The 71,335-nt window shown below is 41.8% G+C and overlaps 5 protein-coding genes and 1 pseudogene across 16 annotated transcripts in view; 1 reads left to right on the top strand and 5 right to left on the bottom strand.

The window, feature by feature from the left end:
* The window catches only part of LOC120103798 (uncharacterized), a 5,255-nt gene extending 3,492 nt beyond the window's left edge, over nt 1–1,763 (bottom strand). For 3 of the 4 annotated variants that reach the window (XM_088718791.2, XM_088718797.2, XM_088718798.2), the window contains exons 1-3: nt 568–1,031; nt 350–441; nt 1–69 (exon numbers count right to left, since the gene is read on the bottom strand). The exon at nt 1–69 is cut by the window's left edge and continues 111 nt beyond it. In XM_088718791.2, coding sequence (XP_088574917.2) covers nt 1–69; nt 350–441; nt 568–613 — 207 coding nt within the window. In that variant the 5' untranslated portion in view covers nt 614–1,031. Of the gene's footprint in view, nt 70–349; nt 442–567; nt 1,032–1,055 lie in introns of those variants that run through there. The other variant, XM_088718796.2, reaches the window with a different exon arrangement.
* Nucleotides 1,764–19,980: 18,217 nt separating this feature from the next.
* Nucleotides 19,981–22,576, top strand: LOC103703604 (uncharacterized). The gene has a single exon (XM_008786513.6). It carries the CDS (start codon nt 20,432–20,434, stop codon nt 21,278–21,280), a length of 849 nt encoding a protein of 282 aa, XP_008784735.4. The 5' UTR covers nt 19,981–20,431; the 3' UTR covers nt 21,281–22,576.
* A 3,486-nt stretch (nt 22,577–26,062) lies between these two features.
* Nucleotides 26,063–33,779, bottom strand: LOC149768129 (putative purine permease 11 pseudogene; annotated as a pseudogene). Its single transcript, XR_016399953.1, has one exon. The product of XR_016399953.1 is annotated as a putative purine permease 11 pseudogene (transcript).
* Nucleotides 33,780–33,992: 213 nt separating this feature from the next.
* On the bottom strand, nt 33,993–45,710 carry LOC103698769 (putative purine permease 11). Its single transcript, XM_008780813.6, has 2 exons — nt 43,792–45,710; nt 33,993–35,199 (listed from the first exon to the last, which is right to left on the bottom strand). The coding sequence occupies exons 1-2, from the start codon at nt 43,826–43,828 to the stop codon at nt 34,109–34,111; spliced, it is 1,128 nt and encodes a 375-aa protein (XP_008779035.4). The 5' UTR covers nt 43,829–45,710; the 3' UTR covers nt 33,993–34,108.
* Nucleotides 45,711–45,850: 140 nt separating this feature from the next.
* Nucleotides 45,851–57,441, bottom strand: LOC103703574 (ras-related protein RABH1b). Its single transcript, XM_039119389.3, has 7 exons — nt 57,182–57,441; nt 53,014–53,084; nt 49,949–50,037; nt 49,554–49,665; nt 47,557–47,647; nt 46,794–46,984; nt 45,851–46,195 (listed from the first exon to the last, which is right to left on the bottom strand). The coding sequence occupies exons 1-6, from the start codon at nt 57,296–57,298 to the stop codon at nt 46,838–46,840; spliced, it is 627 nt and encodes a 208-aa protein (XP_038975317.1). The 5' UTR covers nt 57,299–57,441; the 3' UTR covers nt 45,851–46,195; nt 46,794–46,837.
* Nucleotides 57,411–71,097, bottom strand: LOC103703575 (SH2 domain-containing protein A-like). 8 transcript variants are annotated; one of them, XR_005508536.3, is made up of 14 exons: nt 70,762–71,083; nt 67,655–67,846; nt 66,008–66,208; nt 65,820–65,912; nt 62,670–62,747; nt 62,405–62,572; nt 61,692–62,042; nt 61,253–61,536; nt 61,008–61,167; nt 60,561–60,904; nt 60,333–60,398; nt 60,052–60,224; nt 59,562–59,962; nt 57,411–57,696 (listed from the first exon to the last, which is right to left on the bottom strand). XR_005508536.3 is itself a non-coding variant. In XM_039119373.3 (12 exons), the coding sequence occupies exons 1-12, from the start codon at nt 70,948–70,950 to the stop codon at nt 60,188–60,190; spliced, it is 2,163 nt and encodes a 720-aa protein (XP_038975301.3). In that variant the 5' UTR covers nt 70,951–71,097; the 3' UTR covers nt 59,998–60,187. The 8 variants fall into 8 exon arrangements, 2 of the variants coding, with proteins under 2 accessions (XP_038975301.3, XP_088574913.2); XR_005508534.3 differs by lacking the exon at nt 57,411–57,696 and having other exon boundaries at nt 59,416–59,962; XR_016399950.1 differs by lacking the exon at nt 57,411–57,696 and having other exon boundaries at nt 59,416–59,707.
* Between the last annotated feature and the right edge of the window lie 238 nt (nt 71,098–71,335).

The following is a 71,335-nucleotide window of genomic DNA, read 5'->3' as shown; positions in this document are numbered from 1 at the left end:
CACCTGCTGCGATTTCTCTCTAGACAACCCCACAGCTTTGTGTTCACGTGTCTTCTCCATTCTCTCGTTCTACAGCACACCGAAAGCAGATTAAAGGCCAAAGAGCAAAGTAATTATTATTTTTCGTGGGATTTCCACACAACTGAAATGAAATCCTTCACCACTCAATAACTTAATATCCTTTTATGCCTTCAGTTATTCAAGATAAATTCTCTTTTAACTGCAAATAAACTCCTCGTCGAAAGAAATACACTGAATCGGGTCTTAGAAATTATATATATATACACTTAAGCAATTGAACTAGAGTAGTAATCGAGAGACGTTAAATAACTATTATTGACATCCTCACCATCGGAGAAGGCAATGAAGAATGTCTCGAGAAAGAGACCTTTCCAAATTTTATTCCTCTTCTGGGTTCCTCCATGTGCGAACCAGTTAGACCTGTGGGAGTGCAAAAACTATGGAGCTGGAAGCTTGAACAACAACTAGCACATAGCATCATAAATTTCTTGAAGAAATTGATTAATAAATAATATGAAGTTCAGAATATCAAATTGATGCCATTACCCAACCCAATGCCTACATAGAGAACGTATGTTCTGTCAATAACCATTTCTTCTCGTATGGGTGGCCCATCCGCATTATATCGAAGCCACAAACAATACGATGCCAACGCTCACCATTAAACATTTGCATGGGTAAAAGCAACAAGGAAAACGATTGGAGATCGAAAAAATATAGGGGGATGACATGTTGTTATGGGATTCTTTTCTCTGTTTGAAATAGCTTGTTGCATTAATCACGGCACAAGAAGTCAAGAACACAGGTAAAAAGAGGGACATGAAAGACTAAAGGGTTGGCGTCTGAAAATAACCATCCAGCAAATAAAAAACAGTGGCGGCAGCCCTCCACAAGCAAACCACCATGAAGACCAACACCACCACCCCATGGTTTCCTCAAAAGGAAGCTCATGAGCGTAAAAAACATGCTCCATAACGAGCTAATATTAAAGGAAGAAATCCATCATTCACAGTAGAAGAATAAAGAAAACTTACTCAAAATGGAAGTGTCTAAGCATGCCAATGGACGGAGTACCTTCTTGCCCGACGCGTGCTCCTTGAATGGTCCTTATATACATTCTAAAAGAAGAAGGCACAGGGAAAGCACGAGACATGCTTACGTGAACCTTAATCGTACTAAGGCGTTGTTTATTACATCATGTTATCCAGCTCCTCTAAACTAAGTGAAGTAAATAACATCCCGGGGAGGTCGCTTTTTTTTTTTTTTTTTTAAATTTCTTTATGACAATTTGGGTTGTGTTACTTGTGTATCCACCCCTAGGCCAAGAGTTCCACTCCCACTCCTACTTCGTCTCTCATGAGACGTGCAGCAAGTATGCTGAATACCGGCACTACATAAACATCGATGCAGTCACCAAACCTTGTCCGGCCGGCAAGGTTTTAGATGCGCATAATTAATTTAGCAAACTTTTATTCATAATTGTTCAGAATCCAAACAATAATATGATTGGTGCAGAAATGCCATCACAAAATTAATTTGCTGTGCTGAAGTAGAGTAATATTGGATCAAAGATGACGGTCCCTGTGTCCCTCACAATATATTAATTGTATATTACTTGAGAGGAAACCTAAAACAAAGTCATGGCTAGCTATGACTTGCATGCAAGTTAAATTTGTTTTTTGTTTTTTTTAAGCAAAACGGTGGGGAACGCACCACACGTCTCATCAGGAAAATGAAATGGGAAAGTTTAGCGATCTTCTTACGCTTTCGGTGCCGCTGATGAAGCACAACAGGATTGCAGAAAATAAGAAGCTTCAGTCAACTGCAACCCAGCTACAAGGATTCTTTAGTAGGCACGAGCTCGGTGGATGCACCTAACAAATACTGCTCGCCCAGCTTATTGGCATCATCCTCCAATCTGAAGTCGGCCACATGAACGACGAAAGCAACTAGGCAAGTGACGGGATGCGTGCGGAGTTAGTCTGGAACCAAATTTCCCAAATGAACTGTATTTAAATACGTAAATCATATGGATCGAGGCCTTCCCAGCTCAGTAATTGGAGCCAGACCACGTGCCCATGATCCCCAATGGACACCAGGCTCGACGCGCCATCAGGACTGGATCCTAGTTTCGCGTCGTCCGAGAGAGGGACCACTCCATTGTTTGATCGGCTGGCGAAGACCACTCTGCGGCCTACCACTGAAATTTTTTAATCACCAAGGAAGCACCTCATTTTTATCATTGGAAAGACGAATTATTGGGGGACATTAACGATTGCCGTCTCCTCATATGAGAGAGATCCCTGCTGCGGTCTTGCCTTCAAGCTGGTATCCCAATTGTTTTCGCATAGATGGAAGTGTCTTTTAATGCAAGCCCTTTGCACCCTGCGCTGTCTTTTAATACCCTGCTGAGGATGAGCGAATCCGCTATGAACCGTAGGATATGCACACCTCTCCAACTCAAGCTGCCGGTCCAGTTATAACTCACAGAAACTCCAATCTCCATAGGAAACAATAAGGTTTTTGTTCACGCAATGGCAATTTAAGGTGCTGGACCAGTTATAGCTTACTGAAATTGCTCACAGATATGAACACTTCGTTGGATTTCTACATGGTCGATCGGAGAAGATATACAGTACAGCCTTCATGAAGTAACTCGGTGCGCTCCCCTGGAAATTTTCTTGAAATAATTTCTGAAGAGGACTATCCTGTGGCTCTAATCGGAAACAAGAGGAATAAGTGGGTCTAGCATCTCGAGATGGGCACGTGGTTTACACAAATCAGACGACTAGCCAATTAGCTTGAGACAAGCTTGGCTGAATAAAAGAGTGGTAAAACTAACATAAATATCTCGCAGATTAGTACAGCACCTGAGCATACTTGATTTTAAAATGTTCCTCCTCTTATGAGCAGCCTGTCATATAAGCAAACTGGCGGCTAACGTGTAGTACAACCAGCATGTACCAGAAAAAAACAGAGTAGTACAACGAGTAATGCAAACAGAAGAGCTACAAATCATAATTATGCAACTTCTCCTTGCATATGATTTCTGTTTACACCTTTGTAGCTTTTAACATAAGCTTTCATAAATTTGGTTTTTGATAAAAATTATAAGTTACTTCCTCCCCATTTCGTATCTTCTTTCAGTTGTTCTCTCCTATAAAGAACAGATGCCAACCCTTAAACGCAGCAAGATTTTCATTGCAGTTTCATTATGCACAACTCTGACCTTCCAGAGAATCACAGCATTTTTCAACATTCTTTTAGTAAAGAGCATTTTTCGACACTAAATCACTTAAAGGACTGACATGTGTGACATCTTTAAATCAGGCATCACTTGCTAGGTCATGCCATTTCATCTGATGGAGACTCTTAAAAAAGTGAATATCTTTGGTCATGGCAGATGAGGCAAGCCCTGAGAGAATAATATTGCCTGTTTATCATAACCTATTGACAATCATTTTCTTGTTATTATAATTTGTTACACATCATGCTAATGGAGTGGGATGGGCGACACCCTGTGCAGAGCCTCACTAATTCGCTTGGAAGTTCGAGTTTTATAGCAGAACAGTTTACTGTTATGATAATCATCAAGGAATAGATATTACTTAGCTACATGTATGGCTGATCAATAATATAATTTCAGTTATCTACTAATGACTTTCTAATAAAAATAAATAGCAAAATCTCTTTTATAGGAGAATTGTTTTTATCATGGCAGCCTTCACTAATAATCAACAGAGAAGGTAATTTTATGCAAACTATTTTTATTGGTGACATGATTGAGCCCAGGATAGTATTAATCTTACTAGAGAACATCAAGCAAAAAAAGACAAAAGAATAATGACATCAAGAATATACAGAAATATTCTGGTTGTTGTTAAAAAAATTTACTCCAGAATAACGTTAATATGCTGGGGAAACGAGAGAGGTAACAAACAGCTGGATTCTCTGAAACTCATTTTTGAAATGAAAATACCAGTCGTATCCATCAGGGCATGGCCAGCAGCTTAAATTTTTGTACAAAGTGTCCTTTCAATCAAAATTAACTAAGAATCAAAGCTTGAGTGAGTAATACTGTAATACTGTTACGCCATCCATTTATGCATCCAACCCCTAAGATATGAGCTACAATAAAGTATAGAACAGAGTCCATTCTCATGGTACATTTCCTCGCGAACAAACATTCGATCAGTGCAGAGAAACAAAATGAAATAATGTCTCACATACAAATATCAGACTATAATAATTTTTTTGTCCACAAATCAAAGAAAAAAGTCCACAATCTATTTGGTCAGAATTAGAAAAATGATGGGTTTGTTCAATGTTTACGCAAGCCAATCAAAGCAAAATAGAATCAAAGTGGCAAAGATCTAAAATCAATGAGCTAACTCAATGAGTTTGCCTATTCAAATTCGGATGCTAGAGAATAAGTAATCCAGGCAAAAAAAAAAATCGGACTTCCAACTAAGTTTAGTATCACAACTCTCATGGCTGAAAAGAGAGGCTAAGGGCATAGAAATTACGTGAACATGACAGTACCTTCCTTCACTCACGCCTCTTGGCTCAAGCAACTGGTTTATGTTGGAAATATGAGATTAAAACAACAACCCTTTGGAAACCTTGCATCCTATCATATGCCAATAAGCAGGCATGCAAGCCCTCGACCTTGTATGCCCGATGAGCTCCATGACAAAGGATACTGCAACTGTGATAGACCTGACTAGAGAATAAAAGAAATCATGAATTAGTGGTTTCTCAGACTACGCCAATAAGGTATATAGATAAGGCTAACTATAAATGTGAGATTTCTTACCATAATGAGAAAAAAAATGCCTATTGAGAAGGCATGAAAATCATAATAGGTCTGCAATTTTTTTGATGATGCCTCATACTTGCCTGTTGACTCCAATTATAAAAAATAACTTAGGAAGAGAGATGGTGCTCAGTCCTTTCTGTAAACCAAGGTTGGATAGACTGGATTCCCCATGTTGTGTAACAACCCAGGACCTCACCCAAAATGGCTAGCCGAAAGGTATTATTTGGGTTCCTTGATCCTGTATAAGTACCCAATATCTACCCAGCAAATAACCGATGTGGGACTAAACACACGCCCACACGAGTCCTCACATACTCCACCCCTTCAAGCTCTGACGTCCTCGTCAGGCTAAGGGTTCAAATCCATTCAAATCTAATCACAAGCACTACGAACAGTCCGCGGTCAGCCCCAATAGATCTATGCTGCAGTGTCCCTTAATTCACATAGGTTATGGGCCGGGTCCGCTCTAATACCATTTGTAACAATCCAGGACGTCACCCAAAATGGCTAGCCGGAAGATATTATTTGCGTTCCTTGATCCTGTATAAGTACCCAAGATCTACCCAGCAAATAACCAATGTGGGACTAAACGCACGCCCGCACGGATTCTCACATGTTATTTGTTACATTATGTTACAGTTTCCTCCTCCACATTGGTATTGATGTTAGAAAGAAAGCAAAATAACTTGAACTTACTGACAGGATTACAAACATCCATCACCAGGCATGAGCAAACAAGCCTTTAAATTAATATTGTAAGATGTACAACAAACCTGGATATTGGAGGGTATATGATACCCTCAAGAACCTCCTCTTCTTTCATATATGAAGCCAAGCTGTGAAAGGTTTCATGATTGAAGTAACAAAACGACATTTATACAATGAATCTTTGCAAGCAAATGAATAAAATTTTACGAAGAAAGGTTACTGAGAGTCTAATTCTGGCATGCCATCAGAGATAACCTGTGCATCAGACAAAAGGTTACCAAGGCCTATGCTGCATGACCATGTACATGATCATTCAGAAGGAAAAGTAAGCAAACTGACATGGTCAAAGGAGAAGAGGGAATATACGTAACCCAGGAAACAGATACATGTTATTTCTCTGGTTGGAGCAGCCAATCTTACCATATCCTACAAAAGGAAACCAGTTTATAAGCTTAAGAATTTAGCTTCTTAAAAATAATGATCAACAAGTTTACAGTGATATTTACAGAACAAAAAATATCCATGTACTCTAGCTCTCACTTGCTGATCTTTAGTAGCTGCTAATGTGATAGAAGGCAAACCATTGCTTCTATTAGAGGGACACCTGCCTATGGCCAATAGTTATCCAAAAAAACTAATGAAGCAATATTTCTCTTCTGACATCTTATAGATGGTCAAAATCACAGAAATATAAGAATTAAAAGAAAGATATCCAGCCAAATGAATAAATTACAATCATTAAATCCATATAATGCTCAGGCGTAAGCCCATCCACTAGGTGCTCCCACAATTGGCTACATGGAATTGACTGGTTGATTACCGACGGCAACAGAAACTAGGCAGTTTGAGATAGCCCAAATGCCTGAGTACTGAGATAGAGGTACCATCATATCTTTAACTCACAAGCTATGCTAGTAAAACAGCCCAACTTTTCATCTTCTAATAGAAGGATTTAGTGGGCAAGTGAAAAATACTCCAAGCATCACGTAATAACATCCTTTCAAGTTTTTCATACAGACAATCTAACACATCAAATCATCAACTTTCATTAGGTTCTATCCAAAACTTGATTAATATAAGAATAAATTTTCAGCATGAACACTTCACTAGACATATTTGTTAAATGATTCATTGAAGGGTTAAAAAAAATGAAGGTGAAAGAAGACAACAAGAAATAAAAGGTGGGAAGAGGACAAAGAGATATTATTTACATCGAAGACAGGTTAACACACAATTATATTGATCCACTGATCTATCATTTAAATCCCCATGACAACTGAACTTAAAAAGACAATCATCAAATCTCATATCAAAATGACTACAGTATAAGATCAACTAATTTCAAGGGGCCCTGCTAACAAGTATAAATCTTGGGGAAGCAAACAACTTTGGCAAGTCATAATCCTTAAAAAATAATATTATCAACTTCCCTTCTGATTCTCTTTGAAACACTAAGATCTTTTTTTATCCATATTCCTACATCCCCTCCTAAAGTTGATTCTCATATTAATAATTTTTTCCCTTGCACATGTCTATATTCCACTTCGGCCTGTGTCTTGCATTTTTGCTTTCTACCAACTATTCTCTTTAGGCACAAGTTAACATATTTTTGGATGAGAAAATACAACCTAGAACTTATACTATTTTTTTAGGCTAACATTGACAGCAGGCTTATAAGGGTACAAGTTAGCATTGCAAACAGCAAAACCACATTTTTCAGAGTATAGAGTCAATCAAAAACAAACTGTATTAACTCCTACTCTGATACCTAGAACTCATTTATCCATTTGCAACTCTTTTATTCCAGTATCTAATTCAAAAATTAAAAGAAATATCACGATGTTGCAAATCCTTGGACTTCATTATAGAACATGGAGAGCAGTTGATTGAAACTGGTGCCTTGTATATCATCAAATGGAAAGCCTGTGAGTAGACATGATGCAGGCCAAATTTTGCTAGGATGGCCTTGGATTTTTGACAAGAGAGGAGTGCATTTAATAAGGGAAATACTTTCATCTTTCTACACCAAACATGTCAAACTACACTTACACCAAAGAGAAAGAAGAGCACCAAGGAAAGATGTTTTCTTGGATGGTTTGGGCTAATTATCAGAGCTGAATTTCTCTCAGCAAAGCGAATTGATATAGTTAAAGTTGAAGATTTCATAGTGAAACAAAGGTTATTTGGGCAAAAGAAAGTCTAAAATTAAATATTTGCATTTTTTGTTTTTAGTTAGTTAAAGTCACATGTTTAAGTCATTAGGAAATGTCTAGTTTGTCAATTTTCTAGGAGATTGTCAGGCCTAATTTTGGGCCTATTTTGTAATCTGTTTTTGAGTCCTAGTTTAAGTAGGAATGTCATCCTAGTTGCATTAGAAAAAATTTAGAATCATCAAGATTGTAATTTGAAAAGATTTTCATGATCTTTTATGAAGGGTCCTATAGTGCAACGAATTTTACCATTTTAGGAAAGTGTTTTGGCTTTTCATTTTTTTGCTAGGAAAGTGTAGAAAAGAATCCTTCTTCTACAAGCCCTATTTTAGGAGTATTAGTGCAGTCTAGAGTTATAAAAGGGGGGTAGCTTGCCTAGTTGAATTCATTCTTGCATAGATTCATAAAAAAATTCAGAATTTTCATTCTTCTTCCTCTTTCTTTCTTTTCTTTCGACTTTTGGCTGGTTTCCTTTAGCTTGCGGCTTGTTCTTTGCCTCTGGAATGTCATCACATCCCATTGTGCAGGTTTTCTGCACCTTGTCTTGATGTTCTCAGATCCCATCCGAGAATACAGGTCGTACAATTGTCATGGGTCAGTCTTGGAAGGACCGATCTGCATCACATGGCAGGCATAAAATGCCTATTTTGTGTCATTTTACATTTAAACAATCCACATAAAGAGACGAATTTTGTTCTTCAGTGGCTATCACATAGAAAATTCTATTAAAAAAAATGTAAATTTAGGGCCTTGGACCCTCGAGTGATAGCTTTAACAGGTCTACGTTGTAATTTGCCTTCCTTTTTCTATCTTCTAAATACAGCGTATTACATGTTCTTGCCTGTCCATTAAGCATTTTCTACCTCTATTAATTTCAACATATAAACAATGCTCTTCTGACATTTATCACAAACAAGTAAACTTCTGAGGTTTCTTATATTTCTTATATTACTTCCTCATCTCCTGTTATCCGCATAATGAGACGAAGAATGATCGGGCAAGAGATTTTACTCCATGTCTGCCATGGATAAGAAGCAAAGGTTGCCAAATTATAGTGTTGATTTATTCCCTAACCCCATGTTCTTTGCCATTTTGAATTTGAGCAAGCAAAATGTCATCATTCCCTTCACCAATTCTCATTTCAGCTCCTGATCTTAATATCTAAGTGTTAGACACTTAATTTGCATCCAAAGTTCTAGAATCTTGTCATGCAATAGTTTTTTCCCTCTCACACACCCATGAATTCACCAATGAGCTGTCATAAATCAAATCACTATAACACCGAATCAGTGAAAACGGAAAAAGATTATGCAAGCATTGTGATCTATGCCAGATGATCCGAACGAGGGAGATAGAATCACAAAGCCTTCGTTCTGATCGTTCAAATAGGAGAGAGAAATGTTTTTGGGACCAAGGGGTTATATTGGGAAGAGCTCCCATACACTTATGACTCTCTCTGTTACAGGTCTCCCCCCCTACTACAGAGGCTATCTCTTCCTTTTTTAACTCCCAAGCTTCTTCCCCTACTCTCTCTTTCTCTCCCATAATCCCACGAACCCGACGTGGACCACCTCCTCTGGAGTGAGCAAGATGTCGAGTGGTTATGTGGTGCAACTGCATGGAACAAAGAACTGGCTTCCCATGCTACTCCCCCACATCCCACGTTCTCCCCAATAACCATGCATGGCTCAGAGGTACCTCAAAGCCTCCCGGGTCCCACGTTGCATGAGATTATGCCATGCAACAAAACAAGCGCGTCACGCGGGTTAGTTCGGAAAACTTCCCCCATCCCTTGTGCATAGTTCTTGAGGTGGGACCCAGGCGCGGATGCATGATGGCTCGGGAGTAGGCTTGGAACACGCATCCCACGCTCCTCACTCCCACGTCCATGCAATGGTTACCGTGCATGATGCGGGATGGCTCGGCTCGAGCTTCCTCCTGCTTGGCGAATGTATGGGACTCACCATCATCTTCACGTTGGGATGCTTTCTCCTCCTCGCATGGAACTCGGAACACACGTCGGGTATGGTTCTCCTCGCATGGAACTCGGAACGCGCTTCCTCCCGCGCGTCGTGTGATTCCACTGGCGTGGGGCTGAGACAACCAAGACACTCATAAGTGCTAGAGATCGTCCCGGATCACGGCTCCCCTTCCTTAGGAGGAGCCAGCTCCTGCTGGTTCTAGAACCGAAGGTGGGGAAACTGGGATTGCCCAGTCTCCTTTGAGAACCATTTTGCCGCACTGGGTCGTTGGCCCTTTCGTCCAACTCGGAAGGACTCCCTAGTGCCGCGCCGGGTTGTGGTTGTCTTCCGTTCCAAGATAGCATCTTCTGCCAACACAGTTTCTTGTGCGGTAACCAAGTCCTCTACAGTCGGTAATGTCTCACCCGGCTCGTCGTCCAGCATTGACGGCTCAAAGGGCTTCAATTTTTCAATGTTAACAACCGAGTACATTTCCATATATACTGGCAGCTCTAGTTGGTAGGCATTGTCGCCGATCTTTCGAAGGATCTTAAAAGGTCCATAACGGATGGGTTTAAGCTTTTTCCCTTCACCTTTCAGTTGTTGCTTTCCCAGATGTAACCAAACAAGATCACCCACTTGGAAATTACCACTGACTCGGTGCCGATCATGACGTTCTTTGTATTTCCGCTGGGCCCTTTGTAACTGTTGTTCTACCTCTTGGTGAACCTTTCTGATGTTTTCCAAGAACTTTTGTGCCCTTGTCATATCACTTCCTTCTCTGGTTGTTCGTGGTGTAGGCCCGATCGTGAACTCCAAGTCAAAAGGGCTTTGTGGTAGAAAACCCAAGCAAACTTCGGCTGGAGCTTTGTTTGTCGAGCTGTGCACCGTGTGATTGACGGCAAATTGTAGGAAAGCAATGCTATCGTCCCAAGTTTTAGGATGCCGAGCATTGTAGCCCCGGAGAAGATGGACAATGGTCCGGTCGACAACCTCGGTCTGGCCATCCGTTTGTGGATGGAAGGCCGTGCTCCATTTAAGCTTTGTGTCCATCTTGGCCCACAGAGAACACCAGAATTTGCTTAGGAAACGACTGTCACGGTCGGAAACAATTGAGCTGGGAAGCCCGAAGATTTTCCACACATTCTCAAAAAAAAGCCGTGCCGCCTCTTCACCTGTGATACTCTTCTTGCAAGGCATGAGCACCACCATTTTTGAGAACCTATCGACCACAACAAATAGGTAGTCATGTCCCCGCCGTGTCTTTGGAAGGCCACCCAAGAAGTCCATTGAGACACTTTCCCATGGGCGTGTCGGAACAGGCAATGGAGTGTATAACCCGACTTTCCGATTGGCGGGTTTGGATGTGCTGCACAGCACGTAGCCCTTCACAAATCGGACCACGTCCTGCTGCATCCGCGGCCAGAAGACATATCGATGAAGATTCTGCAGAGTCTTGGTAACTCCAAAGTGACCTGCTACTTTTGAGGTGTGCGCCTCCCGTATCCAGCACACACGTTCGGCTGCTCGTGGTATGCATAGCAGCTCTCCTTTGTAGAGGAGTTTATCCCGTAGGACAAACTCGGTTGGCCTTCTTGCTTCAACATCTGCTAGTGCGCTTTGAAAATCAGGATCTTCTGAATACCAGCCGGCGTACTCCTCATGGGTGGTTGGCTGCACTTGCATAACCGCTGATAAGCACAGGGCTGCGGCTGGCGGTCTCGAGAGCATGTCAGCCATTTTGTTGTGTATGCCTTTCTTGTATTTGATCACCAGGTTGAACTGTTGGAGGTACGTCATCCATTTCATATGACGCGCCTGCTGCAACCTGGACTGAGTTTGCAGATATTGGAGCGGCCGGTGGTCGGTGTGCACCACTGTTTCCTTGCCCAAGAGATAGACTCGCCAGTGTTTTACCGCTTGATGTAGGGCAAGCAACTCCTTGTCGTACGTTGGGTAGTTTTTCTGAGCTCCTTGGAACATCTCAGAATGGTATGCCACGGGCCGCCCTTCTTGTAGTAGCACAGCTCCCATGGCGTACCCTGACGCATCTGCTTCAAGCTCGAATGGTCTCTGAAGATTGGGCAAAGCGAGAACAGGTGCTTCACTGATCTTCCTCTTTAATAGAAGGAAGGTATCCTCATGTCTCGAAGTCCATTCGAACTTTTGATTGGCTTTCGTTAACGCATGCAGCGAGGAGGCCAGAATAGAGAAGTTCCGGATGAATTTTCTTAGGTATTGACAAGCACCCATGAAGCTCCAGACCTCAGTTATAGACCGGGGCCTGGGCCAATCTCTGATTGCCTTCACTTTGTCCGGGTCGACTCGTAACTCCCCTTCGCCCACCACGAACCCAAGATACACCAAGGTTCGCTTCCCGAACTCGCATTTTTTTTGGTTCAGGCGCAGCTGATGTTTCTCCAGCAATTCGAACACCTTACGCACATGCGTCAAGTGCTCCTCCCATGTCCGGCTGTAGATCAGGATGTCGTCAAGGTATACAATGACGAAGTCGTCGATGTACGGCCGGAGAGCGTCGTTCATCAGCCGCATGAAGGTGGCGGGAGCATTACAGAGTCCGAATGGCATTACTAGCCATTCGAATAGCCCTTGCCGTGTTTTGAATGCGGTCTTCCAGGTATCGTCGTCGCGGATCCGGACTTGATAATATCCAGATTTCAGGTCCAGCTTGGTGAAGACAGTGGCGTGCTTCAACTGGTCCAGCAAGTCATCAATGCGTGGAAGAGGGTACCGATTCTTAATAGTAATCTTGTTGAGAGCGCGGTAGTCAATACACATTCTCCACCCTCCATCTTTCTTCGGCACAAGCACTACCGGCGAGCCGCAGGGGGAGCTGCTCGGTTTGATGACACCACCTTCGAGCAGTTCATTCACCTGCCGCTTGATCTCCTCATTTTCCAACACCGAGTTGCGGTATATGCCAAGGTTAGGAAGCGTTGAGTCAGAAATAAGCTGGATTTCATGTTCCACTGCTCTCTTTGGTGGTAATCCGCAAGCCTCTTTAAAAAGGCCCGCATGCTCGCCGAGTAGCTTCCCCATCTGGCTCTCCAATTCCCTGCAAGACATGGTTAGTGCTGATACCTTGTTTTCAAACTCTATCGGGCGGATCATTACTAGCACAAACTTTTGGCAAGCATTCACCATCCTTCTTGCCTGACAGGCAGACACCAGATCAATAGCATGGCTGGTATTATCCTTGTTAATGATGTACTTCTTCCCATCCTTTTCAAACTGGTATTTCTGTGCTCGTCGGAAGTAGATGGCATCACGCTCCCAAAGATATGGGCTACCAAAAATCACCTGGCATATGTCGAGAGGAACTACTTCACATGTTACCTCATCGATGTACTGGTTGGTAATGGCAAAACGGAACTTGCACTGGCGGTTGATCCGAAGTTCCACATCCTTTTGTATCCATCCAAGTGGATACGGTCGTGGGTGTGGTGTTGTTTCCAATCCCAGTTTTTGAACTAAGCTGGTCGAGATCAGGTTCTTCTGGCTGCCGGTGTCGACAATGGCTTCTATCACCTCTTGTTTCACTTGGATCCGTAGGGTGAACAGCTCTTCCTTCTCTTCGGGTACGGTCGGCGGATTCGAGACTGTCTCCTTCGGCCTGACCATCAGAGACAGACTCTTATCCACACCTTCGACCCGCCCGAGTTCGACAGCTTCGGTGAAAACCGTCGTTGCCGCTGCGCGTTTGCTCTTGTCATCCTTCTTCCACTTTTTTGGGAATAGTTCCGGATGGAGTTTCCAGCACTTCCCCTTCTCATGTCCTGAAATTTTGCAATGTTCACAGAACTTGTCAACATTCGACGAAGAGGAAGGTTTACCTTTCCGAGTGTGCTTCTTGTCACGGAAATGGTTAGAAGTTCCTTTCTGGACGCCTTCGGAGGCCTTCTGTCCGCCGGGTTTGTTTTTTAACTCGATAGCCATGGCAATACCACTAGCACTCGAGACGTCAGTCGCATTGTACAGTCGTATCTCGTTCTGAATTTGTCGATGCAGACCAGCCACATATTTGGTGAAGACATCTTCATTGTCGAGGGAGATGCCCAGCGTCACCGCTAGACGCCGGAACTCGGTGGTGTATTCTTGCACGGTCTGGTTGTGGCGTTGTTTAAGGTTGTGCCAGCGGAACCATCGATCTTGTGAGTATCCCATTGGGTAGAATTCCTGGCGAAGGAGACGAGAGAATTCTCCCCATGTCACCTCCTTGTCACTGTTGTCCTTCAGGTACGAGTTCCACCAAGCCAATGCATGGCTTGATAGTTTGAGTCGTGCAAATGCGACTTTCTCGTGGCTACTAAACCCGTAAAGGGTGAAGTAAGTCTCCAGTTGATCGATCCAGGAATCTAACTTCTCCGCGTCGACGGTGCCATCGAACGTCGGGATGTCAATTCTAGCCTCGACTTTAAAAGGCCGAGACCTCTCTTCTACCAGCGTCGCGATGCTTGCACCATCAGGATCGTAGTCGTCATCCTCCTTCAAAACCGAGGTGCCCTCAGTCTTGTTTTTGGCAGCCATTACGCGCACCCTTGGGGAAGGAAAATCACCGTCATCCTCTTTGGCCCTTACTGGTGGTAAAGAAGATGTCCGGGTGTGGATCCACGCGATGACGGATTCCAGCTGACTGGACAGCCGATCAACCTTTGCAGTAAGGTCGAGCTGGTCCCGTTCCTGCTCATTGTCGGCGGACATCGCTGATGAAGGTTCAGTCTTCTTTATTGGCCGACGATGAACTTCCAAGACGGAGAAGGGTTCGCCGGTGGCCTGGTAGCCAGATTTGGTTAGAACCATGCACAGGCAAGAATCTAGTGCTCTGATACCAAAACTTGATCCGAACGAGGGAGATAGAATCACAAAGCCTTCGTTCTGATCGTTCAAATAGGAGAGAGAAATGTTTTTGGGACCAAGGGGTTATATTGGGAAGAGCTCCCATACACTTATGACTCTCTCTGTTACAGGTCTCCCCCCCTACTACAGAGGCTATCTCTTCCTTTTTTAACTCCCAAGCTTCTTCCCCTACTCTCTCTTTCTCTCCCATAATCCCACGAACCCGACGTGGACCACCTCCTCTGGAGTGAGCAAGATGTCGAGTGGTTATGTGGTGCAACTGCATGGAACAAAGAACTGGCTTCCCATGCTACTCCCCCACATCCCACGTTCTCCCCAATAACCATGCATGGCTCAGAGGTACCTCAAAGCCTCCCGGGTCCCACGTTGCATGAGATTATGCCATGCAACAAAACAAGCGCGTCACGCGGGTTAGTTCGGAAAACTTCCCCCATCCCTTGTGCATAGTTCTTGAGGTGGGACCCAGGCGCGGATGCATGATGGCTCGGGAGTAGGCTTGGAACACGCATCCCACGCTCCTCACTCCCACGTCCATGCAATGGTTACCGTGCATGATGCGGGATGGCTCGGCTCGAGCTTCCTCCTGCTTGGCGAATGTATGGGACTCACCATCATCTTCACGTTGGGATGCTTTCTCCTCCTCGCATGGAACTCGGAACACACGTCGGGTATGGTTCTCCTCGCATGGAACTCGGAACGCGCTTCCTCCCGCGCGTCGTGTGATTCCACTGGCGTGGGGCTGAGACAACCAAGACACTCGTAAGTGCTAGAGATCGTCCCGGATCACCAGAGGATGAGGAGACCGAGCAAAGGTGGTTGAAAGGTATCAGCAAAACAAATAACACTCTTGCATCTTCACTTCACTTTGCGTCACATCCTAAAAAATATCAAGAATATCTGCATAGACCATATTAGTTCTTGGAATTTGTAGATGGTTCTTGGACATGTATAGTATATATGATTTTGGAGAGGAAGGGGCAGAGAAGAAAACACTTTCCATCTCGAAGAATTTTCTTCTTGAATCAAAAACACAAGCTGAATTAAATATCTAGACCTAATTTCAGACTAGTGAGATTTTTTTTTTTTTTGTTGGTTTGGGGGGGGGGGGGGGGGGGGTGCTGTGTTCAAGGCACATGCATCCTGGAATTGATTAGCTTGCTAGCACACAAGAAACGGATAACTTGTGAATCAAGAATAACATACCGAAATATGTACCAGATTTCATCTGGTATAAAGGAGGCAGTAATCTAAACAAAAAAACTCCACAAATCAAACTTAAGTCAAATTCTTTTCACTGAAAAGGGGGTTTGCAGAAACTTAACTTACCGAGCGATCAATTTGCTTCTGCAATGTAATGACATTCGGGGGAAGAAGCGCACGAAGACCCAGCCGGTCCCGCTCCGCCTGAGAAAGCCGTGCCCTGACATCATCTTTTCAGCAAATCAAGAACCAATCAATCGATGAGCAGCAGCCCGTTCCTCCTACAAACCATCAACAGTTTCCTGAAAGAACTATCAAGAAAATAAAATTGGAGGTGCGACGAGAACGGAGGCTTGTGCCTTATTGAACCAGGGATCATGAAGGATGTCGACGCTCCGCTTGTGGACGACGGTGGGCCGGGAGCCCTCGGTGGTGGTGAAGGATCTCGCCGCCGCCGCCTTAGACGCCGGGAGAGAAAGGATGAGAGGGGACGCCGGAGGTGCGGCCGCAACGGGAAGATCGCCATCTTCACCGGCCGTGGGTATTTTTCTGGGGTGGGATTTGGGTTGGGGGCGGGGAGTGGAATGTAAGAAGAAGGGACCGGGTTAGTCGGGTCGGCATGAACACCCAAGCTACACTTTAGCGCTAGTTTCTTGATCCTATCTAATACATGACTAATTAATTAAATAAATAATTAGGGACTTATCTTGATTTAGAGATAGATCAGAGCATAAATTTCTTTGCTCAACGAATTCTTTCACAGTTGATTGTACCCCGATGGAACAAAACAAAAAATTATAATAATTATAATTAATGGTGGAATAATTTAAGAAAGAGAAGAAGAGAACATAACTAGCGAGATAATGGTGTCCGCCGGTCCAAGTAGTTCATATCTGGACATCAACTCACCAAATCAAAGAATCAGATGTTTAATTGGGATTGGGGTAACTTATGAGGCGTTGTTGATGATAGATCCATGGATGACCGGCGAAAACTGAGACGGAAGCTAGCACGATGGGTAGTTGTAGCAATACTAGTTCAGGACTCTCTATTGAGGTCAAGTTGTGATTCTCAATATAACAGTCTTGGACCCTCACTAGGTCCACTAAAATACAGTGAAAAAGAGACGGAGTGAAGAAGAGAGAGAGCAAGAAAGAGAAAACAAAGCATGAGAGAGAATATAGAGATTTTTCCCAAAGAAAGGAAGGGTGACATGGCTTGATCCAGACGAAGAAATCTTAGAGTGGTCGGAAGAGGTGGCAGGCGTTCGCCGAGGCATAGCCTCCACAAATGGATCCATGGACATTTTTCTTCCACTTGCCAATTCCAGACATAATTCCAAACATGATCCACAAACATATGCAACCTTGGAGAATAATCCACACTAATACGGTAATAAAAAACCTTTATTAGCCCATACCCTAAACAACTTCTTGCTGCTGTTTCTAAATTTTGCAACCAAATAATTAACAACGAAACTAAAAACATTATCAGTCTGCACCAACATCAAGTTTGGGATTCCAAGTCACAAGCCATCGTCGGCAGAGTCCAGCACCCTTTACGATTCAAGACTCGATTACTCAAGCAACTCTTGTTTGTCACGGACTTGTTCAAGCTATCACAAAGTGTCGTGGTTTCACCAAGTCCTTGAAAGTCTTTATCACACACTCCTTTTTCTCCATCAGCCACAAGAAACATAGAGGAGCAGGCGTGGATTTTTCCATTGAAAGCTCACTTCTAATTTCTAGACTTTGGGAAATTATAATGGAAGTAAAAGTGTAACATGGCCAATATATATGGTCAGTGATAGTATAAAAATGCGCACAGGTTTAGTTTTATAATAGACTGTTTTGAAATTGTAACGTAATCTCATGGAAACGTTTTATGTTGCTGTGAGATGGCAATGTCATACATGTATAAAAGAAAAAAGAAAAAAAAAGACAAAATTGTTATTTCATCTCTTAAAACGGCAACAAAAAAGACTCATAGCTTTTTATTGCAACTTGCTGAACAATTGGGTTGCATGGAGCTGCCTCACGCCAAACTCAGATTCAATCCTCAACCGTAGGTCTATGATGTTTGGCAACCATCTCTATTTTTTGATTTATTTCATCTATTCTATGGCTAAAACAAAGGAGGATACACGTTACACTTAGATGTAGCTACTTTTTTTTGATTACACCAGTGAAATCCCCCTTCATGTCATGCTATCACTGGTCGCAGTTTTAAAGTGCCACCATTTGGATTCAATTATATGACCTGATTGCATTCCTAGACGAGCAACCATTATGAGAGAATCCAGCAAAATTAGTCTTTCACCTGCTAGATGATTACGCAACATGTAAAGCTTAGTTATCACAAAATGTTTAGCAGTGGTGGTGGTGGTAGTGGCGGGTGCTGCAACATTATCATCTATATATGCAGAAAGAGAGATATTTTTGTAATATTTTGGATCTACGCTATTGAATTCGTGCACACATCCCAAACACCCACTCAACGAAAGAGATGCCTCATTGTTATATCATGCAATATCAAGAAAGAAAAAGTTCTTTTGAGGCAATGCAAATGGATCCATGACATGCATAAATATTCCAAATTCTAGCCATAAAAATATAACTATCTTTAGCGCCAACCACCAACAATCTAGTATTCTTAACCTTCACATTAAAGCAGTGCTGAAAGTGCCTACCCAGTAGAGACTAGCAAACAAGTTCGGGTTGCATTTTTCGTGTGAAAGAATGATCAATCTTCTTGCATAAATCTCAAAGCACTCCAAACTCTCTTTTTGCACAGATCCCAAAACGATCATTGCGTAATCCAACGGTAGATTCGCGCAAAGGAAGATGAATCTTTTTTTTCTTCCCCAAAGACAACCCCTATCCCTAGCAAACTAGATGTGCGATGGAAGGAATCCGTCGATGTTGCATGAATTCCATCATCACATCCACTAAAAGATGTGGCTTTTTTATGAAGGCCAACTTCTAATAAAGCTCAAGCTTGAAAAGGTACTGACCGTTTGATCTACGTGCAAAATCCGCGCAGATCCAGGTTCATGACCCGTTATAATGGAGTTATGAAGTATCGTTTCATTATGATATTTTAAATGGCGTATATTATAACCCTAAAGGAAAAGAAGTTACAAGATAAAGTTACTAGATTCAATTGCTACGTAAAAGGATAAAAAACACAACTACCATACAAGGGGTAAGATCTCTAGCTAGGAATAGACTATCCCAATTTCCTAAAATCCGATTCAAATCACGAATCAAATATATATGGAGACATGGCCATTTTGATTCTCATTCCAATCCCGTCATGAATCAAACATGCCCTAGAACTAGTAAGCAAGCATCAAATCACAAACGACTATAGATTCCAGTGGAGACTCTTGCATATTAATTTCGATAATGATAATGAGCCATTACATAATATTCATTGTTTCTTAGCATTATAGTGCTAGCAAGTATTTTAAAAATGCTAGCACAAGTTATCCATTTCATAGGGTCCCAGTTGGGCATTGTTGGGCTTGAATTTAATTTTTTTTTTTTTGGTAAAAGATAGGAGGGGGGGAGAGAAAAATCTCACCCGCGTGGCAGCCCCTATTGGGCCCCCTTCCACAAAAAAATGTTCAATACAGGCCGTAAGTTGAGACTCTTGCATATTAATTTCGATAATGATAATGATCCATTACATAATATTCATTGTTTCTTAGCATTGTAGTGCTAGCAAGTATTTTAAAAATGCTAGCACAAGTTATCCATTTCATAGGGTCCCAGTTGGGCATTGTTGGGCTTGAATTTAATTTTTTTTTTTTGGTAAAAGATAGGAGGGGGGGGAGAGAAAAATCTCACCCGCGTGGCAGCCCCTATTGGGCCTCCTTCCACAAAAAAATGTTCAATGCAGGTCGTAAGTTTCCGCATACCCTTTCCGACCCGTGGATTCCCCTACTGGTTCATTACCCACGTGTGAGTGCGGAGGGCATTCGGTCCCCATATTTAATTGACGTCCACACGTTTCGAACCTGCGTCACTTTGGTGGAATTTAAGTTCCGTTCCAACTGTGCTACCATCTTGGTAACAAGTTTAATTTTCTTTGAATATAGGCTTCCTTCAATGAATAGTTTTTATTGGCACAATTTATTTATTTAAAAATACTGACACGGACCTTGTTTAAACCCATACATAGACACCAAGAATCTCAAGTCATTTGACCTTTCCTTGCTTCGGCTGTGTTCCCTCGGACCTCTATGTTAACCTAAACCGGATAATCCCACTAATCACAGTCCCGACTCAAGAGTCCCTTTACCCATTAATTGTTTATCTTAAACTGTTCCAAAGGAGCACTCAAACGTATTTTCATAAATAAATCCCAGTAGTTCGTCGCGGGGTGGGAGGGAAAATTAAAACAAATTAAAAAAATGTAATCAGAAATAACAACGCCAACAAGAAAACCCCCAAACCTCTCCCTCCCCATCGGCTCTCTCGTAGAAACGAATTAACGAAATCGAAGAGGAGGAAGAAATCGAAGAGAACCAAACCCTAACCAACCCTCGGATTCGAATTCTTGGGTTTGATAGTTTCTTCTCTCGGATCTCTAATGGCGGATGTGAGGGGAGGGGAGTGGAGTCTGTGGAGATGAGGTGCCAGCGCCATCCCTACGAGAACGGCGTTGGCGTCTGTGCCCCCTGCCTCCACGAGCGCCTCCTCGCCCTCCTCGCCGACCAGCCCGACGACCCGCCGGACCACCGCCGGAATCCGGAGCCCCCGCACCGGCCGCCGCCCCTCCAATTCCCCCGGTCCGTCTCCCCCTACATTTCCCACCGCCGATCCGCCGACCCCGCTGCCCCTTCCCCTTGCCACCTCTCCCACCTCTTCCACAGCACTCCTCAGGTTGGCTCCGCCTCCGCCGCCGCCTGCGGCGGCGGGTGCCGTAGGAGGGGCTCCGGGAAGTCCTCGCTTCTAGCGTCCCTCTTTGGGTACTTCAGATCCGAGAAGGCCGATCCCGATCATGGGTTCTCGGAGGCGCCCTGGTCGAGTTCTTGGCTTTCGATTTTCCTCCACGGCCACCGGAAGAAGAAGAACTCGAGGCAGTTGGCGGCGGAGGAGGAGGCCGCGAGGAGGTCGTGCCGGGAGAGGGACCGGGGATTGTCGCCGGACACGGATTGCTCCGCATCGGGAGACGAGTGCGCCACGGAGTCGCCGGGCTGGTGGCGGAGACCGACTCCGTCGCCGATGCGGCGGCCGCCGGCGGCGGCGGCTTACCACCACCGCGTGGGTGGGCTCGCGGGCTTCGCCGTCTGCCTGAGCCCACTAGTGATGGCTAGTTCCATCCACCGTAGGAGCCAGGCGGCGGCGGAGGTGGGGTCCTCCGACGAGCTCCGGAGCACGCCAAATCATCCCAACCGTCGTCACGTTTCCGGCGGGGCCACCTCGCTCGGGCCGAACCGGTCAAGGAAGCTGGCGGACTTCGGTAGGTTCCGATGACGCTTTTGCCCCGGCCTTTCCTCTCTTTTTACCACGTTTACCCTTTAAATTTTTGCAAAAAAGGCCATATTTTATTTTTACTGGATTTGAATTGAATGGTCTCCGTATAAAAGGAACTTAATGGTGTATTAAATGCAATTTATTATATTTTCAGTGGTCGGATTGTCAGAAATCAATCATGGTTGTATATTTAAATTTTCTATTTTTTGACGTTCTCCCTCGACCTTAGTTCTCTAAATATTTCAGCAAAATATGTCATTGAATATTTTTTATATTGAGTTTTCTTTTACAATCAATGAGCATCGATACGGAAAGTCGACAGTCCCATGTATCCATTTTTACATTTTCTTTGATATAATAATTGAGCCTGGTAGTATACAATGTGAAGTGGGACCTACACCTTCCTTGGACTGTGTAAACGCCCATGCGCTTTCAAATTCGCGATATTTATTTGAAAAATACCTCATTTGACTTTTTAATGTATTTTTTTCTACTTAAATAATAATATATTCATACTTTCGAAATGGACTTTTATAATTCTGAAAGCCCAATCAATCGAATGCCGACATGGTGGACATCGTTTTGGGGCAACTATCCTTTGTGGATAAGCGAATCCCACGCCATTGACTTTCATAAAGTCAACCAAAGTGCCTTTCATGTCCTCGTATTAGGTTGCTGTTGATTGGCTTGGCTATTCTCAATGCATTACTTTTAGGGGTGACCTTCCGCAAAGGACATCATAAAGAGTAATCTTTGAAAGATGGATGCAAGGGAAATGCTACACCACTAAAATGTAAAGAACTATTATAAGATATTATTTGGGGGAGCAGATCTGACTCATTATGCTAAATTAAAATAAATCAATAAAAGACTTGTTCAAATGGTTGAACAGTTACAGGGAGCTTTGGATGCTAACTCTCCAAAGCCGCAGTTTCTTGTGCTTAACATCAGTTTTGGAGAAAAATGCTTTGGGGCATCGATTATGTGGAGAGAGTTCCTCAAGCCTCCTTATGATCACTTGGTAATTTAACACCCAACCAGCCCACATGTTTGGAAATAAATCCTGTAACACTAATCTCTTGTATGACGTTGCTTAGAGGACTTTTGAGTGCATGAGAAAAAACAAGCTTTCCACAGCATAACTCAGATCTTGGAGAAGAGAATTTGGCAAAGCACAATTCATTCTGATAGCAAAAAGGAAACAAGGATGATAAGGACAACTATCTCTACCCAAATAGACAGAATAAAAGAATGGAAATCAGAATAGAAGAATGACGTTTTGGCCTTTTTTTTTTTTTTTTTTTATAAATTTAAACACCAATCAGAAAGTATTATTTGAGTTTTTTGATAGAGCGAATAACAGATGTGGTAATTAAGAAAAGCAATAACTCCCCCCCCCCCCCCCCATTTGAATGGGGCACATTTATCAAGATTGTCCTGTGGGTCATCTGTCCGTATCATAGGTTATTTTCTTTCCCTTTTATTTTTTTTCTTTTCGGGGGAAGCGCAGGCTACCTAGTTTTCAGGATGATTTAGTTCCCCATGGACATTAATTTGGTTATTCTGACATTATTAATGGACTGCAGAGGATTCTAAGCATCAAGCAACAAATGATGATAATTACATCAATTTTTTTTTTGCCCGAGCAACACAACTAATTCATGCCTATGCATTTGCAACAACTCCAACAGGGAATTTCTTCTATATTTTTCCTAATTTTTCACACTGCCTTCATGACCATCATCGTTGTTCGTGTTGCTCACGTCTCTCATTGGAGTGCCAAACCTCTTCGAACACCGAAACAATTTAGGAACCCCACCTTTCTAGCTTCAGGTATTGCGAATTAGGGAGAAAAGATTGGATTTTTATACGTTTTGATGTGTGAGTTTAATGATTTGAGTTGTGAGGATGCAGTGGCTGCACAGGAGTCCTTTGACCGGAAGCAGGAGGTACATTATGCTAAGAGTCCTTCTTAATCTGGTGGAGTTTTCTATTTAGAAGAATTTTATCTCCTGTGATGTATTTAAGTGGCGATAGATTTTTATTGCTTTTATATGTAAGTTTTGAATTCAATCAGGGATTCATTGTTTATCTGTATTTGCTGCAACATTTGATTGCACCTCTAAAGTTTTCTTAAATCTCTTTCTTTTTCTTGTGTTCGGTTGTTCTGATGTTGTCACGATCAAATATAGTGATCAAATCTAGATAAGTGGAGATGGAAAAATTTTAGCATCAAAAAAGTTTAGGAACTTATTTGAAGCCCGAATGGATATTTTACTTCTCTTCTGCATGTATCTTCGTCATCTATATTGATGCAGGATAACTGCAGAAAGGAGAAGGAAGAGGGAAGAAGAGGAGGGGGAGGAAGAAGAACCAGACTTCTTACCTAGCTCTGGCCATGACTTCACATTAGGGTTTCAGAAAGAAAAGAGGCTAATTTTCATTCATCATTCATCAAACCCTAAACACGAAGATGGACTCATATATATAGGGTTACAAAATTAACAAAAGACCCCTATAAGGCAAACAATCTCATAAAAGCCCTAGAATAACAATATGCAAACAAGCCCATAAAATAAAACAAAATAACCTAAAATCAATTTAAAATAACATCATAAGACTTGAACTGGCTGGACCCTGTGAACTGGCTGGATCCTGTGGCGACCGTAGACTCGAGTGATGGCTGATCTGGTACTGGTGTCCACACCATATATGAAGTAAGACACTCACAGAGTGTTTCGGGATATGAGAGAGAAACGTTGACTCTGGTCTCATTAAATATTTGTGTCTTTTTTTCAATTATACAGGATTCTTGTATCTTAGAGATTGAAGCTGAAGAATGTTTGGATCATTGCAGGTCTCAGTTTAGTTACCTGAATTTACACTTTCATGGCAAAGCCACCCGCTGAACTCCTTTTTTTTCTCGGTGGGAATTGGTAGATAGAATGCATATGGCTTTGTGCTTTTCTCACATACGTTCTCTCACGGTCATTACAATTTAGAAGTATGAATTCTAATGATCCACTAGTTAAAACTTTAACAGATCTGAATGCGGAAAATAGTATGTGAATATGTTGCTAATGGTCCTTCTCAAGTAGCAATAGCCCTTGCTACCTGGGCTGTATAAAAGGTCCAAGCAATATCGCCTTGAAATGGAGTGAATGAATGTCATCTGTTATAGTCTTATAAACCATCTGATTTTTTTCTCGTTTATACAGTAGCTTATACCTCTATTTTAAGACCACTGGTAGTGCCTTGTCGGTATGCCTGAAGAGGAATGACAATGCAACCACCGAGGAACATCTGAGGAGGCATAGCCATTTGAATTTGATGCTTCTTGTATCAATCAACTCACGCAGAACATGAATACATGTGCACTTCATAAGATGGCTATTAAAACCAAATATATCCTCTGTTACTTTTGTGTTAAAAGAATTAATAAAAAGACTTTTTTTTGTATTGATCTATTGTTACTTTCTTAGATCTTGTTTCATTTTCTGGCTATGCTGATCCGTTTCTTTGAGGCTTTGGAGATACAGTAATCTTTAACTTTTACTGTGAATCATATATTCACAATTTGGTTGGTGTCAAAAATTATTTGTATATCATTCAGGCTCTTCTTCTGCCATTTCTGCCAACGTCGTGTTACATAGCATTGAAGCTGCTCGGTTGATGTATATCGATCAAAGCTGGGAAGTGGATTAGTCTTATTTAGCCTGTACTCAAAACAATTTTGGTTGCAATGAATGCTGCATTTGACAATGAAAACCTGGCCTCGAGTGGTGTAGTTGTCGTTATTCTCTCACTTCATCAATCGATTGCATTGACTTTGAAGCTGCCTTATTCTCTCACTTCATCAATCGATTGCATTGACTTTGAAGCTCCCAGTTTTATTTGCAACTTACTTTATCTTGAATTATTCCCAATGGTTGCTGCATTGACTATTCCTCTATGTGTTGCTGCGTTTTTTTATTAGGACAGCATAAAGAAACCCTTTAATAATTGATAGAGGAGAACATTCTAAGTGCTAGTTAGAATGGAACGTACACTGCCCTCTTTTATGAGATTAAGATGGGTTTCCCCATTTATTCATTTCATGATATATGGAAATGAATACACAGGTGATATGGAAAAGAAAAACAGTTAGGAGTAGCAGCAACAATAGAAAAAGTCCAGGTTCAAAGCAAATTTAGAAGAAGCAATGGAAGCCCAATCTTTCCAACATCTTGAAGTAACAGCAAGTAAATCTCTGAGAGTCCGTTTTCTTCCATTAAAGATGATATTATTTTTCAGGACCAGAATGCTCCACCCAAAACTGAACTGCTTAGGAACAGTAAAGTTGAACCAGTCAAAACCATAAAACTTAAGCAGTTCCAGGAAGAGAAGAAATATTTAATTTCAGACTAAGTTGCTGCCAGATTATCCTCGAGATTGAGCAGCCAACTATTAGAAGAGAAACTGTTTCTGCTTCCGAGGGTGTTCCATCCTCTCTTTCTTAGATTGTCAGCAGTGAGAACCTTGTTTCTAAACACTAGCCACCAAAAATCTTCCCTTTCTCTTAAGCAGGAACCTTCCAAAGTTTCACAATGCCTGGAGTCCTAATGCCTCCATAGTTCAAAAATTGATAGAATGATTTAACAGAAATGAACCTGAAGAATGCCATCTCCAAAGAGGAAAATCCAGTACATCGCAAGGGGGCAAGAGCAGATAGAGAGTTTAATAAGTCAAGTAAGTCGTATACCAAGGAAGAGTCAACATTTCTTCTGAAATTAATCTGCTAGGAATTAGAAGTACAGCCCCAATTATCTGCCACCATAGAGTTTAAATCACTGACAACAGAGAAAAGTTGGGAAATTGGTCCTTCAAAGGAATGTCACCACTCCATCTATCAACCAGAACTGAACTTAGGAACTAGAATGTCCAATGCATTCTGGGAATCACAAGGATGCATTCAATCTCTGATTTTGACTAGTTTTGTGAAATTTTGATATATAATTGCCAGAAATTGTGAGATTAGTTATTAGTCCTTTTGAGTGAATCACTCAGTAAAATTTTAAGTGATGCATGATTCTTCTTGCAAGTTAAAATTGATTGTTTAAACCTACTGTTAGGTTTCTCCATACCCTTAATTCTTGAATTAAGCTCCTGTTTGTTCTAAAGCTAGTGTTGATGGAGTGTCTAGGATGATTTTGACTTTATGGAGGCGAAAAGCATACGTGTCCGAATGCGTTTGGCTGTTGCAGGTAGCTGGTCTTAGATGGCCATCTATCTTCTATATTGAAAGCATTGCAAGAGTGAGGAAGCTCTCTTTAGCTGGACTGTTGCTTTACAAATTACACCGAGCCGATCAGTTAGTTGTGTAGTCCAGCTGAAGAAGAAATATCGCAGTCCCATGTCTGCTTCAAGTATTTCTGGCACTGATACTTCACCTATCTCCACATCTGATAATCACAACCTTTGAAATGTTTTCAGCTTCCTCAATGTGATTAGGACTGTACTCTGGAACTTTTCAATGTCCATGGTGTTTAGTGTTTACCGCAGAGGTGGGCATCTTTCTGCATATTGGATTTCCATGGATCCTATTCTTCCATGAGATTTTAATTCCAGAAAGAGTCAGGTGGACCATATCCAGCCTCAGCTTGTAGGAAATATTCTTCTTTCCTTCATAGCTTGGTGGCCAGTCATTGTACTTCTGCACAGTGAGCATCTTTACCTCTCTAATTGATGGGGACCTGTCTAATTGATGGCGGTCCCCATTATGCTCCAAACAGAAGAAACCTAGGAGCTTAATTATTTTTATGCAGTTAGACATGGTGTCTCTGTGAAGGATTTGTCCTGAGATCTTCCATCATGTGGTCCTTAGCTTAAAATTCTAAATATTTATCTCTTGGCCCCCTTAACCCCACTTCTGCATTGTTTCTGTCACCAATCTGTCCATTTTTGTAGTGCAAAGACCACCTGCACTAGTCATGATAGTGGATAGCTTATTCAACTGTTTGCTGTTGATATCTTCCAGATTCAGTGGATGCTTTGATGATTTATCTGCTGACATTTCTCATCATTCATTAAATTTGTTTTCGAATAATTTTTGTATTTTTAAGTGTGGATTTGCACTTTTGAGTGTGTTTTCATTTGCTTATGTTGGCACATATTCTTTCACCTAATCAAAGTTAAGAAAGACAAATCACAAACTATTGAAGCATATGATTGTAATTGGCATCTATCAAAGATTAAGTTAGAAATTTGCACCTAAATCATTTTTCATCATGCTTCATAAACAAGCAAATGCTGATTAGTAGTCTTTTTGTCTGAGTATTAATGGAACTGAGAATCATCCAGGCCTACTTTAGTGCTTGCTAGAACTAAAGAAAGGTTGTCAATACTATAAACTATATTGTGGTTGCTAATCCAAACAATTAATATGTTGGTAGAACTGAAATCATCAGCACTTCTGTTTTGTGTGGTTGATATATAGTACCTGCATACATGTTCCAACAAACAAAAAATGGCGCACATGAAGCATTAGCAATCTAAATCACTAAAATAATTGAAGTCGACTAAGATTTAGATGAATTTATTTGAAACAAAACAAACTGTTTTCAAGAGAAATTTTTACTAAATGAAATAATTAATGCTAAATTTATGTACCATACAAAATTTAGATGATTTTAAGTGAATAAGAAATCGGATTTTATTGAAGAACAGAGTTTTTGTATCCTTGAATCTTTCATCTGTCCATCGTCAGATGCTTAGCTTTGCTTGAATGCTTCCTTGCTGATTACTTTCAAACATAAAAACCCTTCACATATACACAAATATACACGGATCATTAATCTTCCATCTTTTTCTTTGATTTTTGCTTGAGGAGGTATTAGTTCATGCCACAAGTTTTTATTTGCAACATGAGAACATGAGACAAAGCCACCATAATATAGCATGAAGCCAGATGCTTAAGAGGTCATGCATATTAAGCAAGTGTTCATCCTCTCTTCCTTTTTCTTTGCTTCATATTCCAGCATCGTGTCTTCCCTTCTTTGCCATCCCTGATTCCAGAAACAAAAAAACACCTAGTCTCTCACACAGCACAAACCTCCTGAGACCTCTCCATCCTTCTTCTTGAACTTGCAATCGAGATAACGTTGGTAGAAGCAGGAGGCAAATCCAGACATAAAAAACGCCTAGTCTCTCACACAACACAAACCTCCTGAGACCTTCTTCTCTCCATCCTTCTTCTCGAACTTGCAATCGACATGACCTTGATAGAAGTAGGAGGCAAATCCCTATAGCGCCACTAGCAAGGATATCACTTTTAAATCGTCCATCACGGAAGAAAATTGCAGCAAAAAATGGGACAAACCCAAGGGAGCTGATCACATTAGAGAGGACATGGCCGTGCCATCATAAGGTAAACTGATGTGACCAATTATTTAAACAATCTTCTTTTGTCATGCCCCAGATCCGGAGCATACATGGCCTTGCTACCATAGGATATAGCTCACAATAACATAAAACCCATGATAAAAAAAAATCTTCATGAAAAAATTTATAGAATAATAAAATTAATCCAATTCTATTTTCTAAACAAAAAAAAGCAGGTACCGAGCATCTAAATCCAATATTTGAATATTAAAGGCTATATAACCCAAATTTTATAGTCATAACTACATTTATTGATAGAATGATTCTATGCGTCGAGCTTTATTATTTCATCTTTCATTCATTTATTTTTCCCTGCTCCTAGCGACCTTAATTATCTGAAAAAAAAATATGAGAGACAAATGAGTTTTACGGTTTAGTAAGTAACCACACACCACCTTATTGGATCAATCATAAATTTTTACATGATTTAATGCATCATTTGGAAAGTAAAATTATACTGTAAAATAAAATATTTCATAAACATACTAATAAACCGTATCGTAGCAAACCAATCATATATGCATAAATCATGCAAGTTCGAAAAGCTGAAAGTACAATTTAAAATATTCATAATTGTCCAATGTTTATCATTTATCCATACTTTTAATTAAAACAGTGCTCACAGATTTTTCACGTTAGGATTACTATAACTCGTGATAGGGTCATATTCGTAATTTATGAAATATCATAGCTTGTATTTGTTACCAACTTTAACCCATTGGCAGAGGGCCATTTTTGTTGGACGCTAGCTCCAGAGTGTCGATTGGCATCCATTTTTAAAGGTGGTCATAGATATCCAAAAGCTCGTAAAATATTTCATATTGTTCATAAATCATACCTTTATAAATAAGTTAAAAATGCTTAATAGCATTGCAAAATTTTAAAATACATAATCATGCCATATATATCGTTTTCATAGTAACATGCAATTTTTTATAATCATAATTCATACGTAAATTATTATTTATAATAAATTGATATTTTATATTAAATTTTAATTTATTCTAATCTAATTTTATTAGAATTAATATATTATTATTATTAATTTTATTATAATTATCATATTATTATATAATATCTTATAGCCGGTGATAAGCCGGAGGAAGGTGAGGATGACGTCAAGTCATCATGCCCCTTATGCCCTGGGCGACACACGTGCTACAATGGCCGGGACAAAGGGTCGCGATCCCGCGAGGGTGAGCTAACTCCAAAAACCCGGGATAAGAAACCCGGAGGGTTTCTTTTCCCGAAGCCGAAGATGACCGGCTATACTGGGATTGACCCTACAAAGGAAGACGGTAATCAACTTCTTTGACTATAGGCTGTGAGGTCAGACGTGTGTAGAAAGAAGAATTAAACGGATTTTACAATAAAGTATTCAATAACAATGCTATTTAGCCAAAAATTTGGAACATTTACAATTATATACATGATTCTAAATTTTTAAGAAAATGCAGGACCAATCATATCGAATATAATTTATAATTTCATACTTAAAATTGATCTGTAATTTTAAATTAATAAGCTTTGTGTCAGGGTCACTTATCTCTATTCGTCCAAAGATAAAAATCATTAGGTTCAATTGGGCAAATTCGTTGCATATAGAAAAACCGTTTAAGATAATTAAATTACTTACTATTCACTATTTAAAAATATAAATACAAATTAAAAAGTTTTGAGCAATCCGAAATGGACTTAGCAGGCTTCAAGTTCCGACTGGGTAAATCGGTCTAGAATCTACAAATCAAGTAGAGAGAGAAAAGTTGAACCAAGAATGAAACATCTCTCTTGATTCTCATTTACTTATTTATTTATTTAAATTTACTCTCTTTCTTCTTTTTTTGCCTTTTTTTCTCTTCTTTTCTTCTCTATCACTCTCCTCCCTTCATAGCGAAACACAGGTGGGTGGCGAGAGCCCACCCCACCAAGAGACAGGGGAGAGGAGGAGACATCAGCTACAGTCAAAGGACCGACGATTGCAGCCAAAGGAGTAGCCAGAGCATGGTTGACGCCTAGCAGGCAAGTGTTCTTCCTTTTTTTGTCTAAATCCGATGACCATTGCCGAGTTGATCGGAAAGGAAAAGAACGAGGGATGAGACGGAGACCTTACCTTGGCTCCAAGGAGGCACTGCGGCCACGATTCCGACAGCACGAAGATAGGGCACTCAGAAACTAGAGGGAGAGTGGAGGATTTCGGGCAACAATTCTCGCCGAGTTGGCATACCGGCCACTGAAGGAGGAAAGAGGAAGGAAGTGGGGAGATGAGCAGCGATGGGTCGATCGACGAAGAGGGGTTTAAATAGATGTTTTGGGGGAGAGCATAAACTCGGCCTAACAACGATAACACCAACCGTTCGCCGGTTGGCAACGACCCTAACGCCCGGTTGTCGTTGGCACCAACATTGTGGAAGTGGCGCTAGCCGTCCTCCGCGGCCTTATCTCCAACGAAAAGGAGATCGGGCAGAGGAACAGGGTTCCTCTGTTCCGATCCCAAAAATTTTGAATTTTTTCAATAAAAGTTGGTGGGCCTTGCTGAATTCAATCTGGGAAGGCCCAGTTAGGCTGGCTCTCACACCTTTTATCAGCTAGTAGGAGCTACGAGCCTCCTACCAACACAGCTTAAACTTGACCTTGGATCGTCGAGTGACGCAAACAATAGAAATCTCCTTGGCACTGCTGACACCCTTCTTGGCCTTGGGAGTTATCAAGATATTGTTGATAGAGGTAAGAAACGAATCTCCAAAAAGCAATCTGTAATAATCGAGGACCTCATCCAAAATGGCTAGCCGGAAGGTATTATTTGGGATCCTTGATCTTGTATAAGTACCTAAAATCTACTTAGTGAATAACCGATGTGAGACTAAACACACGCCCGCACGGATCCTCATATACTCCTCCCGTTCAAGCCCTGACGTCCTTTTCAGGCTAAGGGTTCAAATCTATTCAAATCTAATCACAAACACCATGATCGACTCATGGTCAACCCCAATGAATCTGTGCTGCAGTGTCCTCTAGTCCATATAGGTTATGGGCCGGATCCGCTTTAATACCATTTGTAACAATCCAAGACCTCACCCAAAATGGCTAGCCGGAAGGTATTATTTGGGTTATTTGATTCTGTATAAGTACTCAAGATCTATCCAGTGAATAATCGATGTGGGACTAAACACATGCCCGCACGGTCCTTACACAATCAACATGGCCACCACTTTCACTCCATCCAACTTGTCATGGAAGAAGATTACTGCAAAGATTGGAACCACAGGCAGAGAAAGGGTGCTGATCACATTAGAGAACAATGAAGACACCACAAAGATCAGTCCCACGGTTGCAACAGAGGCTACTTGCCATGATACGGCAATCCAAACCAAAGTCATCACGTAGGACACCCTCCTACTGCCATAAACTTCCATTTCTCCCTTCAAGCTCCTCCACTCCCCACTAGCAAGAAGCCCAACCACTGAAACACATGCAACGACCGTGTTGCCATAAATCTGCATCTCTAATACAACTGCAAAGGTCTTCCTCTTCTGCACCTTTTGAAAAGTCAGTTGCATCAGGGAGAGAACGAGCGAGAAGCTGAAGCCCCCATTGTCAGTACAAAACCAAGTGCATAGTTGTGCTCGGATTCATCGGAGTACTTAGAGTTGGAACTTACTACGAGGAGAGCGGCAGAGAAGGTAAGGAGAACGACGGAGTTCAGTATCAAATCGGTGAACTTTTGCCAATTGAGAAAGTAGGAGGAGATAGCATGAAAGGCAAGCTGAGTGGCGCAAATGAGGGAGAAGGTGGAGACGAGGAGGTAAGATAGGCCATAGGAGTACATCAAGTCGTCGCATGCCATCATTAGCCCCAAAGAGAAGTAAATGAGGGTGATGCGAGCGAGGGAGGGAGTGGGACGCAAGAAGGAAAGGTCAGCAGAAGCTAAGTTTGTTTGATGAGGACATAGTTCTTGGAGCAATTTTTGTTTTTGAACAATTTCTTGTAAGAGTTTTCCAGTGTGTAGTTTGCAGGTGAAACCCAAGTAAAGAATGTTCAGAGAACAAATTATGCTCCTGTGGCTAAGCAGAGCTGAAATGGAATGGTGGCTTGATGAAAGCTCATGGTTGCTCATTGTTCACTTCCTTCAGCTGCATAGCTCGAGATCAATAAAACTTCCATCTACACAGAGCTAGAAGTCTCCTCTCAGCCTCCACCTAATTGTATCACAGATGTTCTTGCAAGGAAAAACGATAGTTTAAAAGGAATCTCTCTACCGAAAAGATGAAAGATCATACTATGGAAATAGAAATAAGCATGCAAGCCTGAAGGTTTGGCAGAGTCAGGTTCACAAGATCAGAGTTGGCTCTCTTGCTGGCTCAAGAGCCCTCTCTATTCCAAATTAAACAGTCACCTCAAAAAATATTTCAAATTAAACAGGGCATTTGATCTTGCCACCTGCAAGTTTCCAAGCTCTTCGGTATATAACTAGAGATATCATCACGCAGACCTCCTCAGCATGATCATTCCTGTCTCCAAGAAATTTTTCTATTTTAAGGCACTATTGTCAGAAGAATCAATTTTCTAATAATAATGCAGGTATTGGTCGATAGCAAACTCGAAAAGCGCAAACTTATGCTTATTTATTAACTGAACAACTAAATACTCTAGTTTCGCCTACAATAACCCTCTGTTAAATCTACAAGGTCCCTTGTCCAACTTTCTCAAGTGCACTTGTACCGCTTGAATCTATCCCAATCAACCCTCTCACTGTAAGGAGGTCCAGAAACATATCTACAAGACAAAACCAAAGATGTGGAAAATATGCAAGTGAAATGCGACTTTTTGGAGTATTCTGAGAATTACATGAACTTTAACTTTTAAAAATTGTACCATGACTGACGACTATGGCCGAAGTAAAGAAGCCATGACTCACACGAAATACAGAAACCAGCTTCTAATCTTCATCAAATGAGTCCGGATTCTGCAATGTATTCCTTTAGATTTCAGTGTTCCAGTCTAGACTTCACGTGTTTATGCCAAAAATCACACCTCAACTATGATAGTCACAAACTGTTTCCAGGTTCCTATGCATATGAGGTTCATCTAGACAAGTGAAACAAATAGCACCACCAAATGCAACTATACATAGTGGGAAATTGTTAAGCCATTTGTTTTCCTGCATCTACCTTTGAATGAGGAACAAGCTGTGTCATCAAAATTGAACAAATTATATTTGATGAAGGAAGCATAGGTGTGAAGCAGTCAATACATAAGACAATTAGAAACAACAGGGTACTCTGTCATCAAACAGTTGAAAAGCAGTAAAAAATAGCCATTAAAATGTAATCAATAAATAAATCTCCTCTTATATCTTTGCCATAGAAACCCCATAGTTGCAAAAATATAGCTTATACGTGGCTAGTTCCATCAAGGGACAGATTGACCACATCCCTCATGTGCATCCCTTACAGCCTTCTTAGCTTTGGAGTCATCAATATAGTGCTGATACAGGTAAGAAATGAACCCCCAGATTGCAATCAGCATGGACATAATCTTCACTCCATCCATCTTGTCATTAAAGATAATTGCAGCAAAGATTGGCACAATAGGAAGAGCTAAAGTGCTGATCACATTGGAGAAAAGTGATGATACCACAAAAATTAGTCCTACCACCCCAGCAGAACCCACCTGCCAAGAAACACCAGTCCAGACCAGAGTCAACACATAAGAAATCCTTCCTGTTCCATATCCTTCCATCTCCCCTCTCAAAGTCCTCCACTCCCCGCTTGCAAATAATCCGATAATAGCAGCGCAAGAAGCCACCAAAGATGTATATATCTGCATTTCCAACACAACCGAGAAGGTCTCCTTCTTAATAACCTTTTCGAAAGTCAGCTGCATCAGGGAGAGGATGAGTGAGTAGCTGGCTGATGCTCCCAATGTCAACATAAATCCGAGCACATACTTCCCCTTCGAGACATCTGTCGAGTCCCCAGAGTCCCCTCTGATGCCAAGGAGGGCGGCAGAGAAAGTGAGAAGGACAACAGAGTTGAAAATCATAGGCGTGAACTTCTGCGAATTGAGGAAGTAGGAGAAGACAGCATTGAAGGCAAGTTGACTGGCACATATGAGGGAGTAAGTTGAGACAGAGAGGTATAAGAGACCATAAGAGTACATCAAGTTGTCAACAGCTATCAGGATGCCTAATGCAACATAAATAGAAGAAACCTTAGCAAGAGGGGGACGAGGGGTGGGCTGGGTGGTAGGAGGGGTGTGACCTGAAGGAAAGAGGAGTAGAGGGAGGAAGAAAATGGGAAAGCCTGCAGTTTGGACAAGGGTGGCCATCCACTTGCTGTTGCCGCCTTTGTCGTAGTAGAACCTCCCTAGGAGCAAGGCAGTGGTTTGGCCAGCAAGGAGGAAGAAGATATTGAGGGCCACCACGAGCCACCATTGCCAGTGTCTAAGCACGGTAGGGGGTGGTGCTGGTTGGCTACTGGTAGCCGCATCTTTTGGTAGTCCTGCAGTTAGAATCCACGTGGAGCAAAACACCAACATCAGCTAAAATCAATACAATGCAAGCCATTCCATCCATTCCATAAGACAATAATTATAAATTACTCATTGTAGTGATCAGATACTTTTGCATGGTATCATTAACAGTTATATCTCATATTGGTTAATCTTATACTCTGGAGCATTTGGATTTAAGTGCAAGAAATGGGATATGTTACGGGGGAACTTAGCCACCATGCCCCACGTGACCGGCACGCGCGCCCAGGAAGACTACGGCTGCCCCTTGATCCAGCAATCCGACCTCGAGTCGGATATCTTCAGCTCCGCAGCCCGACCCCGAGTCGGCTGCCCCTTGATCCAGCAATCCGACCTCGAGTCGGATATCTTCAGCTCCGCAGCCCGACCCCGAGTCGGCTGCCCCTTGATCCGGCAATCCGACCCCGGGTCGGATATCTTCGGCTCCGCAGCCCGACCCCGAGTCGGCTGCCCCTTGATCCAGCAATCCGACCCCGAGTCGGCAATCTCTCGACAACAACAGACTGTTCCTCTGAGGCACGCCGCGGCCCCCTGCTCCACTACTCCCTGTAACGGCCGTATCCGGCGCTGCCCCACGATCTCCTGTAACAGCCGTACAAAGCGGAGCTCCACTATGCCCTGCCATAGCTGTACCCAGCGCTGCCCCACGACGCCCTGTAACGGCCATGTCAGTGGCAGCCCCATCGTGCCACACGATGACGAATCCCCGGAAAAACCCCCCAGCCTGATATATATGAGGCTGGGGGGGGGAAGGGGGAGGGTAAGATATATCTTCCAGAGTATCATCTCACCTGCTACCTTCTCCTTCTCCTTCTCCTTTAATCTCCTCTGACTTGATCGTCGGAGGGCCCCCACTACCCCGGTGGTGGTGCGAGGCTTGCTTGCAGGTTTCACGGCGGAGGGCGGAGCGCAACCAAAGCAACTCAAAGGGAACCCCGTTCACACCGCTGTGCCAATCGTTCTCGGTTTGGACCACCAGCAACAGTTGGCGCTAGAGGAAGGGCCGGATCTCAGAGCGATCGTAATGGCACGGCGAGGTGGTCGTGGAGCTTCCAATGCTTCCGGTCGCGGGGCCTCTCGCGCCACTGGCCGGGAGGCCGCTGCATCTCCAACACGCTCTCAGCAACACTCCACCGCCCCACCGCCCATTCAGATGGTCGAAGCCGCCCAGTTCGACCAGCTAACCCAGCAGGTTCGCACCCTCGCGGAGGCGGTGCAGAATCTGCAGGGCGCGATGTCCCGGGCGCCACAGCGGGCTCAGGAGCCACTGCTCCCTGAGCGCTCGCCTGTCCTCCTCAACCCGCGCTCCTTCCTCTCCCATGGGGAGGAGCGCCGGCGCGAGGAGGATTCTCGAGCACGGTCTATTCTGCCGGGACCTTCCCATCGGAGCTGCGCGGGGTACGAGAGGCGGGCCCGGGCGCGTTCCCAGACCCCCCAGTCCTCGAGGAACCCGCGCTCCAGTCGGTCCCCCACTCGCCGCTCCTTGTCTCCCACCCACCGGTCGCGCTCCCTGGACCGGCGGGTGGACGATCTCCACCGACAACTCCAGGTCCTGAAGGGCCATTCCAAAGATCCCTTCGCCGACTTAGAGATCTCCTCCCAGCCGGCACTTGCCTCGAGGATCCTGCGAACTCCGAATCCCCCGGGGTTCAAAATGCCGGCGATCGAGCCCTATGACGGGGCGGCAGACCCGCGGGATCACGTCGAGAGTTTCAGGACCCTTATGCTCCTCCACGGAGCATCAGATCCCCTTCTCTGCAAGGCCTTCCCGGCAACCCTCCGTGGCCCGGCGAGGGCGTGGTTCGCCGGGCTGGAGGCTGACTCAATCCGGTCTTTCGACCAGTTCACTCGCCTCTTCATCACTCATTTCGCCGTCAGTAGCCGGCGGCGACTGGTCTCCGACTCCCTCTTTGACGTCCGGCAAAACGAGAGAGAAAGCCTGCGGGATTATCTTACCCGCTTCAACAGGGCTACGCTGGAGGTCCGGAACCTGAGTCAGGAGCTAGCTCTTTCAGCCCTGAAGCGTGGCTTCCGGAAGGGCAGGCTCACCTTCTCCCTGGACAAACGCCTGCCGCGGAGCTTCCCAGAGCTGTTGTCCCGGGCGAACCAGTATGCGGACGCCGAGGAGGCGGCCGCCCACCGGAGCAAGGAGGCTGCCGAGATCCCTCCAAAGCTTGGGAAGAAAAGGCGGAAAGAGGCACGCCAGAGGAGGAGCCCGACGCCCCAGCGTCGGCGCAGAAGCCCGTCGCCGGCGAAGAACCACGGCGCCCCACGCCCTCGTTCTCCGCCCCGACGTTTCAACCGGTACAACCCTCTCCTGACTCCCCGGGCCCAGATCCTTATGGAGATCAAGGGGCGGGAGGACCTTCCGGCCCCGAGACAGATACGAAGGATCCCTGGAAAGAGGCCCTCCCGGGCGTACTGTGAGTACCACCGAGACCACGGCCACGACACAGAGGACTGCTTCCAGCTTCGGGACGAGATCGAGGCTCTTATCCGTCGGGGGCGTCTCGGTCGATATGTGAGCGACCGACGTCCCCCCGCAGGCCCGCGTCCGGCCGACCCGGCTCCTCCGGAGCCTCGGGAGCAGAATCGACCCGTTGCGGGCGTGATCCACACTATCACTGGGGGCTGCTCTCGGCCCGTGAGGAACGCAGGGGGCTCGACGGAAGCGTCAGGGACGGCCGTCGTAAAGAGGCAGAGGGTCGGCAATGTAATCACCTTTTCTGATGAGGATGTAAAGGGGGTTCAGACTCCCCACGATGACGCCATGGTGATCTCCCTCACTATGGCAAACTATGATGTAAGGCGTGTTCTTGTGGATAGTGGAAGCTCAGCTGATATTTTGTTTTACGAGGCCTTCCAAAAGATGAGCTTGTCCAGACAGTTGTTGCACAAAATGTCCACCCCCCTCGTAGGATTCACCGGTGACGCTGTCCCGGCGGAAGGTGTCGTTGAGCTGCCTGTGACTGCGGGCATCGCACCCGCAGAAGCCACGGTGCGACTCGGGTTCTTGGTCGTCCGTGTTCCCTCGGCCTACAACGCTATCCTCGGGCGACCCGGGCTGAACGCCCTTCGCGCGGTGGTCTCCACGTACCACTTGCTCATGCGGTTTCCCACGGCGGTCGGGATCGGAGAGGTCCGAGGTGACCAACCGACCGCACGGCAATGTTTTCTAGCAACCCTCAAAGGGAAGAAGCCCGTGGAAGCCCTAAGCGTCGAGTCCCTTGATGCCAGAGACGAGGTGGCCTTGCGGCAGGGGGAGCCGGCCGAGGGTGTGGTCGAAGTCCCCCTCGAGGAAGGCCGCCCCGACCGGGCGGTCCGGGTCGGCGCCAATCTCGATCCGGGAGCTCGGGCCCGGTTGGTGGAATTCCTCCGAGCCAATACCGATGTATTTGCCTGGTCGGCGGCCGATGTACCTGGGATCGACCCGGAGGTCATTTCTCACGCCCTCAACGTCGACCCGACCCACCGACCAATAAAGCAGAAGAAGAGACACTGTGCCCCGGATCGGATCCGGGTGGTCGACCAGGAGGTAGACAAGCTCTTGGAGGCAGGATTCATAAGGGAGGTAAGCTTCCCCGAGTGGCTGGCAAATGTTGTACTTGTCCGGAAGGCGAGCGGGAAGTGGAGGACGTGCGTCGACTATACCGACCTGAACAAGGCGTGCCCTAAGGATAGCTTTCCGCTTCCGCGAATAGACCAACTGGTCGACGCGACTTCCGGATATCAGCTGCTGTCTTTCATGGACGCCTTCTCCGGTTACAACCAGATAATGATGGCCCCACAGGACGAGGAGAAAACTGCCTTTATAACAGACCGGGGGCTGTACTGCTACAAGGTAATGCCCTTCGGTCTGAAGAATGCTGGCGCCACTTACCAGCGCCTCGTCAACAAAATCTTCAAAGAGCAAATCGGCCGGAACATGGAGGTGTACGTGGACGATATGCTGGTGAAGAGCCGCCATGCAGACCAGCACATCGCGGATTTGGAGGAGACTTTCACCACCTTGCGGAAGTTCCGCATGAAGCTGAACCCAGCGAAGTGCGCCTTCGGCGCTTCGGCCGGGAGGTTCCTCGGTTTCATTGTTAACCAGCGGGGTATCGAAGCCAACCCGGACAAAATCAAGGCCATCCAAGGTATGTCCCCTCCGACTAAAGTAAAGGAGGTTCAGGAGCTCGCTGGAAGGGTCGCCGCGCTTGGACGATTTGTGGCAAAATCGGCCGAACGCTGCCAACCATTCTTCAAGGTGTTAAAACGCCCGAAAGACTTCCTCTGGACGGCCGAATGTCAAGCAGCCTTCGACCAGCTCAAGGAATACCTGGCGTCTCCTCCCCTACTGTCCAAGCCGCAAGAAGGGGAGATGCTCTACCTCTATCTGGCGGTCTCCTCAACCGCGGTCAGTGTGGTGCTGGTTCGGGAAGAGGCAAAGCTCCAGAAGCCCGTGTACTACATCAGCCGGGTCCTACGGGATGCCGAGACGCGGTATACGAAGGCTGAGAAGATCGCCTTCGCGCTGCTGACCGCGACCAGGAGACTCCGCCCCTATTTCCAGGCCGCATCCGCCTCGAAGAGCGCGCGTATCGCGGCCGCTTAACTGACACTCCTTGCAAGCAGCAACTAGCGATCCGATTTCCCAGGTAACGCCTCAATTAGCATTTAATATCCTTCTGGTGTTTCCCAGGCGACGCTTAGAGAATAGGAGAAACACGATCGTAGCTGGCCACGGAGAAATCCCGTCGAGCGGCAAGCGACAGGCGCGTGGCCAACGAGCGGAATTCCCCGAGGCTCGGCCCTCGGATGCCAGGCTAACCCGATGATCATCCCGGGAGCAGACTAGCCTGAAGCCCCGACCGGTCGCCTCGGCTTGCGCCAGCCTTGGCCGACCAACGAGCGGAATTCCCCGAGGCTCGGCCCTCGGATGCCAGGCTAACCCGATGATCATCCCGGGAGCAGACTAGCCTGAAGCCCCGACCGGTCGCCTCGGCTTGCGCCAGCCTTGGCCGACCAACGAGCGAAATTTTCCGAGGCTCGGCCCTCGGATGCCAGGCTAACCCGATGATCATCCCGGGAGCAGACTAGCCTGAAGCCCCGACCGGTCGCCTCGGCTTGCGCCAGCCTTGGCCGACCAACGAGCGGAATTTCCCGAGGCTCGGCCCTCGGATGCCAGGCTAACCCGATGATCATCCCGGGAGCAGACTAGCTTGAAGCCCCGACCGGTCGCCTCGGCTTGCGCCAGCCTTGGCCGACCAACGAGCGGAATTTCCCGAGGCTCGGCCCTCGGATGCCAGGCTAACCCGATGATCATCCCGGGAGCAGATTAGCCTGAAGCCCCGACCGGTCGCCTCGGCTTGCGCCAGCCTTGGCCGACCAACGAGCGGAATTCCCCGAGGCTCGGCCCTCGGATGCCAGGCTAACCCGATGATCATCCCGGGAGCAGATTAGCCTGAAGCCCCGACCGGTCGCCTCGGCTTGCGCCAGCCTTGGCCGACCAACGAGCGGAATTCCCCGAGGCTCGGCCCTCGGATGCCAGGCTAACCCGATGATCATCCCGGGAGCAGACTAGCCTGAAGCCCCGACCGGTCGCCTCGGCTTGCGCCAGCCTTGGCCGACCAACGAGCGGAATTCCCCGAGACTCGGCCCTCGGATGCCAGGCTAACCCGATGATCATCCCGGGAGCAGACTAGCCTGAAGCCCCGACCGGTCGCCTCGGCTTGCGCCAGCCTTGGCCGACCAACGAGCGGAATTTCTCGAGGCTCGGCCCTCGGATGCTAGGCTAACCCGATGATCATCCCGGGAGCAGACTAGCCTGAAGCCCCGACCGGTCGCCTCGGCTTGCGCCAGCCTTGGCCGACCAACGAGCGGAATTTCCCGAGGCTCGGCCCTCGGATGCCAGGCTAACCCGATGATCATCCCGGGAGCAGACTAGCCTGAAGCCCCGACCGGTCGCCTCGGCTTGCGCCAGCCTTGGCCGACCAATGAGCGGAATTTCCTGAGGCCTAACCCTCGGATGCCTGGCCTAGCGCCGGAAGAATTTCCTGAGGCCTAACCCTCGGACGCCTGGCCTAGCGCCGGAAGAATTTCCTGAGGCCTAACCCTCGGACGCCTGGCCTAGCGCCGGAAGAATTTCCTGAGGCCTAACCCTCGGACGCCTGGCCTAGCGCCGGAAGAATTTCCTGAGGCCTAACCCTCGGATGCCTGGCCTAGTGCCGGAGGAACTTCAAGAGTCAGGAGTCGGCAAGACGCTGCCGAAAGTTTGTTCGCGCCCCAAAGGCGAATCGACGCCATTAAGGAAGGATGTCCGCCGAAATCCGCAGACCGTCAGATCAGCGACAACTGCCATACGCTATAAAGAAGGCGGGAAGCTTGGAGCGCGCGCGCCTTTCCGAGGGATGGCGGCAATCTCGAAGCATCACTCCCTTCACCCGTTCCCCTCCTGGTTCCAGGCTCGGGAGTGGGGGGCTACTGTTACGGGGGAACTTAGCCACCATGCCCCACGTGACCGGCACGCGCGCCCAGGAAGACTACGGCTGCCCCTTGATCCAGCAATCCGACCTCGAGTCGGATATCTTCAGCTCCGCAGCCCGACCCCGAGTCGGCTGCCCCTTGATCCAGCAATCCGACCTCGAGTCGGATATCTTCAGCTCCGCAGCCCGACCCCGAGTCGGCTGCCCCTTGATCTAGCAATCCGACCTCGGGTCGGATATCTTCAGCTCCGCAGCCCGACCCCGAGTCGGCTGCCCCTTGATCCGGCAATCCGACCCCGGGTCGGATATCTTCGGCTCCGCAGCCCGACCCCGAGTCGGCTGCCCCTTGATCCAGCAATCCGACCCCGAGTCGGCAATCTCTCGACAACAACAGACTGTTCCTCTGAGGCACGCCGCGGCCCCCTGCTCCACTACTCCCTGTAACGGCCGTATCCGGCGCTGCCCCACGATCTCCTGTAACAGCCGTACAAAGCGGAGCTCCACTATGCCCTGCCATGGCTGTACCCAGCGCTGCCCCACGACGCCCTGTAACGGCCATGTCAGTGGCAGCCCCATCGTGCCACACGATGACGAATCCCCGAAAAAACCCCCCAGCCTGATATATATGAGGCTGGGGGGGAAGGGGGAGGGTAAGATATATCTTCCAGAGTATCATCTCACCTGCTACCTTCTCCTTCTCCTTCTCCTTCTCCTTTAATCTCCTCTGACTTGATCGTCGGAGGGCCCCCACTACCCCGGTGGTGGTGCGAGGCTTGCTTGCAGGTTTCACGGCGGAGGGCGGAGCGCAACCAAAGCAACTCAAAGGGAACCCCGTTCACACCACTGTGCCAATCGTTCTCGGTTTGGACCACCAGCAACAGGATAGAAATGTGATTTTTGACAGAACCATAAATGATTAAAAGAAGAATCAGAAGGATATGGTAGGCAAAATCTATCACCACTAACAACTGAACTAAGAAGAGTCAAGGAACTAGTGCAATGCCGTATGCACTGACTAGTCTTGCAAATGGGAACAATAGCATGTGATGTGTTCTGTAGGCACTGATCGACCATATGTATGGGACTCACGCAGTTGCATGATATGTTGAATTTAAACTAGAAGAGAGGTTGAGGTATGTGAGACTCATTAGATAGGTAGACTGCACTTCTGGTGATTCTAATTTCTAAACTGCATTGAGATGCATGCAGAAAGATCTTGAGACGCAGCATAAACTTTTAATGCACCAGTGCACATTTCAAGACAGTTTGTGTGCAGCATTTGAGTCACTTCTAGTCACAATGCTGATGGACTTGTAGACAAGAAAATTGAGAGACACCCAAATAACTAGAAGCTACATAAGACCAAAGCCCGAGCCACACCCAACCATGCAAGCGGGATGATAGTTAGTCTTTTATAAGGTGCAGAAATAATGCCACGGCAACTCAACAATCTCATAGAATAAAGTTAGACGAGGCCTAATTTTTGATTGCTCTATTAACTGACAACCTCTATGTTTATGCACTTGCTTTCGGCGAACCAAACAACGACAATGTCACAGGTTACACAATGCCCACCGCTTGAACCCCTCCTCCATGTGGAGAACGTTCTCAGTTTAAAGTTCAGACTTTGGGAGGTTTATTGTCGAGTGCTCGACCTCGGCGATTCTCAAATGGTTTCTTTTAAAGTAACGGGTGATGCCTTAATGTTTACTCTATGAAAAATATTAAAAAAACACGCCATTTTTTTATGTGCGATTTCTTTGTGGCGTGGGGGCATATGTCAAAGGAAAATCATGGACTCTCACTGAATACACACCGCAACCGATGGCGGCGGCCAAATCGCCGGGCTAGGGCTGACTTGGTCCACCGCCGACGCGTCGCCCACCAACGCTCCGCCTCTCTCTCTCTCGGAGAGATGGGATCATGGCCTACGGTCTTTCGGATTCTTATGGTATATAAAAAACGAGATTTTTATTAAGAAAAAGAAACGAAAGTTGGTACACCCACGGCGTTTGGGCGGACTCGATCGAATCTTTTAAAATCAAAAACGAAGAGGGGAGAAAAAAAAAAGAAGGGGAAGAAGCGAAATCTGACCTCCGGTGTGGTGTCGGACTCGTCGGCCGCCATCCATGTTCTTCTTCTGCCGTATCAGAGCGAGTGAGAGACCGGAAGGAGGAGAATAGGAGAGGAAAGGGGGCTGGATGGGATTCTTCGGTCTTGCTGGGAGGAGAGTCTTTCGGCTTAGCTGTTATTGCCGTTCGTGGAACGAAATTTTCCAAATCGTTTCCTTATAAAACTGGCCCCACCCAATGTAGGTCCTCGAGGACTTCCCCTGTTCTTTTTTTTCCCATCAGAATCACCAACCTAGCCCTTTCTTTTTTCTTTTTTTTTTTCTTTTGCCATAAATTCCCTCAAACATGCTTTAGGTTGTTAATGAGTCCTATCCCTAGGTTTGTTTGGGACAATTAGCTTGAGACTCTGATCAATGAAATGAAATATATTGTTGATATGCAACACCTCTTCACCATTTTACCATACTAAATATTACAATATGGACCAGAAAACCCAAAAATCATGTAACCCTCAAGAACATATTCTTTTTATTGGATAAGTGAGATCGTTATATATTGTTGGCATCCACTAGTTATGGTGCACAACAGGATTCATCATGTTATTTGTACTCATATCATCAAAAGGATAAGAAGTTGACCAATTTTGATTAACTTGATGACGGCACAAAATTTGCTAGCCAATCTGTGATTTGATTCACCCGTAAGTATCTATTAAAACAACATTTTGCTATCTTGCATTATAGGTCTAATTCTCGAGCCTTCGGTTTTTTTTTTCAAAAATTAAGAAGACTAAGTAGACCGCACTCTATCCTACGATTACTTACTTTAACTTACAGAAGCTGAAGAGCATAAATGACCCATAACTATAGATCTTCACACTAGCAAAGGCACAAGAGAAGTTTGTGCAAAAAAACTATATAATCTTAACAATTTATATAAGAACCTCTCATGCAAACAGATGATTTTTTTTTCGCAATGTCAACCAATTAATCGCACAATAGCCACTTCAAGATATATAAAGATGGATGGAAAAAAGAAATTAGAATTCTTTGAGATCTATAAAAAATATAATCTAATGGTTGAAGATGCAAAAAAAAAAAAAGCAAAAAAAAAAAAAGAAAAGAAAAAGAAGATCAACCATCCTTTCATGTAAAAGATACAGCCCAAAACCCTGTATATGATGCTAAGTGTATAAGCAATGCGATTAGCGGGCACGTTTTCAGATAAGAACAATTTGTATATAGTCTAAGTGCAAGGGTTCTAAGAATTTCTATTTTGAAGTCAGACTGAGGGGCTGCAAAAATATGCACAGACTGCGGACCATGGCCCGTGACAAACGTCTAAAAGCACTCATAGCTCATGAGCCTGACAACACTCAGAGAAGGTGTACGGATTGCACCACTAGTGATTTATATTGCAGCGTATATTATCTTTTATCTTGATTGTTTAATAGTTTTCATTTTTGAATTTTGTCAAATATTTTCTGCCATTCAAGGGAGAGGCAAATATTTATCAAATTTTCTCAAAATCATCTTTAAAAGTAATTTTACGATCCTAATTATTTTATTTAACAAAAAAAATAAAAGAAAAGATATTACCATTACTTTTCATTAATATCTGCTATTTGTTGTTATAGTACTATTATAACAGCCATTATTTTACTAATTACTTTAATATTAAAAATTTTAAAAATTACTTGATACGTCATGGCTATTATAGCCATTATAATGGTCAACAATAGTTTTAGTAAATCTTGATTAGAAGCACATCATTCTTTAAGAGAGTGTTTGATATGCATTGATCATTTCAAGAATAAAAGTGATATCAATAGAGATAATAAGATCATCATGATCATACGTAGTAACAATTCCAAATTAGCTCCACTTTTCAAATCACCTTCCAACCCAGTAATAAAAAATCTATCCTCGAGGTCGAATATCCAAAATCACCTCAAGACAATAATCTTAGACTGAAATTTTCGGACAAAAATACCTCTTAATTCAACAAAAGAAATTAGTATAACAATAAATAAATAAATAAATAAATATATATATATTATACCAATATTATATTATGTTATATTATAGAAATATACCGTACCATACTATTGTCATATTAATCCATAAAATACTCAGGGATCTTTAATCACTAGAACATAGCATACTAAATATGATCTTAGATCATCAAGGATCAGATTATTCCAAAATAAAGATCACCAACAATTTAAAATCATTTTAGTGAAACCATTTAGGTCACCGAGCAATAAAGCCATTCAACCTCAATTTCAGTCTCGACTCAACAATTGAAGACTGATGATGAGGCTTCTGTAAGCTTTGGTGGGTGCCCATTATGAAGGGATAACATGTTGCATCCTGAACTGAGTATTTGACTTGATGAATGGAATTTCTCTGACCAGATCTCGGAATCTAAAAAGCATAAGAAGCAATACAAATATTCAAAAAAATGTAATTAAGCATATAACTTTATTTGAAACATGTGTCAGGGCACCAACAGCAATAACAAATTCTCACTTTTAGCAACTACAGAATCGCCGCATTGCACTAGTAATTTAAATCAAAATTCTCTTTATTGCACTTGCTAGAATCTTGCACTGTGATGAGCAGCAGCACAGATCCAACACCTTCATATGGCAGTCCGGTGCCAGAACTTCCAGTAATGAATGCAACGATGCCACTACCAGCAATTCAGGTATAAATATGAAAATGTCCACAATGATCTGACTGCATATTTTCTATCTATACCCCCGAAGACAGGAATTAACTGCAGCACCTGTACCTACAATTGTTTTATATGTTTCTGATAGTCCCCTTAGTACCACTCTGCAATTACAATACTAAAAGATCTCTTCATGAACTAGCAATTATGTATGAATGTGCTAGAAATAACCTTTACTATGACAACAAATTGACGAGTGATTCACCCAGCACCACCTCAGTCACCCATTTCTTTTCTAAGTAGGTCCATGCAATTCTAAAAAGAAAGGTGATAAGTGCCGATGCGAACCTAGCTGAAGCAGTTGAAACTTGATAGCAGATCATGGATAAGTGTCAGCAATTGCATCCTCCAGATGGTCCCTGTGACTGGGATGAATTTACATTGGTAGCCTTCAAGTTCACATCAACCATGTCTTCCTGCTTTGTAGACGAGAGAGTCTCCATCCCCGGCAGTGCAGCAGCAATCTTCCGGAACAATGCCTGGAGACACAAAGCAGTTATTCATTGCCATTTTGGTGTAGGAAATAACGAGAAATAGTTGAAAAAAAATGCAAAAATGCACCTAAATAAAGTGGAAAAAAAAATCCTAACAAAACAAAAGGGAGAAACTCGGGAATTGGAAGCTAAAGGTTTCCCTTTTGCTCCTCATATATTTAGTGACAGTTTTTTCCTAGAAGTAAAACTCGTTTCTCAAGAAGAGCCCCTAATTGCATGAGCAATCCATATTGCTGCACATATCTGTCGCTTGTTGAACATAAAGTTCAAGAATTTTATTAAAAAAAATAATAATGTATTGAGAAGTTCATATTCCATCTTTGATACATCTTGATCAGACAGCACAAATTCTGTAAGCATGCCTCCAAAGCAGTTGAGTGTTGGAGGCAGTTTTAGGGAGCAGCATGCACTGAGGTTATGCAGCTCCTTGCTTGGATGCATACATCGCCAAAGTTTGCGGCAATGAGTTCTCTGATACAAAGCTGGCATCCTAGTCTGCATGCCAGACAGTCCACTCCAATGAAAGAGGCAAAAGCAATTTTGTGAGAGAAATGCACCTTTATGTTGAAGCCAGCTTTGGCACTTGTTTCAATAAACATGACACCAAGATCTCGAGCTTTGGCTTCTCCTTCCTCTATTGAGACTTGCCTGTTGCATCAACCACATAAGTATAGACAATTAAATAGTCACCAACAGTAGAGGTACCAGAGAGATTTTACAATGAAAACCACAGACCTTTTGTTGCACATACAAGATCTAATTCCTTGTAAAGTTGGACAGATAATTATTATATAAATGGAATGAAAAAGACAGGTGCAAAGACAAGCTCTGGTAAACCTGGATGATTAGATCAACATCCTAGCTTCCATATGAAAGCTTATGCCCCCCCCCCCCAACCCACAAACCAAAAAAAAAAAAATCATAATAATAATAATAATAATAATTAAATAAAGGAAAAGGTTTTAGAAAGAGATGATTCCATCCATCAAAATCCTAGCATTTTTACAATTAGCTTATACATGCATGCAGAATGATGTAAACAAACAGAACATATTGTTGGCAGTTACAAACGAGTTATCCTTGTCTGCCTCATAGAAGCTACTGTCAATCCATTAAAATAGTTAGCCGTGCAATGATCTAATCCTTAAGTGGACTATAATTATAAATCAATTCTTGTAATAAATGTTTTAATAGAAATCTAGAATATTTTTTCTTTTTGTCTTAATAGCAAAGCAAATTATAAATTTGAATAATTTTGTTTTGGAAAGTTCTAATCTTACTGGACCAACCTATCCATACTTAATCTGAGTAAAATTAGTGCCAGTTAAATGACCAACATGAGCTGGACAATTCTACCCTTTGTATGTGCTACTGGTCAAAATCTCTAACCAAGCACAATAAAGTGTGGAGAAAAAAAGTGCAAATACATTATTGCGTTATCCAAGAAACACATGACAATATTTCACAAATATTGTTTTTGATCATTTTTAGAACTTGCAGAAAATGCTTCAGACAAGTTGAATCATTTTCAAAACTTTTTAGTAGAAAAAGCTTGAGACAATTAACATGGATGTACCTCTCACATAACAAATTCTGAAATGTATTATGCAGCATGGATGATCAATGTTGCCACATACAAGCAACACCCAGAGGAATGTTGAAGTGCCACTCCGAATGTGGCTTAGGAGTAATTTAGCATTGAAAAAAATGAGAAACAACAAGGTAGTCCTGTGTCTATGAGATAAAAATGTTGCATAGCATCCAGTTCATTGCATCAGTTTACCATGCATATATGCTATTAAAGAAAGAACTAACTTGTTATAATCTATATGTCTAACAGACTACGAAAATTACTCCGTAAAATGATGTACATATCAGCTCTTTCAAAGGGAAACCAGGAGAGACAAAATTCCACTTAACATCCACAAACTACCACATTGTCTTTAATCATGTTCAATCCTTCCAAAAAGCTCATCATGCATGTAGGATCAACTGAATCATGAAGAGATGCAAGGATACACTGAATCTAAAATGTCAAATCATCAGGCAAGAACATCAGTTAACTCTGCAACATAAGAATGCTTCGGGAGAACCAACTCAACTCCTATGAAGGAATACATCTATCTGTCTAGTTTAGTTTAGTCTCTTGTATACAACAAAAACAAAACTCCTTCAAGAAAATAAGATGTACAATCGCCCGTCTTCTCAGGACTACCACATCATAAGTATCATAAAGAGTCAAAATTAGCCCTTGTTGCAAATTAGCTATTTCTCTCTCAACCGAGAAACCCATAGTTTTACCCATCCAATCTATGCCTAACTCAACTACATTTCTAATGTCCAGATAATTATACAAGCCCTTTTACCAATCCTGTGAACATGACATGATTGTTCAATTAGAGTTCCCACACTCAGATTCCCTTGTTGAAGGAACTCATGATACTGAAAAAAAAAAGCAAGGGAAGAAAAAAAGAGAGAAACCAAAACCTAACTGTAGCAATATGAAAAGATCACCAAACTCAAGTAAATATATAACAAGACAATCGTCGATCACCTCTTGTCAACAAGGTCTGTTTTGTTTCCAACAAGGACAATGATAACGTCACTACCCCTCTCTGTGCGAACCTCTTCAATCCACTTTGAAGTATTTAAGAAAGACTGTCTGCCTGCAATATTATTTTTTTAAAAAAAAAGAAGTAATCAATTAAAAGTTCCCATGCGCAAACCAGAATCTAATGTACTTATAGGAGAACATAATATACACTCTATCTTACATATGAGACTTGTTAATATAAGTTCTTAAGCATTCGAAATCAGATGAAACTAACAAGTAGCACTTCATTGCCCAAGATATTTTAAAACAATATAAATGCTCATTCTAAATTTATGAGACAAATTTGTCTGAAAATATAAATTGATTCTTTAAATGCGTTATAGTAGGGAACATACTTGCGACATCATACACAATGACAGCAACAGAAGAATCCCGAATGTAGCTCGGAATTAAGCTCCTAAATCTCTCCTGCCCAGCTGTATCCCTGTGTATGAAGAAAAGTAAGAGACAAGGATTGCTAAAAAAAAAAAGGGGTCATAATAGGGTACCATACCATATAGCTGTATAGAATAAAATGCCTAGAGTTTCCTATAGCATTCTGCTGTTTTTATCATTTTAGACCTGACCTGTTCACATTATGTTGCCTGTCTCATAATTAATTTACCCATTAATATTAATCATAATAAGTGTTTAGCCTATCTTCGTGGAAGTCATGCTAAAAGTTTAGAAGCAAATGTTCAGAAACTGAAGCTCTGAGTACTGCTTCAGTTTCAATTATAAAAGAAGTAAACAACACGAATACGGAGTCCTTTATGGAACTACCTATCACGAATTGCTAAGCTTGGCATGTTGCAATAGTAAGCTGGGGAACTGGAGAGGTAGAGGCCATATCAATTAACGAAAACACAATTACAAGAGAAGCATAGACATGAGACTAAAAACTGGACTTTCAACTGAATGCTCAAAATGTCAATGCCATTTTCTTTTTGAAATTAACATATGCTTCTTAAAGTTGATACAAAAGTGAAAGACCTTTTAACTTAAGAACTCACCGGACCTTCATTTGATGTAATATCATCTCTAACTGAATTTCATGTGGAATCAAGATCGGGCTGAATGCCCAGTAAATTAGCAGATCTTCAATGCATGAATGAACCAAAATCAGAGGAACAAAGTATGGCTAGAAGAATAAAACATCTCATAAAATTTTATAAAATCTCTTTCTAGATATCAAAATTCAAAAACAAAAAAACAACAGACCATGATGCAAAAGAAGGCAACTGAGGAGAGAAAAAATATTATCAATTGAAGGTCTTTATAATTGAAAGCAACAAAATGAGATAATAATATTTATTTTAACCAAAAGAATCTGTAATGGAGGAATTATAAGGGGTGTACAAAAGCCAAACTCAAGCAAGATGGGTAAGCTTAAGCATGGCTGGACACAGTACTAGGATAGCCGAAGCTCAAGTGCTATAGGGGCTCTAGCCCAACCGATCTTGCTTGATCGCAGCTTGATAGGCTTGTTTAGTATTGAGAGGGGGTGAACGAGAGGATCTAAGATCACATGGGAGGTGGTGGAGACCATGGTTGACCATACCGCCCCAAACCAGGGAACGAGAGGATCTAAGATCACATGGGAGGTGGTGGAGACCATGGTTGACCGTACCGCCCCAAACCGTCTGGTTTGGGGCGTATCGAATCTAAGCAACAGGGAACCAAGATGGTTCGCCCTGCCAACTCGGCAAATAGGCCAAACTAGCTCCAATTTTATTAAACCCTCTTAGCTTGGTAAGAAGGCCTCCTAGCTCAATTCATGATCCTTTGAGAGACTCCTTTCCCCAACAGCTTGTGATTGTAGCCCCCCCACCCCTGCAATCACAATCGCTTGGCGTTGGTCGCCCTCCCCCCCTCCGGAACATCACCAGTAAGAGTCCCCCCACCCACCCTTCTCCCTCTCTCTCTCTCTCTCTCTCTTGCTACACTAGGGTTAGGGTTTCCCTCGCCCCCCCTCCCCAATGACAACTGACAAGGACTTTCGAGCCCTCTATCTCTCGGCCTATGTCTCTCCCCCTCCCTCTCCCTCTCTCTCCCTCCTTTCCTCTCCCTCTCCCTCCCTGTATCCTTTCCTCTCTCTCCCTCCCCTCCCCCTCCCCCTCCCCCTCCCTCTCCCTCTCCAGCTCTCCCTGTTTCAGTACGCCCCAAAATGGAATGGTATGAACTCATACCATGCCAAACTAGTTGTTAGCCAGTATGCCCTCTGGTACTGGTTCAATGAACCTTGGTGGAGACAGAGCAGCCAAGGGGCAGTGGGCTGGTAACTTAAGACAAGGGTGCTGGCCTGGAGGATCAAAGGACAACACCAACGTCAAAGTGGAACAACAATAGATTTTTCATCGCGCAGAGGAAAAGGCAGCAGTGTTGGTGTTGAGGCCAAAACAAACAAAGAAGCCAGATTTCAAGATCAATTAAAGGGATATGGTCGAGCTCAAGAGGATTAAGCTAGAACCAAAAATCCCGACCATAAGAATGAGAGAGAGCCAAAGGAGGAGGTACCACGAAAGAGAAGGAAGGAGTAGAGATAAGAATGTTCCTTTGAGATTAGAGGATTCACTAGAATTAGAGCTAGCATGGTTATGGCCATGTATCCTTACAAGTTAATAGCCAATCTCAGCCAAGATCTAGATATGCAGTGAGATAACTAATCTTCAAAGTAGTAGATTCAAAAGGAAAAAAGAGAAACATCTGTATAAATAAGTCACTAATCGATAATATATACACTTAATTTTATCTTTATAGGCTCGTCTAAGGTATGAAGGGAAGGAAAAAGTCGATGAGAGAGGGTTCTTTCGAGATTAGAGGATTCACCAGGTTAGGGGTAGTGGGCTTCTAGCCATGTATCCGTAGGAATTTATACCCCATCTCCACCCATTAGATTGAATCTGTGGCTGAGATAACTCGCTTAAGTATAGTAGATTCAAAAGGAAAGAGGAAAATGTTTTATATAAGTAAGTCATTAAATGATAATATATATATATATATATCTTTTTATATACTAATTTCAAGCCATATGGGACTTGAGTACAAGCAAATTGTCTTTAAATGATAACTCGTTTTCAGCTCGTTTATATTTTTGAGCTCTAAACTTGAGCTCATGCTCGGCTGACAAACTAATCAAGCAAATCCAATTCAAGCTGAATCTTGAGCCGAATATGAACTGTTCATGCACAGCTCATTCATTTGACAGCCCTAACCATTAAGACTGTAGTGAATGAAGCCCCTAATGAACTAACACAAACATAAATAGTAAAAACTTTAAGAAAAATAAAAAATGTTGATGTTTGTATGTAGCAAACAGAAAAACTGTATGCACGGCTAGCATGATAACATTATGCCTTTTTTGTCAAGATTGAAGCATTTTATTAGATATGAGTAACATGCAATGAAGCCATGGCCATACCAAAGTTGCAGTCTGACAGTTCGATCTTCAAGGTACATAGTCTTAGATAGAAAATCAATGCCAATTGTAGCCTGTTCACCAAGAACACTAGACGTGTAAAAACATCATATATTAAGAATAAAAACAAATATAATAAAGTAAATTAACTTCTTTTATTCTACAAGTATGGTAGAACATTGAAATGCTAATAAGAGCAAGAAAAGATGACAAAGACCGATTTGATCATTGACCAAAAAATTTAGTTGTACAACAAACTCCTGTCCTCATTTTCTGGGAATACAAAAGGAGATACATTCAGTTAACAGTTTCAAAGGAAATTCTCTGCTCATCTGTAATTTAACAGATGCCTGTTCATCTAAGATTTTTAGAAGAATATTAATGAGAACCATGATACAGCTAATTTCTAAAGACTGCACAGTCTGCCATCTCGTAGAACAGTTTGAAAGACCTCATATATATTCTTTAACATCAAGCCTATCCATCATCTTAAACAGTTTAATTTATACAATGCTGATCCTTACAATATAATGTATAAAACCATATGAAGAAGTAAAATTTGAATTAGCAAGAGCTGAATAGAAATGAGAAATGAACTAATACAATATGCATCAACATAAAAAGCTAATTTGAAATTAAAACATATGATGGATTTTCATCAGGTCACAGCAACTTAAAATCGAGATGCTGACTATCAAATTGAATAAGGAGTCATTGTTAGATGTTGGTTATCTGTTTCTTTCTAGAAATTCATTAGGTTGCATCGATATGAATAAAAGTTTTGGAAAGCAAATAGCAGATAATTCAACTCTGGTACAACATTCCAGTGATGGAGCCAGAGGGATGAGGGGAATTCAGCACACCCCCACCCCCACCCCCCACCCCCTCCTTCCAAAAAGATATGTCAAATTTATTCAAACATATAGTTAAAACTCTGACAATGGCCTCCATTAAATTATTTGCCCCCCACCCCCCACCCAAAAAAAAAAAAAAAGTTGCATGGAACCCCTCCTCTTATTAGTAATTTAAAGTTTGGAGGCAGCTCCTCCTTTTAATTAGGCAACCAACCTCCCATCTGCCTTTGATGAATAACTATTCTTATATTATAAACTGCTCCTACCACACATTTCTTGATATAAAATCTTACTTCAAATAAATCCTGAATGTATAACTAATCAAGCTAGTTTCATTTCACATTAGGAAATCTGTTTTCATAATAAAATTAAAATATTTTTTTACCATAGAAGGGAGTTTGCCACCTAATGTCATACACATAACTCATGCTGGCTACTCCATAACTCCCTACGAGCCTCTATCTCAACCTATCCTCTCATACTATATATGTTTAGGTCATTCTCTTTATGATTTTATTTATTCAAGTCTCTGCTTTTCATGGATCTGTAGACTGTCAAACTTTAAGTTATTCTTACCTAATATGTGATCAAGGATACCTATGTATTTTTCCCATCAAAATAGACCATTTTAATTGTTATTGTTGACTAACATGTTTCAATCTGTAATCAGCTTATAAGTCTTTGTCTGAAAAAAAAAATTTCACATATTAAGCGCATTTGGCCCCTCTTTCGAGAATAATGTAGCTCCACTGCTATTCTCACATCCTATGAAGTAACTCTAGGTATGCATGTGAACCAAGATTCGAAGTCCAAATCCTAAAACCAAACTCAAGTTTTGATCAGGTCAAGTTATTGGTTCAGGTTCAAGTAGAGTTAAGTCAAGAAGGTATTCCAAATTCTATAGAACATAAATTACATTTGGGTCAGGCCAGCAAGAAGATTCAGAAATGTGGATTACACATGGATTGAGTTAGTTAGAAGGTTTTGAAATATGAGCTATTTATAGGTCATGTAAGTTAGTAACCCATTCACGAAAAATTAGGTTTTGTTCAAGGTGGGTCAAGTTGCCTTGGTCTTCTAAACTAACCCAACTCAACTCAAAGATACCCAATTCAGATTTGATTTGCCTTGATAATTTATTCAACTAACCAAACTTGATACTGAATTGAAAATCTTCAACCCAAACTTTTGATTGGGCTAGACCAGGTTGAGTTATGTTGGTTTGAACGAGAACTAAGCCGGGTCAGGAAGGAAGTCCATGAAATGTCAATTACATTTGGCTTGAATAAGGTAAGAAAACCTAAAACTAAGGGCTAGATATGGTTAGATCAATTGGGAGCCGTATCATGGAGAACTAGGTTTAATTCAAGGTGGGGAAAGTTGCATAGCCTCAAGCCAATGCAACTTAAAATTGGGTCAACATTTTCACAACTCAGGCCCCAAATTAGGCATATAAGTTGGAAAGAGATCATATTCGATAGAAAGATTAAACATTGGTTGATCACGTTAGAAATACTAGAAATATGGGTTGGGCAAACTAGAAATTTAAGAAATATGGGTTGACTTAGTTAGAAGTTCAAGAAATATGGGCTAGAAACTGGTTGGCTTAGTTGAAGTTGGGCCTAAATTCAGGTCATACTAATCACATGGGGCTCCATCTTCAGTTGGATTGATCGAGATTAAATCAAACTATGATGATCACATATCTTTTCACACACGGATACAAAAGTAAATATGCATATTCATAATGTAAACATATGAAACACGTAAGATTGCTCTATTGTGATATGAAGGTCATGGGTTCGAAACATGTAAACGGCCTCTCCATGTGCAGGGACAAGACTACATACATATGACCTTCCCCCGACCCTGCAATGCTAGAGTCTCATGCACTAGGCTGCCCCTTATAACATAAAGGTATAAAACTTCACACAAGTCTAAGTGAATGTAATGTTTTCTATAAGTCAAAGAAGACATATATAATTCCGACCAACATTAATGCTTAAAATATATAATGTTTTCTTCAAGCTTGCTATGTTTAGATGGTTCTTAGTAATTACTTTCAATACAAGTATTATGCTTTTTGTGGACATAGAATTTATAACGGTTGCATCTTGCATGATTTGAAATCGATGCCAAGTCACATGGAGATTTTAAATTTGGGTTCGAGAACTCATAAGGACTGCAGGATAATTATTTTATTGTTATATCTATACTTGGGATTTTACCTTGACAATAATTTTTCCCTATATGTCATTAACACATATCTCTGTTTATTTTTTTATTTCTCTTTTTATTTAGTCTAGTTTTAATTTTCTGTTTTTTACCTTTTCTAACCTGCCATGTGCCACGGAGGTAGTTCACTTGTTCTCCATTATATAGATTTTTTAAATTTGTTTCCTAACGTTCCTCAATATTTAAAAATAAATAGCACAATGGTTAATGTTAAATTATGAGAGCCCTAATTAGCACCATCTAGCAAAAGAGCATGTATATATATAGTCAATCAGGGTTCATCTAATTGTTATTTTGAATACCATGTATTTTGCAGAAGCTAAAACACAAACAATCATGTCTAACTATAATTTTCATAATATCTTTCATACACAAATCCAGATCAAAGAGAATTATCAATTATCACCCACTAGCAACAGGAGAAAGGAATGTCCCTATACCTGCTGGTTTCCATCGCCCCCCCAAAATAATGACAGTATTCATCACATTCTGCACTGCTTAAATTTGATACAACTGGGTAAAGTATATTGGATGACAAATCTGGAACGATGGTTGGGTGTCCATGCCGTAAGTCAGTGCACAAAGGCATAGAAATATAAAAAAAATCCCCAAAAATAGTATTCAACTCCGCTCAAATCTTGCTATTCCCGTTTAGCTAATTAGGCGATGGCTTTTTCTTTCCCAAGGGTTATTAAAAAAAAAAAATCAAACCTCAGCTGATGTCATTCCAAGAATGGGCAATTCAAGAGGTATATCTCATATGTGCGACTGTCTATATTAAAAAACTAAGTAAATCATACAATGACCCCAACAGGATCCCCGAAACACGTGAATCAATCCGACTATAATCAATCGGGCAAACTCTAATTCAAAAATGCAGATCAAAACGGAAGAGATCAATCTCAATCCAACGCTTATCAGAATCACCAAACCCTATACGAAAAGACCGATTACTAAGAAAAAAAAAAAAAAAACAATGAGATCTACACTTCTACGGAGCCAAAAAAAAAATCATGAAGAAAATATAAAAGAAAAACGGAAACGATCAAACCCTAGATCCTGGATCGAGGAACGGGATCTACCTGGTAGGTGTTGTCGAACTTGTCGTACATGAATCTGGTGATGATGCTGGTCTTCCCCACCGATTGATCCCCCAAGAACACGAGCTTGTACTTCGCAAGGGCGGAGACCGGAGCCATCACCGAAACGAGAGAGATCTCTCGACCGAATGGAACCTGAAGGCGGAAGCGCGGAGAGGAGAATGAGGGGCGGCCGGCAACAAGTAGAGGTTTCTCTGTTTCTCCGCTAGTCCTTTTTATTTTTCTTTTTCTCAGTCCTTTTCTACTTTCAATTTGTTTTTTTGGCACCCATCTGGCTGCGCAGAGTGAACTGCGTGGTCCATACGCGTTTGATGTTCCGCCAGAACTGTTTAGCTCTAGAAAGCTGATTGCCTGGCTGGCTTTTTATTGGCTGGAAGATTTTATTCCGGAAACTGGCAGCTGATCTGTTTATGGGGCTGTCCTCCGAGTAAGAGACCACTTGGTTGGAGTCGCAAAAGGAAGGATGGACAGGTCGTGACGGCCTGACGGGTGAGTTTCTATAGATAAAATTATTTTTTATTAATTTTCGATAAAAAAAATAATATTTTTTTATTTTTTAAAAAAATAATTTAATAAAATATCATACCAGTAGATCTACTCCTCCATTAATTCTTTCTATATTAAATAAAAAAATATATATTTCACCAAACATGCGAAGGAACAAAAAAATTTATTCATCTTTTTTTTCTTTATCTATCCTTCCTTCGTATGAAACAGAGCTTAAAGAATGACTTGTCACTTACATCAGAAAAAAAGAATAAAATTAAACGGATAGAATAGAATAAAATATTTCTTATGAAGAAAAAAATAGTTGATTGCCTAAGTGCATGGTGAGATCGATCGAATATAACTGCATCGTTGATTGCCTCCTTGTTACTAACTTTATGTCAACAATGCTGAGGTTGCTGCGCAAAGCTTTAATTTGTTCGACCACCAATTTTTTGATAAAAATATATGCCACTTCTTTGCAGAAATAAGAAGCAAAGTAACTTTTTATATGCAATTTTCTCTAATGAAGAGATGATAGATCTTGGTTTGCTTTGTCCTTCCATAAAATATATGATTTCTTATTAATTGGATAGCACTCTTATTATCATAATAAGAGAAACGATAGAATCAGTATTTTGACCTAAATCACTAGGCAACCTATAATACCCAACACTTTTAGTGAATTGGGCTTCGTCTGTTTGATCGACCCAATTGAGAAAGGTTTGGCTTAGAGTATTTGGCCTAAAGAAGCTAGCTAAAAAAAAAATAACATGTGTTGTGCACATGCCTAGAAAGAACGGTCCTTTTCGTCTCCGAGTTGGTTGGATAGAATCTAATTTTGGATCAGATTTCGGTCGCGGCCGAGCTCTATTTAGAGCTCTATTTATAATCAGCTGTCAGTTGAGCATGCTGCTATTGGATTGAAGCTAATACAACTTAAGCATGGCTCCCCAATTGCTTAGTGATTTTTCTTTTCCCCTCTCTCTCTCTCTCTCTCTCTCTCTCTCTCTCTCTCTCTCTCTCTCTATTTTTTGGCTGCTTTTCTGCGGAAATGCATGGTGCTTGTGTTGCTTATGCTTGAATAGAAGCATACATCCAAAATTGTTAATGCTTCATCGGATTTTGACTCAATGAAGGCTATTTGAGCAGAATGGCAGGGAATAAACTACATTAGATTCCAGAATGTGCTAATTTTGTTCGATGATTCTCCTCTTTAAGGCATGCTTGGAAGTCCAGTTATTATGATGTGCTTGGAGTTCCAACCAGCTTATGGGTGTAAAATCTCCTGAGCAGTTGCATCAGCATATGTAACATCTACTCTTGGTTAATGATAATGTTACCTGGCTTGGGTTTACCTCTCTTAGAGGTTCATACACCTTTTGTGAAGCCAATGCTGTAGCTGATCAGTTTTGTGAAGAACATGGATACGGCGAGCAAACTTTCATACTGATGGTTACGCTGATACGAGCGAGACTTAGTACAACAGTAAAGTTGCTTCATTGTGACTTGAAAATCACATGCTCGAAATTCTGGTGCCATGGTGGGAGTCTCATGTGCTAAGCCATTCATTTTTGTTTTTAAGCAGCCGATGCTATTGATGTACTTGTGTCAGGGAGGGAAAGGGTTTTTAACCCTTTTTGTATGCTCCAGAAAGGAAAAAGAAAAATAAATGAAAAGATGAACCAGCTTCTACCATTGATTGGCCGATTGGTTGATGATACTAAGAATTTTCAATGTATTTATGCAGTCAACTTTATTCATGCATTCATGTCTGATGAACGTTGGTCGTTTGGATAAAAAAATCAGCAGAAATATTCTCAATAGAAGTTGCATTATGACGACTCTAATGCTGGTTGATAGTTGAGTAGCATACCTCAACTGATGAGGTTATTGATCTCATGTTATATGATCAAGGCTGCTTCAAGCCAAGGCTGCTTCAAGCCAAGTAACTGCTAAATTTCAATCTCATGGTGGTCTTCGTCAGAGTTGGCTTGTCCCTCCACCAATACTCATCGATCACTGATTCAAAGTAATTCTCGATCAGTTTACTGGTTTTGATCATCTGAATTGATGTTTCTGAGAACAAATTTGGTCCAAGGTTGGGTTGGAGAGGCCTAGTCACAGGACCATGCATGATGGCCATGATTAAGCTTCACTGAATGCTATCCGTTGCTGCACAAAGACCCACTTAATCATGGCCATCTTTTGTTGCACCATATATGGATTGTTGTGATTGGCAGACCGGCCGACCATCTCCAGTCCAAACCCGGGGTACTGTAAAAAAAATTTCAGAAAAATAACACCATCAATTTGTAAAAAAAAGGGGGGTATAATTTACTGCACCAAGTGATTTGGGTTAGTACATGACTAATTACATTTCCCTCTCGTCCAGGAGCAAAACCCTCCAGTATGTAGCATCATATTTTTACACAAGAAAATAATACACTCTCCCGGCAGTGAGGTGCCTCTGAAAACTCGTGACCTTACCAAAGTCATTCTTCATCTCTGGCAAGCAGTGTTCCCCTGTCGAAAAACCCTGTCGAGCATTTGAAAATGATATTTCAGATAAATGCTACCCTGCTCAGCATTTGTACAAAAGCACCATACACAAACATAAAAATCAATATTTCAGAGTGTAACTTGCCTTCCCAATTGGGATAATTCAGGCTCTTCGAAAAGCAACTCTTGAAGTGGTCTGGAGTCTTTTTTCCTGTCATCATCGAATTTATGAAAAATAATAGATTCAAAACCTCTGGGAAAGACAGCGCCTGAAGCTAAGTTGTGTGGTTTATCATCATAGTTTCATAAATAAAGGAATGTATCTGCTAGATTGCAGGAATGCAGAACTTGGGACTGAAATAAAAAGGCAAACCTATAATCAAGAGAAAGAAGCTTATGATGAAGCGTGGAATCAGCACCAACATAGGTGATAGCTAAGCTACCGGCATCTGGGTGGGGCCAGCTGCGAGAGGTTGGAAACCTGAGAACAAAGGTTCCAGGTCTCTGCAGTCCTCTGGAGCCATTAAGTGCAATCTCAGCTTCCTCCCTGGTAATTAATCCTTCTAGCCATTTGGGTGACAGGCACGCCCACAGAGTATTTATTTGTTCATTTGACAAAGCAAATGCTACAGGGTACAACCAGTACCACATTCTAGCAAATTCTTCATGGCCCAATTGATCGCCGCATCCAGCAATTCCTCGCAAAACCTCGAGGTCCTAAATCACAAGACAGAAAGGTCGTCATCCGAATTTGTTCAGGATTAAAGAATGTCTAAATAAGATGCCTAAATTAGAGGAAAAAATGGAAAATAGCTGCAACCTCTCCCGACAATCCCCTGTTAGAACAGGCAATATTCCTGAATCTTTTATCGATCTGAGGAACTGCGTCTGTCCAGAGAACATGGTGACTGTTCTGAGTAATTGAGTTCCAAGTATCAACACCCTCTTGGAGCAACTGCTTTGAAATCAATATTTGATACCTATGGAATTCACGCATGTTAAATGTGAAATACAGCTTTTTAACATATTAGAATTCTTATAACTATTAAAACTTGATAAGATTACCTGTGATGAGAACATCCAGCATACAGGCAAACTTGCTCTGCGAAATTGGTGATATCTTCATTACTAGAAGAAGTTATCATCTCTTTGAGTAACATCAACCGCTCATATGTGCCTTCCAAACAGTATTTAAAGATGACAGCATCTGAAATTGGGGTCATAACCTCTTTTGTCCATCTGGATTCATAGTTCCTAGCATCAGTGCTCTCAGAATCTGATAGTGCACCATCTGTTCCTTCAAAATTATTTGATCTTACTTCTAAGCTTGTCTTCAGTGACATCTCATCCTATAAAAGTGTCCAATGATTCAAAAAGTGAGTCAGCATTAAGATACACACGTGCAAATTGAATAGAAAATACGTTTGTCAACACATCTGTCAAATATAAATATTGTACGCTTGAATAATTAGCTATGGATGTGTTAATTGCATGCTTTATGTACCTTTTCCAAGATTCCATTAGTATCAATTGCTGAAGGTGATTTATCATTTTCTAGTTTAGAATGCTTTGATGGGGTATTACTTCTCAATACACTCTGATTCAACATGTCGAAGCGATCATCTCCATAGATATCATGATTTAATCCGGACCCATCATTGCCTTTGAGTGAATGAATCTCATCAAGAAGGGCTGTTGTGGAAGCCAATCTTTTCCCAAGAGCCAATGGCCGGTTACTGCGATTCCTTGAGATGCAACGGATTGGATGGGAATATGCTTCTAGAAATGGATATGTTTGAGCATGTGTTGTACGAAAACAAACACGGAATAGCCTATTGTCAGATTTAGAAGACAGCTGCAACAAAGACAGAAGAGAATTGACAGTGAAGCTTAAGAGGAATAGCAACCTGAGTCAAATGTTTGAACACAAATGTGTCTATGCAGCTTCATACTTCAAAGGAACAATACAGCTTAGAATTGATACTTAATATCAGCACCTAGAGATTTCTTAGCATATAAAACAAGCAACAAATAACAACTTAAAATTTCAAAGAAACAAACGCAGAGATGGACATGCATCAGCAATGCAAAATGTAAAGATGATAAGTGATGAAAGTAGGTTCACAAATAATGGACACATTGATGGGTTGCAGCTTCTTTTATGCAATGTATAAAGAACTCCAGATTCTACATGAGCCAAGCCTCTTTGGGAAGCACCTGAGATATCTTCAGTTTAAAGGTTGCACGTCCGCGAATAAGCGGAACTGGCCTATCTGTAGAAGGATGTTCAAGGCCATCATAGCTCGTCAGTAATGGAGCTTCCGCATCATCTCTGGTCTTTTCAACAGGGGTTCCATTGTCAGCATATACAAGTGAAGCAACAATCTGAAAAAACTACCAGATATCATTAGAAACAACTGAGCTATTTGGCCCAATCACAACTGGAGTCGAAGGAGAAATAAAGGAGAAAGCAAAAATTAACCTCCATCTCCTTGTTTACAGACCGACCAAAAGCATTTGCAAGAACAACATCAAGGCAAAAATTCCTGCGACAAGAAGCCTGCATTCAAAGTATCAGTTAAAAGAAAAGACAAGGATATTCTTTTAAAACTATATTCAATATACAATATAGTGGGTATTAAATTGAATGTCAGAGCAAACTTATCCCCTAATTTGCAGGTGATTTTTTGTAAAAAATAAATTGATGTGCACTATAAAAGTCACCAGGGTCCTGGGCATGTTTAGTTTACACAAAATTTTTCTTCATCAATCAAACAATATGATAATGAAATTGGACGTAATTAGTGTTTATATGGTTCATAGTTATTTTCTTCCATGACAATAACAGAGTCAATCAGCAATTTGGTTTAGTCCCTTCATGAAATTTAATATTGGAACATTACAATATATTATTTCTCTCCATGTCAGAAAGGAACTTCTCTGACTGCCACTTCAAATATTAAGCATATATCAATTGTTTCTCTACCCGTCCAATCTACAGTCACCAGGACTCCTATCTAACATTATCAAATTCTACTTGGCAAACTTCTGATCTGTGAATACTATGATATGATGATTTTGACTAGCTTTGGATTATTGTGTACTCATACTATGATATAACACAGTGACATGACTTGCTCAAGTGGACTATTTCATCAATAGTGGAATTACTGCATCTTTGTATCTCTCCACTAAAATTTCAAATTATAATATAATTATGGAGGACCTTGAGAAGACACAAATTGGTTCAACAATAGATGAAAGGAAAGAGATCATAAGAACATATGAGCTCTATCATTTCAACAACAATATTCTCTACCAGTTTAATCTCCCTACTAAGTCTCTAGAAAAAAGACCACTTTTGAGCTGATTTTTCACATATGAGAAGCAGGGAAAGGAATTCGACAAGCTTAGTTGATTGAGAAGAGTTTAAGGTGTACTAAAGAGGGTGCAAGACCCCGTTGAAAATCTTAAAAATACAAGGAAACAAAATAAAGTCCTTGGACATAATGTGTTGACATCATGTAACTCAGAAAGCATGACGACGGTGGGAAATTGGTAAGAATGATGGGGAATGCAAGTCTGCTCATGACCCTAAGTAGCTAGTGAACTGATATGCATAACAAAATTATACTTAACATTTTCATAATACATATAATATTAGTCATGTACTACTAGTTTGCTACTGATCAATATTCCTGAGTGCAGAGGATATATATATATATATAAAATAGCGTGTTCTCCTAAAAAAGGAAAAAAAACAAAAAACAAGTGCTCACAAGATTAAGCCAAAGATAAAAGTCTACAGTTAAGGCGTGTAAATGATAAATTGAAGCAAAGTGGAACTCATCTCTTCAGTGTTCATCACTGAAGAACGAGTTCTTGTGACAAGGATTAGATTGTTTCAACACCACATTTGCCATGCAAAAAAAAAAACTGATTGGAGATCAACTATTTGATTTTCAAGTGCTTATTCTTTATTTTGGCATTTTATTAGATGGAAATAATGCTTTAGATATGGAATTATAATTGTGGTGGTACTTAGCTTGGATTTTTTTTTTTGGTTGTGTTAGTTAATTTTTCACTAAGAGTAAAAAAAATAGGCCTTATGCTTGTCAAAGTAAGTTGGGAAAGAGAGATTCAGAATGGAAAATGAAGAGGGTTACCATTATATGCCTTTTAGTCAATACCTCATTGCCCATACCTAATGTTTCAAGAGTACCAGTCTAGCAGCTTAGTGATGAGATCAAGGAGAAATAAGAATTGCATTGGATCAACAGGCAAATGAGAAATTAGACAGTACTGGCAACATACAGCTGACTCATTGTAGGATGATATTGATGACATTCTGACAATGACAAAGAAATGCTTATGGAGCTCATCTTCTAATATATAATAACAAAGTCCAAACACCAAAGTCTGGCATACTGCTGGATTCAAGCTTTTCACGCATGGGGCCCACATCCCTTTTCCTCTGCTATGCCTGCAATATAACCCCTACAAACTTATTCAAGTCCTTTGGGCATACAATGTAACTGCTGATGGTAGTATTAGGGATCCATTCTCTGATCTTGGGGTTGGAGATGGTTATTGAAAAGTTGGGAAGCAGAAGTAGCATTATTATGATGCATCAGCAACTAAAAAGGCAAAATGAATAAAAAACATGTGTGTGAGAATTTTTCTGTTCGCTATCGAGTCCACTGATCAATTCAATAATGTCGTGGCAGTCAACAACTAGAAAATATGCCATGTCCATAGACTATGATCCCAAGCATATGAAACCATATATATGCTAGTATATCTACATAGGGGTGTAGATATATTTCAGTACAACCATCCTTCATGGACATTGGGATGTCTGTTCTCACTATTTGATGTTGCTTGGTTGTTGTATTTCTTACTTGAAAAATCACTATATCATAACTTGCATTGCATGATTTAATTTGTGCTTGAATATCCTTCATTGCATAGTAAGTGAGATCATTAGCTTGAATGCTCGTTACCTATTTTGTAGGAGAAATAAATAAGATGTTCTTATACTTCTTTTGATGTTCACCCCTCATTTTTTAGTCAGCAATTTTTTCACAATAGTGTTAATAATTTTTTGCAGTTCATCTTTTTTTTAAAAAAAAAAAATTAAGTTCAGATATAAATTTTCAAAAAGTTGAAAGGCTGAGTGAAATTGGCCAATTTAGTAGCAAGTCATTCTTAGTGATAAAAGCTATAGATCTCAATGTTAAATCAGACTTCTTTGCTTAGCAAGTTATGAAATGTTTCTATTATTGGACGAATGTTTAAACCATTATCTAGAGGTTTGAAACTTTGAAGTTTAAAATGTTTTGGAACAGTCCAACCAAACCTAATACTGATATCTCATGATACTGGTTTCCTAAGTCATTATAAAAACAATTATTCTTGAACTCAATGTGAAACCATCTAGGTGCATAATAATGAAAGAAGCATGATATCATAAGTGGCATTATTTTCCCCAATCAAAGTTTGAAACATGGTTTGGTTCCATAATGTGCTAATATGTTTCTTTTTCCAACAAAGTGCATTCAACAACAAAAATCACAATCACATTGCGTATCACAAAACTGCAACTTCACCAAGAGTGAAAAATTTCTCTAACCTTGCCACCAACAATGCTCCAGACACCATCCCCACCTTCTTCAACTCCATCAAAGATGGATGAACTATCAAGAGATAACTTTAGCGGTGGATTCTGCCATCACATGAATATGTTTATATGGTTATATGACGATAGAAGCAACACTGTGAAAATGCAAGGCATTAACAACTTTAAAAACTAGAATGCACCTTTACAAACTGATCTTTTATCGATGCTGATATAGCCAAAACTTGAACATGACAGACATAACCATCAAGATTCCCATCATTACCAGCTAAACTTATTCTCTTCAAATTGTTTCGAAAGTGATGCTCACTGGATAGGGATGTCAGAGGTTCCTCCCCGATCAGTTTTCCATCAATGTGAAGGCACATATGATTTGTTGCTACCTGGTGCCAGAATATCAATATGAAATAATTGGAAAAACTGCAGAAAGAGCTTGCTTAAACCAAGTTCAAGCAAGGGTACATTCAAACTAAAAATTCAAAATATTAAATAAACAACAATTCTTACACATGTTATGGATCTGAAAGCTAAATAAAAGGAAATAATCACATAAAGACAATCGAAATGAAGTGAATAAACTTTAATATGAAGCATCATGTATTGTTAAGAAAGATGATATGCTTCTTTCCTACTAATGCACTGGTATCAAACCTCAGAACTATAATTAAATAAACAGGAAGCTTTGATGAAGTTACTTGGAAGTGTAGCCTTTTCATTTCATAAAAACAAAAAAATTTAACATGGGAAGGGGAAAAGAAGCAAGCCAGGTAGACAACAAACAAACTTGATATTTTAACAGAATCATTTATTACTAATAAGGAGACAACCGTCTGGCTACCATCCTGCAAATTTGAAAGAGGAGATATTAGTAATTACTAATGTTTCTTTCATAATTCCATCAGCTTCCACATGTTACACGAGGATTAAAACATAGTCTCAGGAAGAACTTGATGTGATCAACAACTTCCAACTCTAAAATTTCACTTTTCCAAAAAACCAGTGCATATCTTGCATGCCAAAAATTTAATGTGCATAGGCACACCGATCTAAGCAAAATGAAAAAAAAGGAGAGATTTTTTTGAGGTTTTGTAATGTCATGCATGATTCATGTAAACCTATCCAATTTACAATATGATGGCCATTATCATGTACCAATGCAAATTAGAATTCTCCATTGTTCCAAAAATATGTTACTTATGCAATACCAACCAGGTAAGGATAGGTAAAAGTTGAACCTACTACCTACCTAAATAAATACAAATGACAATAAGCACCAGATCATAAAGTGTAACCAACAAAGAGTGCTCCAGTAAAAAAATCACCTTGCAACGTATGCCTTTTTGAAGTGGTTAATAATGAAGTAAATGCTAACTCTGTCATATTTGTAACAGAATGAAAGGCAACATAGCACAAAACATATACTAGTTCTGCAACGGTAGCCTAGGATGTTAGAGTTTACACCGTGGTTCACAGTACCGGTGCCATGCTGGTATAATATCAGTACAGGTCAGGTTTGTGGTATTGATACGATCTGTGTACCGTATGGTGCTCTGCTACCAGTAGGGTAAAGTGCCCAGTACGGGGCACCATGGACCAATATAGCGAACCATAGTTTAAACAACCCAACAATTTAATACCTCATACATTCAATATTATTGTTCCTGCCAGCACAGTAACTGCAAATAAGAAAAGCATATGCCCCTGAATTCATATAAAGTGTTAGATGACCAATGAACGGCTACTGAAGAAAGGGGCAGGCAGACAGAAATCTTTCACTATGAATATTCTTATTTATATGAATGAGAATTTTCATTTACAAAACCACATACCTCACACCCAACATGAACCCATTTCTCAAGTGGGCATTCAATCTCGGCAGATGCATGTAGCATGTCAGTCCATGGAAAGGAACTGCTAGTAGATGGAGCTTCTTTATGTAAGAACATTAAAGGAAAGAGCGTCAGTTTGTTCTCCTCGCTCAGAGCCAGAAAGGGAACTTCATCTTCATTTTCCGAAGTCATCTGAATGATTTAAAATGGTAAAAATGCATAGTTCATCCACCTTTCTACTGAAAAGGACTATACTAATTAACAACAGTAAATATTGGAAAAGAAAAAACTTGATTGTGATGCATTAAATTTGATACAAGAATATAAAGATGTATACTCCACTAAAACTGTCCAGACATCTTGGATCTATTTTATTTGGCATTTTGAATAGGATCAGAAGTCATATCACTTGCATCAGAGGGCTGTTTAATAGGACATTCAAAAATCATATGCAAATTGTTGACACTGTAGAGTCATGCGAGTTGGATTCCTCATTTCCACAGTGTCGACAAGTGTCATATTGCCTCATGTCAAAATATTCAAATGTGCTAGCCAAGGTTCGCCGTACCGGTGCCGCACTAGCATAGACGTACCGAGTGTCGGTACGGTACGGTACGCGGTATGCCAACCATACCGACACTGGCGTACCAATACCGGTACCCATCGGTACTGGTACGGTACCGACCGGTATAGCATACCATGACTGCTAGCAACTCGGTACTAATAAAGAAAATAATAAGCATAAGGTAAAGCAGCCAAGACTTCTAAACTCTGAGTTATTGGCCATCTGGTGGGTGACTAATAATGATATGAACTTAGATCTCGCTTTATCTCAGGCAAGATGGAAGGCAGCGAAAATTTAGAAAGAACTGAGTGAATGAAAATCTCACACAATATATAGGAATTGGGATATCAATGCCTCAGCCAACATAGTAAAACTGAGATTGGCTTCTGTTTTTTGCAACAATTTATTTATTTATGCTTTATCTCAGGCAAGATGGAGGGTGGCGAAAATTTAGAAAGAACCGAGTGATATGGAAATCTCACACAATACATAGGAACTGGGATATCAATGCCTCAGCCGACATAGTAAAATTGAGATTGGCTTCTGTTTTTTGCATCGATTTATTTATTTATTTGAAAAACCAAAATAAGTTAATAAAATAAAGACCAGAAAATTTCCACTGATATATTGATTTTTATACATCCAATATCTCAGGATATATCGGTTTATATTGGCAAAATTAGATGGAATTTGCATATTGGTGAATGGCTAATACCATTTAGATGTCTAGATTGAGATCTTGGCTAAGATGTAAACGTTGGACATATAGTGATAAAAAGAAAGAATGGAGTTTGCATATTCATTTTTATGAAATTGGTTAGATTAGACTAAGTACATGAATTTAGAAAAATAAGTGCATATGCATCACATAAACTATAGTAGTATGAAATCTTCCATTATTAGCGGGCATTATCAAAATAAAAGATGAAGGTAGACAAAAAAAGGAAAGCGCATTACTTAACCAAAACATAGATAATATTCTGCACTTCTTTTATTTACCAGGAAATGTATAATAGGGCCTTCTACTAGCAACTAGTCTTTGATTCGCCTTCAGCCCTCTAGATTTTATCTTCCAAGGTAAGGATATATGGGCAAAAGATCCACGAAAGATCATAAAAGGTTTGATTTGTCCAGGAGTAATACTACAGAGAACAACCCTTGTTAGCATGAAAAAAAAGAAGAGAAAAGAAAAGAAAAGTCTTGCATGGTGAGCATTCAATGTGGCATGAGGGGATTGGAGTGATTCAATGAGTAAATACAATTTACAGTAGGCTAAAGCACCAACCCTCCTGTGCCAAGTGTCATGCTGGCAGTGTGGAGCTATTTTTCGGTGATAGGGCTGGACATCCTAGCATTTCTCTTTGTCTAATATCTGAAGGAATAAGAGGAAGAACTGAAAAATCCTCAATGAATGTCATAAGACAGGACATTACTTGATTACAAAGTACATGGAAAATAGGAATATGTAGACAAGGTGGACGGTATGAAATGTACTTCAGTTCAAAAATTATTATCATGCATCTAAGGACGAGAAAAAAAATTCCACATTATATTACCAACAAATCTAATGAATGGAAACTAAGGATGTGCCCTTTGGTACTTGGAAAAATGAATAGCAAGTAATAATGGATAAAGCAAGCTGCAAGTACATGGTGTAAGGGTTGCTGGTAATGTTTATGATCTCAAAATATTTACAGATACAAACTAATATAGATGTTCGGTGATAGTAAATCATCGGTGCAGATGCCTGAGTTATACCATTGACAAAACTGTGAACCTTTTTGTTTACATACAATCAACAAAGGGATCGAAACGGAAACAGAAAAGGATATCTCAGTTCATAAAATAATTGACAGGGTGATGCTTGCAGAAAACAAAAACATATTTCTAGAAAGCTGAGAAAATTAAAATCGCAGTCAATATTTACATCCATCCACCGTAACGAAAAGAACACCAGTTGCAAGATAAAGCAAATAATTGATTCAGATGCCAAGAGATAAACGATGAATGCCTCTCATGCCAAAAAAAGGAAAAAGAAAAAAACATGTAGACCTCCCAACGATACAAGATTCAAAATTTACCCAAAATCAATAGCCAGAAACGAAGACATAAACACAACACTCAGCAGTCAGCAGGGAACAATCTTATTGCTCAGAAGGAAACGAACCGCGGAGGGAAAGATTAGCTGCCCTTTGGTACACAAAAACCTAAATTTCGTGTCATCTCTCAATAGATTTTATCTTAAAAAAAAAACGCAACAACCGATAAAAAAAAGGGGGAAGGCGCGTATTCCCATTGTAGCGACGAGAGACAAGAAGTGTCCTCTAAAGACCTAAAAAAAAAAATTCCAAACATTCCAAAGAAACATGTAACCAAAAAGAAAAATCAGTACGTTTGTAGGCGAATTCGAACCAAAATCACAACTTGAACAAAAAACCACGAGTTCTCGGCAACCACCAAAAAATATACCAAAAAACAAACAAATTTTTTTAAAAAAAAATCCTTTTACTCACTGAGGTAGCGGAAAAGAAGGATAAAAAACCTGACGAAGGATCACAGAAGAAGGACGAGCGGAGCTCGAGAGATAAAGCCAGAAGCAGAGCGAGAAGCCGCTGTCGCTATCGCCGTCCTCTTCTCCTCCTCCTTCGCCGCCTTCGTCTTCTCGATCGAGCCTGATGCGGAGATCTCTCAGCTGGGAGTAGCCTTCCTCACGGCATTGCTCGTCCGCCATGGTCTGCCGCGCGGGGGATTTGGGGGTTTTGGAGAGGGAGAAAGAAAGAAAACGAGAGAGCAGAACCCTTCTATTTTTCTTGGCCTTAGCTTAAGTTTTTTTTCTCTCTCTCTCTCTTTCTCGGTCAGACGTCAGTTAACGCAACGGTCTGCGATCTCTTCCACTGGAAGGTAGGTATTACGGGGAAGCGGCGAATTGATCCGGACCGTCCATGGCCGGGCGGAATCTTAATTGGATTAAGTGGTGGATTATCCTGGCCGCGCGATCATGGCTTTTGGTTCCTTCCGATGGCGAGAGGAATATTCGGGAATTGTGAATTTTTTTTTTGTGAAAGTAAAAATATTTGTTGGGCCCTTTTGATTTATGTATTTTTACAGATTAATCC

This window comes from Phoenix dactylifera, chromosome 3, assembly GCF_051530095.1.
Source record: "Phoenix dactylifera cultivar Ajwa chromosome 3, Ajwa_hap1_PhDact_Kaust_v1.1, whole genome shotgun sequence".
In the NCBI taxonomy this organism is placed as follows: domain Eukaryota; kingdom Viridiplantae; phylum Streptophyta; class Magnoliopsida; order Arecales; family Arecaceae; genus Phoenix; species Phoenix dactylifera.
Note: the sequence above shows the minus strand (reverse complement) of the source record. Positions and strands in the feature narration are given on the sequence as shown.

Bases quoted from the DNA above. Each gene is read 5' to 3' on its own strand.
- LOC103698769 (XM_008780813.6), bottom strand. From the start codon at position 43,828: ATGGATGGCGGCCGACGAGTCCGACACCACACCGGAG. The intron at 35,200-43,791 runs GTCAGATTTCGC...TTCTAACTGCAG, and splicing joins AGTCCGACACCACACCGGAG to GACTACCAAAAGATGCGGCT.
- LOC103703575 (XM_039119373.3), bottom strand. From the start codon at position 70,950: ATGGCGGACGAGCAATGCCGTGAGGAAGGCTACTCCCAGCTGAGAGAT. The intron at 62,043-62,404 runs GTGCTTCCCAAA...TCTTTGTTGCAG, and splicing joins TTAAACTGAAGATATCTCAG to CTGTCTTCTAAATCTGACAA. The intron at 60,225-60,332 runs GCAAGTTACACT...AATGCTCGACAG, and splicing joins GAATTATCCCAATTGGGAAG to GGTTTTTCGACAGGGGAACA.
- LOC103703604 (XM_008786513.6), top strand. From the start codon at position 20,432: ATGAGGTGCCAGCGCCATCCCTACGAGAACGGCGTTGGCGTCTGTGCC.
- LOC103703574 (XM_039119389.3), bottom strand. From the start codon at position 57,298: ATGGCTCCGGTCTCCGCCCTTGCGAAGTACAAGCTCGTGTTCTTGGGG. The intron at 50,038-53,013 runs GTATGGCCATGG...CTTCATACACAG, and splicing joins ACTGTCAGACTGCAACTTTG to GGATACAGCTGGGCAGGAGA. The intron at 46,985-47,556 runs GTGCATTTCTCT...TTGTGTCTCCAG, and splicing joins AAGCTGGCTTCAACATAAAG to GCATTGTTCCGGAAGATTGC.